We start from the raw sequence: 69893 nt of genomic DNA, 5'->3' as shown, positions 1-69893 counted from the left end.
GACCACCCATCAGAAAAGTCAGGAATCTCTCAGGCCCATATGGCAATAAAGGCCATGAAGGTAAAACCAGCAGCCACACAGCCCCACTTGGCCAGAGGGGCCTCACAGCTACTTAGCTCCCGGGGCAAAATTTCTAGAAATGTCACATACAGGAAAGTGCCAGCTGCAAGACCTTCTAATATGGCCTGAGCTAAGGCCTTCCACCCTTCAGGGTCCCCTGCAGCTATGGTCACCCCTAGGGCTAGGCCCAAGGGGGACATGAAGGCTAAGGACAGTATGGAGGATATGGCCCACCGAGATTCAGTGCCTATCTTTATCAGCCGCAACGCTACACCAAACACTACGAGCCCCTTATGAGCCAGGACAGCAAGACAGAGCTGTATGGTGGCTGCTATCGTTGGCTGAAGCCCCACAGCCAGCCCTTCAAACAATGAGTGAAAGGAGAGTGAAAGCAAGAGGACAAAGTCTCGAAAGGGACTCTGTTTAGGTGGGCGTAGAGATTCATGGCTGTGGAAATCAAAGACAGGATTCCCACCGCATTCCTCCTCCTGCACTGTTGAATGTCCAGAAGCCCCAGGACAGCACTGCAATGCCAGTGACTCCAAAAGAAAGACAAGGAAAAAGCCCAGGGAGATGATGAGTTCTCCGTAGGGATACTCCACCTAGGAACAGAAAGAGGGGCTGTGAGATGGGAGAGGGAAGACAGTACATCGGAGGGACTATGGGATTGGGAGACTGAAGAGACGGGGAGAAATGTAGAACATAAAAAGGGGATGGGGTGTGAAACCAGGAGAAGACACGCAACAGTGAGGATGCTAGAGTGCCAAGGGACACAGTGTCGACAGGGTTAGGGATATGGTGAAGCAATGGGAAGGTTGGCAGAGGGCCCAGGGAAAGGAGGTACTGGTAAAGCAAGAGTCTTTCCTGGGGTCCGTAACATGGAAAGACCAGGTTTGGTGCTTCCCTTCCTCTACATTGGACTGGGAGCAGAAGGAACTTGGTGTTTCTCACATACTCCCTTCGAAAGGGTCTGGATATGAAAGAATCTGGTTCTCCTCCCCTTCTAGATGAAGGCTGGTGGGAAATACTTACAAAGGCCGAGCCAGCATCATTAGAAGAGTCTCCCTTGCTTCTTGTTCTGTTCTAGGGAGAAAGACAGCAGTATTAGTGGGGAGATGGAGTAGCTCAACTTCCTGTCCTGTCCTTTCAGCAATACTGCTTTCCTTAAAGCCCAATCTGACCTCCTTGCACCATTCCAAGCAACACAAGAGCTGTTATCTTCCCTGTTGTCTCATCCACACCCTGACTCTACCACTTTTCCCACTTTGTTCACTGGGTTCTGTTTATCATCCATGCCTCACAACCCTGCAGCTTAGCACCCTCTGCTCACCTGCCCCATGAACTTCTGGAACTCAGATTCAATTCCTTCCAGGGCTTCAGGAGTTATATGCATGAAACCCGCTCCCAAGAAAACACCAGCAGAAGCACAGCCCAGCAGGCTGAGGACTCGGCGGTGGCGACCTAATAAAAAAGTAGAAGTTATAATCCAGTTGGTATCGAGGAGATAAAGATGACTGAAGAGCCTGAGGCAGCACTCGGTATTCTGAGCTCCAGGATGGTCAGAGAATCAGGATAGAACAAGGAATCAGGATTGAGTCGAGGTGACTCAGGTCAAGGGACCAAGGTGAGGTAGGGCTATACCTGTAGCTGTGTCAATCTTGAACCATTTGGAGCAGATGGGACTAAGGCCACAGACAAGGGTGACAGCTAGCAGGGCACACAGGCAGCCAAGTTTTACTCCTATTAGTGACTCCATCTCTGGGATGCGGGATAAGCAGAGGTCTCAGAGTGACAAATGGAAGTGAAGCGTTGTCTTTGGTGATCAGAGCTGCAATGTCCCCACTTCCGTTTCAGGAGGCTGTTGCTATCCTCCTGCTCTGGGCTGCCTCTGGTTGAGCAGCATTGCAGAGCTGACTAGGGCCCTGCCCGACACCCTCCTCCTCCTACTTGGAGGCCCCGCCTCTAGCTCTTGCCTCTTGAGCTTTGAAACCAGAAACTCCAGACATCCTGCCAGGTACAGCTCAGTGCCTAATGACTTGACTAACCCAAGAGCTCTGGGTAGCCTAGTTCATGCCTAGAGTGAACATTTTGGGTAAAATGGGAGTCCATGGTCACTACTGCCCAGCTACTTTGTACTGGGGACAATCTGGCCTTGCCTCACCGAGGACACTTGATCTAAGCCTGTCACATCCTCTCCACCCCATCCCAAGTCTTCTAGGTGGTGATGTTACCCGAACCAAACCCTTTCAGAGGGGATTTGCCACCTGGGCTAGAGAGGTGGGGCTAAGAGGTGGTGCTGGTGCCTCTCTGTGGAAATTAGTAGGTGAAGGGACTCCCCTTTCCTGTAACTCCAGAAAAATAGCTCCAGGCATGGAAAAGTCCAGTGTGAAGTAGAAATTCCTAGTGTTGCAACACTGAAACTGTCACTTCTGACTGTGCCTGTTTCTGTAACTGAGCCCCTATAATAACAGGTTACTCTTTCTCTTCTGAGGCCTGAATCATTCTGCCTCCTGAAAGTTAAAAAACAAAAGAGATAAAAAGCAAAACAGGTAGAACACATTTCAAGGTCAAGGAGAAAAGTGAAAAGAACCCAAGAAATAGAAGGATCCTGCCTGATATATGGGGTAGAGATGGACAATTTTGTCCCGATGTAACCAGCACTGCAAAATAAAACTTTAAAAGTTATTATTTTTGATAATTTTACATAACAACACTCCCTCCTTTCTTCAGCTCAAAAAAGTGACAGAACATGCAGGTGCCAGCCCCAGGAGGCCAGAAGCCTGGCTGGTTTTCCGCAAGAAAGGAGGCTGAGCTTTAGATAGCTGAAGTGAGAAAGCAAGTGTGGAGTTCTCATTATCTCCTTGTGTCCCCCTCTGCTCTGTTCCTTACACAAAAGACCCTTGCCCACCTATGAATGGTGAGGTGGTGATTTGAGATGAATAGGCCCTTCCATCTCCTCAGAGCTAGCTTTGCATAAATTCTTTTTCCTTTTTACTCAAATACATGGCCTCCTTTCATTTGGTCAGCAGTGAGCAGATGAACCTACAAATATGAACTTAAATTTAGGGCCGGTAACAGCTTTAGTGGGCTCTGCAGGACTAAAGTGATTTCTTTGTTCATGCTACAGGCCTTGAACGATACAGCCAGGAAAAAAACAATATAAACTTCTGACAAGTTATTCTAAATTTTAGCACAATGAAAAATGTCTTAAAACCTGGAGCAAGAGCTTTTAAATCGACTAAGACTTATTCAGTTAAGGCAGGAAAAAAAAAAAGCTTCAGAAAATTCAAATTCAGATTAATTGCAAAACCAATCTCTTAAAAAATAAATTTAAAAAAATGGATTAGAATTTAAAAAAAAAAACAATCTCTTTTGAGATGGATATTTCTTATCTGGCTACAACCTGGAATCCTACCTTTAGATAAACAGATTTAAAATTAAGTGTTGCTTAGGACTGTAGAAAAGCAAACCATGCCAATAATATAACTTTAAAAGCCAATAAATGATAACTTCAAGTCTTTATGTGGGGTGGCATGAATATGTGTATTATATGTCATGTCCTACGCATATACTTGGTTTGTATACTGTTCAGATGGTATCAGATTAATTTAAAAAGCGCTTGGTTACTAAAAAGCATAAATCCAAATGCTTTTCTGTTTACATGACTGAAGAAAAATGTTTAAAAAAAAACAAAGTCAGGCCGGGGATTTAGCTCAGCAGTTCGGTGGCCCGCCTTGCAAGTGCAAGGACCGGAGTTCAATCCCCAGTACCAAAAAAAAAAAAAAAAAAACAAAAAACAAAACCAAAGTTGTCCTCAACTGTTAACATGCATTTTACCTGTTTGCCAATCAGAATTATATTTTAGGTATTTGCTTAAAAAACAGTTTCACAAAAGTTGTTTAAAAAAGATTAAAGAGTATAAAGGGAATATAAAATTTTTGAGTTTTTCAGAAGACTTAAAGGTCCTTGGAAATCAGTCAGTTGAACATTGTATATGTGCTGCCGAAGCGAGCACTAGTCAGTTGAACATTGTAATAATAAAAATATAGCAGTGGCTTGGGTTTTTTTCCCCCAACATGTTTATTTCCTATTTGAAAACCTTTTCTTGGGCATTATTAATTTTACTTTATTTATTTATTTTTGAGACAGTCTCACTGTGTAGTTCAGACTGGCCTTGAACTATGTAGCCTAGGCTGGTCTCAAACTCCCAGCAATCCTTCTGCCCAAGCATCCCAACCCCCACTGCTGGGGCCCGAGAGGATGGACGGCCGAAGTGCTGACCCCTAGTCCCGGAAGGCTGGTTCTCCCCGGGCACAGGTGTCCTGAAGGCGACGTGCTGAAGCCAAGTCCCTGGACTGCAGAACCACTCCCTAATTCCTTCTTTGTTCTTATTCTCAATTTACACTCCCTTTTATTCATAAACAGATATTATCTAGATGTTCTGTCTTTAAACAGGGTGTATGTGTTCTAGATAGCTTCTTGTGATTGCCCTTTATCTTACTCATGCCTCCTTGAGACTATTTTTTTTATCATCAAACCACTGTGACCATGATTTTGTGTGTCACCTTGAAATTACTATAAAGACCCTAAGTAAAAAGTAAACTTCGCCATTAGCCATCAACTTTTGGTCATTCATTGTGTCCGTGGTTGTCTCCCCGAGTCCCCTCCTCTAGAAGGAGACCTCAACAGGCCACCATGCCCCACTTGCCATTCTTTTATTTAAAAGTTTACATTGTTTAGGTTCTTAGCTGGGTGCTCTTGGGAGGCTGAGGCAGGAGGATCACTGTGAGTTGAAGGCCAGCCTGGACTACATAGTGAGTTCAAGACTAGCCTGAACTGCATAATGGGACCCTGTCTCAAAAAAAGAAAAAAAAATTGTAGCTTCTCAGAAAATGTTATTTAACAATAGTATAAGGTTGCATCTAGTTTTTTTTTTTTTTTTTTTTGGTGGTACTGGAGATTGAACTCAGGCCCTTGTGTTTGCAAGGCAGGGAGCAGAACCAATGAGTCCAATCCCTGGCCCTCATCTAGTATTAGTGGAAGGTATCCTAAGAAACAATACTTTGCTAGACATTAGTTAAAAGTTGGGGTTTACAGCAAAAATGGCTTCTAAATCCCAGATTTAAAAAAAAAAAAGCACATTAGCCAGGTGTGGCAGTCAGTGCCTATAATCCTAGCACTCAGGGAGGCTGAGGTAGGATCTTCTCGAGTTTGAGGTCAGCCTGAGATGCGTAGTGAATTCAAGACCAGCCTGAACTACACAGCAAGACCCAGTCTAAAAAAAACAAAAAATGCAAATCATGTTTGTGGTGAGTAGTAAAGGCTCATGTCTGCCTAGTTCTTCTCATCCCTATGGTGATCTCTATATCATGGCTGTATCCATTTCAGGATTAGTTTATTCCAAAATGTCCTCGAGGCTGTTTTGTTTTTTTTTTTTTTTGGTTTTTTGCTACAAGGTCTCACTCCACAGTCAGGCTGGCCTCAAACTTGCAGTGATCCTCTTGCCTCAGCCTCTTGAGTGCTGAATTACAGGCATGTGCTACCATGCTCAGCCTGACTTTGCTTTGGTGACATAAAAATTTTGTTAAAATTCATTGAGAAGCCGGGCGTGGTGGCGCACGACTGTAATCCCAGCACTCGGGAGGCTTAGGCAGGAGGATCGCTGTGAGTTCAAGACCAGCCTGGGCTACATAGTGAGTTCCAGGTTAGTCTCAACTGCATAGTGAGACCCTGTCTCAAAAAACCAAACAAAACTAAAAAGTTCATTGAGATCAATATAAATATTCAAGTTTAAAACCCTTCAAAGTTCTTTACATTGTTATAATAAATATAGATACAATTTTGACATATTGACAAGATTTTTTTCCTCAGCAAAAAAAAGGTTTTGGGCTGGGCTCAGTGGTGCCATGCCTGACTGGCAAGCGTAAGGTCCTGTTTGATTCCCAGTACCAAAAAAAAAAAAAAGTCTGAGGGCTGATGATATAGCTCAGTAGTACAGTGCTTGCTTGGCATGTGCGAGGGCCCTGTACCACGAAACAAAACAAATAGTCTAAAAGCAATTGAGGGTTTTATCTGTTCATGTAAAAATACTCACCGGGGATGGTGGTGCACGTCTGTAATCCTGGGCCAGGCTGTTTTTGCCTCGTTTTATGTTTATAATCTCTGTAATTATTGTTTGTCAAAGCTGTAATGTTTTAGGGTGCCGACTACAAAAGAGACAAGATTAGATTTGACAATAAACTCTAAAAAAACAGCCTGAGAGTCAGTAGTTATAAATCTCTTACTGCTCATATTTGGCAAAAAGGGTTTTTATGACACTGACTTCATCTGTCACAGCCCTCCACTGCGGGACATGCCTGACTGACCATCACTGCGAAAAGCTACAGGCACACTGTGGGATAAGGCTGCAGATGGTTAAGTGACAACACCTTCAAAAAACAAAACAAAAATGCATTCAGAGACAAGGGGCAAAGTCCCAAGTATGAAGGAGTCACTTGTGTGTCAACCACACCAAAATAAGCAGAGCTGCAAAAATTATAAAAGGATTTTTACGCATGACTAAAAGAAATTAAAAAAAAAACACCCCACCCTTTTAACAGGTATAACAGGTATTTTTGACTTGGACTTTTTTTTTTTTAAAGGAAGACAGGTTTATTTTGGCTCACAATTTCAGTGGGTCCGGTACATGGGATGGCTCCAAGGCAGAAAACACACACAGTGAAAGGGCGTGACAATATGGCAACCTGGAAGCGGAGAGATGATTTCTTTTACATTTGACTTCACAATTTTCAGTGATGCCTTCACAGGCTCAGGCATCTGGTTTTTCCCTTGCTCGTGCTCCAGCTACTTGGGATACAGTGTGCACACCAAATCCAACATGGAATAGCCAGCATCTCAAGGCCCTCAAGATGGAGGGCTAAAATAGAGGAGGAATTGTAATCTGCACTGCAAAAGAAAACTTATAACATTTTCACCTAACAACACCCTCTCCTCTTTTCAGGCCCAAGTGATAGAATATGCAGATGCCAGTCCCAGGAGGCCGGAGCTACAGAAAATAGGATGAGCTGAAAGCAAGAAAGCAAATGTAAAGATCTGCATTACTTTGTGTCTCCTCCCCTCTGCTCCTTGCTATAAGACCCTTGCCCACCTGCCAATGGTGAGGTGGTGATTTGAGGTGAACAGGACCCTCCATCTCCTCAGAGCTAGCTTTGCATAGATCCTTTTTCCTCTTTACCCAAATATATGGCCTCCAGTGATTTGTCAGTAGTGAGAAGAGGAACCTAAAAATAGGAGTATAACTGAGTTAGGCTGGGGCTACATAGCGTGTTCAAGGCCAGCCTGAATATAGCAAGACCCTTTCTCAAAACAAAACAAAACAAAGATGGAAACGACAGATAAAAAAGAATAGGTTAAGTAGCCACCGTATCCCTTATTCAGGAGGCCTGCAGAATAATTCTGAGACTTGCTGAGCCAGTTCTCAAAGAGCTTTACCCACAATTCCAGATTATCTCCCAGTAAGTCATAGTCTCTGGTGTAAGTAGCAGTACAGGAGAGGGTGAGCCCGAGATTTGAAGCCGGGTACTGAAAATCTCAGGATGTTCATTATAGGCTAGGTTGGGGAAACAAAATTCATTTCCATTCTTTAAAAATTTATTATTATTAAAACTTCAAACAAATACAGACATACAGGGGTATCAGCACTTCTTTCCTGGATACCAGGTAGCTCTAGCCTCAGCAGGTCTGAGAGAACCTTGTCAACTCTGAGGTGGATCCTGCGCAGAGGATGGAGGGTGCTCAGATGGTGTGGTCACAGGTAAAAGGTCTCCCCAGGAGCTGGCACGCGCACAACGGTACAAATCCCTGTGAAACAGAAACACAAGGTCAGTCTGGGCTGCAGGCTCTTTCCACATCCCACTGATTCTGGCCACACCTCCTATACCTGCCGTGCCGGTGCGCTGTGATGACAGCGTGCTGCATGTGCCCATCTGGACAGCACAGGTGACAGTGCACATGGCGGGGCCGCCTGAGGACTGGCTGAGTGATTCGGGGCCAGCGATTAGCATCCTCTGGAAATCCTCGGGCAAGAATCACCATAGAGAACTTTTCCTCTTTTGGTTTCTTATTCTAAGTGAAGAAGACAGAGACTGTTTAGAGGAAAAAGATTATAGGACAAGCCTTTTGGTTCCATCATTCTTGCAGCCCCCCTGCCCCTTTTTTTTGCAGTACTGGGGGATTGAAACCAGGGTGCTCTGCTACTGGGGTACAGCCCCCACCATTTTTTTTATTTTTTGGGATAGGCTAAATTCCTCATTCTAGGGTCAAACTTGCAATCCTTCTGCCTCAGCCTCCCTGAGTGCTGGGATTACAGGTGTGTACCCTCTGCCTGGCTCTGCAGTCTTTTCATGTTCTATAAACCATTCAGGCTCTAAAATCTCCAGACTATTCTATAAATTCTCTGACTCCTCCCATCTTTGACTCTTTTTCTCCCTGCTTTCCCAGGTTATTTTCTCCCTGTTACAATATAACCAGGATACATACCCAGTTGAAGGGGATGGGATGGTAACCCTGGGAGAAGCTACAGGCCAGGGGCTGAAAGGCCATCAACTGAGGACAAGGGAGTTCATGGGGACACTGTGAACACACATAAAGACACAAAAGAGCCATCAATCATAAAAAGATAGAATCCAGAGGGGCCAGGGAGAAGGGAGCGGGGGGGGGGCAGATGGCAGAGAGAGAAACGGGAGTCCCTAGCTAAAGTGGGGAGGGCACGGAGTGGTGGAGAGTGGCCGAGCTTCATGTGCTCCCTCTGCCTGGCCACACGCATGCTCTGGCCCACGTGCTGGGACAGGCTGAAGTCATACTCACCGGCGCAAAGACAAATGCAGGGCGAGGATCCAAAGGTGACTTCTCTTTCCCCTAAAGTCAGAGAAATAAAGCTGGGTCTGCAGGGTCTATTTTCATAATTCAATCAGCTTGGGAGACTATGGACTCTTTTAACATTCGATTCTAATAATGATGAATTATGTCCTTCAAGGTAAGCTGGCTATGTCTCTAATGCTCTAAACAAAGAACTTTCTCTTTGTAGCAGGAGAAAGGCAGGAATTTGGCTCATAGCATGAGACGCTCCCTTGCCAGCAACCTCTACTTTCAAAAAAATTCACTCAGGACAACTAAATTTATGATTACACACTGGCTCATATTCTCTTACAGAGACAAGGTTCTTGGCTCATCAATATCCCACATCAGGGGCTGGAAAACTTTTTTGTAGTGGGGATTAAACCCAGGACCTTTACATGCTACTCAAGTACACTACCACTGAGCTACATTCTAGCCTTTTCCATTTGGAGACAGGTCCTCGCTAAGTTGCCCAGGCTGGCCTTCAACTTGCAATCTCCCAGACTTAGCCTCCCAAATAGCTGAAATCATAGGCATACACTACCATGCCTTGCTGCAAATTTTTAAAAGGGTGAGGGAGAAGGTGAAAGCTGTCTCTGTCCCAACGGCTCAACTCTGCAGTTAGGAGTGCAAAGCAGTCACAGACAAAGAGACGTGATCATGCAGGCCTCACATATTAACAGGAGTGAGCTGACTTGAAGCACAGGCTCTTACTTGACAACCACTGCCCTCAATGATGACTGTGTACACCTAGTTTCCTTCCTAACATATGACAGCCTCCTCAGTTTTCAAGGGAGCGAGAGTAATTGGTGACACACAGGTGGGGGCTGAAAGGGGGACAAGGAACCTTACTTTGAGGACCAGGTCCCTGGCATCCATGAGAAGACGGTGTCCAGCTTTTGTTCCATTCTCTACCAGTACCTGTTCATGCAAGGGGAGAATAAGCAGATGCTGTGAATGTCAGCAGCTCTTTAACAGCATGTGCAGGAGGGGTCAGGGTCAGAAATGGGCATTCTGTATTAGACAGGGAAGGAGATCCTCAAGGAAGGAAGTAGAGACTGGAAAAGAAAGATGCTCGAGAGGAAAGGGAAGAAGAGGAGAGGCCTGAAGTCCATGAAGCTGCTTCAAGCCTTGAGGGAAGTTTCCAACTCACCAGAAAATGTCCTGTCTTACGCCACAGAGTGTGAAGCACCGCAGTGCGGTCTGTCATGCTGGGCAGTTCACTCAGGGCAAAGGCTGCCACTACCACATCGAACTGGACCTGAGGAGACAGGGACGGAGAGAGAACTGACACCTCACCGCCCCCAGGGTACAACAGAGCTCTGGCCCCTCCATTTCTTTTACTGCTTTCCTTTATCTTCTAACACTCAATGCTAGACTGTCAAACTTAGGCCACTGCTTTCCCTCTGCTGCATTCCACATTTAGAACACCCTAAGTACTGCTACTTGCCTTGGGTGACACAGGTAGAAACTGTCTGAAGAAGACACCTGGAACATAAGACTTCCCTGATTCTGAACCACCTATGGAAGAAAGAAGAGATGTGCCAACTAAAAGTATATCTGAAGTAATCTGGTGTGGCACACATCTGTAATTCTAGCACGCAGGAGGCTGAGGCAGGAAGATCACCGCAAGTTAAAGGCTAGCCTGGACTACATAAGTGAGTTCAAAGGCAGCCTGAACTACATAGCAAGACTCTGTCTCAAAAAACAAAAAAACAAACAAAAAAAGAGTATATATGAAGTTTATGGTCACAAGTACCAACTAAAGTGATATCTAGACCAGAAACAGCCTTGAGGATAAAGAAAAACATGCTAACTGAGACTGAGACACAATCTGGTAAGTAAATAGGGAAACATATAGGGAGCATCAGCTCCCTCGTCCTGTTAACAGTCGTAGCCCACAAACCCTCTGGTACCCTCTGCTAGATCACAGTACTGCAAAACCAGATTCATCTTAACTGTCAGCCTTCGTTTCTACTTCCCAATAAAGTGATCTTTCTAGCACCCTTTGGCTTCTTAAGTCACACTTTGGAAAAGCCGTACCTTAGAACTTGTTCTTACCTTTCAGTAGTTTTTCTGCCAAATTCAACATGGCAGCTGAGCTGTCCACACACACATATTCACGGAGGCTCTGGCCCCAGGTAGCGTGAGCAGCCCTGGTAGCAAAACAAAACAATCAATTCTTATTTATTTTTTGGATTTATTTATTTATTTTTGAGACAGGTACTTGCTGTGTAGTTCAGGCTGGCTTTGAATTCGTGACAATCCTCCTGCCTCAGCCTCCTGAATGCTGGGATTATGGGAGTGTACCACTATGCCCAGCCCTAAAAAAGCTACCCATTCTTATGACAAAAAGTCACCCCTATGAGATAGCCATCTACTCTCAACCCTACCCCATGGGGAAACAAATGTTATGTTAAAATACCTAGAAAAACTAATGACCTTATTTTCTTATTTCACTCACAGCTCCTGAAAAAAAAAGGCAGACTCAGAAATCCATTATAGGCAAAATAATTTTTGACTGATATGTAAAACCTATTTTCTATAAGGGAAAAGAAAAAAATATGAGAAAGTGGAAATAAAATGTCTGTAAATGGGGAGGAAAAGAGGGGGTGAAGGGAGGGCAGGGACAAGGGGAAAAAATGAGAACCAAGACCTGTCATGTAAAGGTACAAGGTCCCAATGATGAATGTAACTGTTCTGTATACCTAAAGTGTACCAATAAACTCAATGAGAGAAAAAAAACCAACCTATTCTCTACACTAAATTCCTTTCCTTTTTAGCCTTTCTAAACATGGCCTCTTTTTGCACTTGACATTTCTGTAAGCTCTGGCCCCAAGCCATACGACACCTTCTTTTTTGCCTAATCTGAGGGAAGAAACACTGTAGTTCCAAATTTTCCTATTCTCTTTCCATTTCTCAGGCATGATACCGAAGTGATGTAAATATAGCTTTCGAGATAGACTGATAAAGACAGCTGAAGAAAGTTACTCACCAGGTGACAGAACCAGTACCAGAACCAAAGTCCATCATGGTTTGTGGCTGGAACTGTGGAATTCGAGTCTGGATCTGAAGAAATATACAAAACAGAAGGGTGCAGAGAGAATTACTTAGGGCCTTTGCAAATATGAATTAGGGGACTATGACAGAAAAGATGAGATGTGAATGTATTTTGAGATTAAATATAAATACTTTCTAGAATAGAAAGCCTACGAAATAGTGGTTTTTAAAAAATAAGACAATTTATTTGAAGGTGGGGATAAGGGGCTAGAGAGAAAGATGGGAGAGAAACAGCTACTCTGGACCAGTAGAAAGTATTCAAAGGGGAATTTTTGTTGTTGTTGTTTTTTAAGACAAGGTCTCATTAGGTAGTTCAGGCTGGCCTTGAACTCACTATGTAGCCCAGGTTGGCTTTGAACTCCAAGTGATCCTCCTGCTTCAGGCTCCTAAGTGCTGGGATCAGAGGCCTATCACTACACCTGGTATGAAATACTGATTGTAAATCTTCTTTGAGTAACAGAAAACCTTCAGCAGATGATAGAGACTTTCTTTTAAAATATGCACATATGAAGTCCCAAGAATCCCTGCTCTGGAAGACTACTTTAGGAAAAAAGGAGCTGAGGAAAAAGGGTTCAGGTTGGAAGCTGAGGGATTTTACCTCATGGAATGCCCTGGACACTGCTGCAAAGCCACCGTCCAGTCTTGCTGCCATGTACACCAGGCTGAGTTCCTCATTGTACCTGCAAGGAAAATCAGTCATCCCCACTGGGAAATAACCCGAGTTCCATAGTTACTTTATAGATTTTTTAGGAGATGAGATCTTTGGAGAGCTCTTCCATCCTTTCCCCTCCCCAGTATAGAAGGGTCCAGGTAGCTTTCTCAAACACTAAAATGATTGTGTAATTACACACTCTTGATTCTGCTTTTCAAGTCCAACTTTTTTTTGCACCTTTTCTAGCCCTCCTCACCTCAGTTCCTGCCAATGGTAGGTAGTTCTGCGCAGGGCATGTAGCACTGCTCCCCGGAGTTTCTCCTCTGTCTGAGGTGAGTCTGGGGTGAGAACAAGGACTACAGGTGAGGACCTGGAGGGAACAGGGATCATATCCAATATTAAATACACTGCCCAACCCAATCCTCCCTCATTCCCACCTGAGCAGCCTCAAAGCTCAAGAGAGAAGGCAAACCTAGAGAAAAAGTTCAGGGAAGAACAAGAGGAATCATCATCATCACTGGAGTGAGTATATCACATAAGTCCTGCCTCTAAGAGCAGTTTATTCAGCTTAATGAGCCCTGCTCCACAAGTTTTGTTTTATATGAAAGAGAAGTGTGAGAAAAATTTAAAGGATATGATAAGGAGAAAACTTTGTGGATTTCTTCAAATCCCCAAAATTTAGGATCATGAAATCTCCATCATTCCTATGGGGAAGAAAAGGGGATGAAAATCCATGACTGTGGTCAGTTCTGTATTATTTAGAAACTATCTGTTGAATACCTACTCTGAGCCAAATACCATGAGGAGTGCAGAGAATACAAGATGGAAAAAGGCTGCTCTGTAATACAAAGAAGCTCATTATTATAAAAACTGTTTCTTTCACGTCTGAAGAGGGTTTTGGTAGCAGACAGGGAGCCATATAAGGACTTTATTTCACCTGAATAAAAACGCAGAACATCCTAATCCTTTGGACTTGCAGGGGTGGGGAAACCCAGAGTAGATTTATGAGCTTTATCCAAAACCTGAGAGCAACCTGTGGACCAATCTACTTTCTAGTAAGACATTGTAATAACTGCTCTTGCCAAAAAGTCAAATAAGAAACTGCAGCATCAATTTTAGATTGTGAAATTATTCTTTACTTTTCATTTCTCACTGAAATTCCAATCTGGAAATATTCTTAACTATTCTTAAATCCTACCTGGGGTTTCTAGGAACTTTTTCTCAAGATGCATAGCCCGTCTTTGCAACTCCTCTGGTTCTATAGGCAAATGTCGGCTCCAAAGATAATTGGTCAGCGTTTGCACCTTCTCCTCTACACCAGACACTGAGCTGTCTGTGGGCCAAAGATGAAAAGCGGAATCACTTTCATGCGGGCCTCACCTCGCTTCTTTTCAGTTTTCAGGCCTCCTACCGGCGGGTACTCACCAAGCAGTAGTATCTGCGCGGCGTTAGCTAGTGCCGGTGGCAGCAGCAAGTGCGGGAGCCGCAGGACGCCAGGGTGCCGACGATGGGGCTTCTTCCCCAGGAAGTCGGACTTGTTATCTACTTGGGTCACGCCGGGGACGAGGGCGGCGAGGGCCTGTAGGCCGGGAAAGAAAAGCTGACTGTCGGGCAGAAATGAAGGATGCAGGCGCTTCTAAGAGGAGAAGCTGCTGAGGGCGCTCCTCTTTGGAGCAGAGGTATCTCACTCTGTCACTCCTAGAGCAGAGGAAACAGATACTTACCCGGGACTGGGGAACTACTCCAAGGCACCGGCGCCATCTGCTTAAAGTCAGTCTACTTGCCGTCGCCATGGCTCCGGAGGCAAACCGGAAGCGGAAGCGTACCGAATCACTTCCGCGTGTCCGAGACAGTATCAGCCAATGAGAAGAGCGAGTGCTTGAAAGGAGTCAATAAACAAGTGTTATGTAAATCCCCTGAGGCTGAACCTGGAGGTGGGTGGGACTTGGTCGCTGTTGGGGCGAAATTGGTGTGAGGCCCAGCAGAATTCTTATCCTAGCCAGAAATCTCGTGAGTGGGCCAGGGACTGCTCTAGACTGGCGGAGGCTCTGGATGTATTAACTGTTTTTCTTGCATTTCCGCTGCCATGTACAGCTGTTGGGAGTGTGGTGCTAATTTGTGAGTCATTTTGGAACTGTGCATTGGGACATAAAGGAAGAAAGATAGATGCTTGGTGCCAACGACACATTATAAACATTTGTCATACTATCTGGGAAGACCTTGACAAATCAGTGATTCCTTTTATATGAATGCTATGCTATCCAAAGCCTTCTAGTATTTGAAGCAGTGTCTGTCTCTTATATTGACAGAGATACAATACACACACTGTCATGTACCTGGGTGCTTTCATTTTTGTGGGGACGTAGGGTAAGATATATGGAGAAGTGTTTCACTTGGACCAGAGTCAGGTTATTCATAGAGGAAGAAGTTTAGGATTATGGTTTCCACTGGATCAATGTTCTTACGTGAACTTACTATTTTGTAGGATTGTGATAGTTACATATGTAGGGTGAAGTCCAGGGAGGAACTCAGTTAGCTGGGTCTAAGGTAGTTCTGGCTATATCCTCAGTACTTAGACAATGTTTGGCACATACTCATAATAGATTTCAAATATCTGATGAAGTATCTTGAGTGAGTGGGATGAATGCCAGGAAGAGATGTTTTGCTGGCTCTCTGGATGCCATATGGTTGGTGAATTTTAAAAGAAGAAGAGTTTCTTTGGAGTCCTAAAAAAGGGGAGAAAGCTTTCAGGGCAGAGAGGTTGGCAGTATTTGGCCATGGACAGGTTGTTTTAGAAGTGTTCTCTGAACAAAATACAGATAAACTCTGAGCTGGTTTTGTGTGTGTGAGACCTGACTGAGCTAAAGTGACTTCATGCTGACCTGCTAATGACCCCAGAGACTGTTATTTTCCCCTCCCCTTATCAAACATCAGGGAAAACTGCTCAAAGTGCAAAAACCTTCTTATGCTAATTGCAAGCTTGATTAACTAGCCTGCCCAGGAACAGATGGTACGTTGAAGGTGACCATAAAATACTACCCCTATAAGATAAGTGTAAGATGAGTAAATGTGTCTGAAGTTTCTCCCTCTTGCAGCTGTGAGAAAACCCTGACCTATGTTTGAACTTCTTTGTTTGAAAAAAAAAAAAAACAACAAAAAACTATAAAACCTATGCACAATCCTGTAATGGGGCTTCACTTGTCTTAGAGAGTGGAGTCCACATGAGTGTAATAAACTTCCTTCAGTTTTATCTGTGTCCTGTTACTTGGTGTTCCCTCGCTGGCTTGGTGTACAACAGTAAGAATGTAAGGAGGATGCTTCTACTTGAGCCATGAAGGCTGAGCCCAGAGGTTAGATAGAAAGAATTCTTGTTTCCTCAGAGATCAAGGCATAAATAGACCTGGCCCCAAAATGGCACTGGCAGTGCTTATGAACTTTGAAGTAGAACCCAAGCAGGATTCAAAACCTGAATCACTATGAATTTGTGCCAGGTGGTATTGTGTGGCATGAGAGAATATCTATAAATTTTCCCTGATTATAACTAGTATTTATTGTGAGAAGTCATTGTCACCTAGGTAAAGCAATGTGTTCTTTACATAATCATCCACCAGAAGAAACAGTGAAGTATAGGGATAGAAAAGAATTTAAGGGCACACACATTTTTTTATTTGTATATGTTTGTGATACATAGTAAATTCATCTTGGGGGAATGGTAAGTAGTAAATATACATATTACATCTTGACCCTTTTTATTTCTTCCTCTCCCCTCCCTATATCCCCAGATCCCCTTCCCATTCTATCAAAGAACCTACTCTTTGATCATTGACCTTTGTATTGTCTCAATTTCATTCATTTCTGTTCTTTATAATTTCTTACCATTAGTCTCAGATTTGGATTGTTTTTGTCATTCTAGAACCTTGAGATGCATCATTAAATTTTTTATTTGGTATTGCTCTATGTGTGCATTTTTTAATGTGCACATTTACAGCAATAAACTTTCTCATAGAAATGCTTTCATTTTGTCCCATAGGTTTTGGTATGTGCTGTGCTTCCATTGACCTTTGATTCTGGGAACTTTTAAATTTCTTTCCTAATTTCTTGATCCACTGATTAGTCAATAATGTATTTAATCTCCATATGTTTATGTAGTTTTTTTGTTTTTTTACTACGATTTCTAGCTCCATTCCACTATGATCCAGTAACATGCAGGGGATTATTTATTTTATATTGATTTAAGCATACTTTGTGGTCTAAGATATGGTCTATTTTGGAAAAAAGTTCCATGAGCTGTTGAGAATAATGTGTATTCTGTTGTTATTGGGTGAGATATTCTGTAGATATCTGTTAAATCCATTTGTTTAATGGCATGGTTTCACTCTGATGTTGGTTTTTCAGTATGGTTGACCTAATTTTGAGAATTGGGTTTTAAAACCCCCCACCATGAATGTAGGGCCCTCTCTCAGTCCTTTTAAGTCCAGTAGTTTTATGAAGTTCAGTGCATAGATATTTACAATTATTGTATCTTCTTGTTGACTTGTTTTATTTACCAGTATATAGAAGGTCACACTTTTTGGAGAAAAAGACTCTCATTCAGTATTGCAAAAGCAGCTAAGTAGCAGCAAAACTGTCTGAGGGTTTGTAGAACTATGCTGTCAGTTTCATTTGCTTTCTACTCCTGCTTTCCTTTTTCATTTAGAGGTTTAATGGGAGAAGTTCTAGAGAACAAATTTGACAAATTTCAAGGGACAGGAGAAAAGAATCATTATTACAGAATTATACTTTGCCAGAAATGTTAGGTATCTGCTGAAAGCTAATCAGACTCTATTTCTTACCTGTAGTTCCTATCATGAAAATGAAATCTGTTACATGGAGAGTCATAACTTCCAAGCCTTGTAGTAAGTTACCTTATGTTGAATAATGATGTGGAGAAAAAAAATACTCCATCTAACTACACATTTGAATTTATCACTTCTTGCTCAGTGGGGAAAGAAATTTGGCTGCAGCCTTGGCAAATCATTAGGACATGATTGCTGAAATAGAAACAATTCATAATAGGTGATTACAGGGCTGGGGATTTAGCTCAGCGGTTTGGTGGCCTGCCTTGCAAGCGCAAAGACCCGAGTTCAATCCCCAGTACAAAACAAAACAAAACAAAACAAAAAACCAAAAAAACAAAAAACATAATAGGTGATTACAAATAGTGAAATAAATGAACATTTATAAAACTGTTCAACTTCACTAGTAAAGAAATGTATGAATATTAAAATGTTAGGGTATAATTTCTATAACCAGGTATTGTTGTACATGCCTATAATCCCAGGGCCCAGTAGGCTGAGGCAAGAGGATTGCAAGTTTGAGGCCAAGCTTGGCTACATAGTGAATTGAAGGTTAGCTGGTACTATGTAGACCATGTCTCCGAAAAGCAAGGTTGAGCTGGGCATGGTGGGTGCAATGCCTATAATCCTAGCACTCTGGAGGCTGAGACAGGAGGATTGCTGAGAATGGGAGGCCAGTCTGGCCACCCACAGAGTTGAATGTGAAAGATTGCAGACTGATGGATTGAGTCGAAGATCTGGAGCTCACTGTAGTGTTCTGTGTGAGTCTATTAGGAGGCTGATGGGTCTGCAACGGAAGGCTGAGGAGTTTATGCTGGAAGACTGAAGGATCTGCACCAGAAGCTGAAGAGTCTGTTCGGAAAGCCAGGAGATGATATCCAAGGTGAAGGTGAAGACAGTATCTCCTCCGAAGAAACAGAAGCACTTTTGTCCTTTATTTCCCCTTTATACCATCCAGTTAACAAGCCACCTAGAGTGGGGTTTTCACACCCTAGAGTGTGAAATTGCTGAGCTAATTTAGTTGAGTTTCTCTTACTCAAGTTGACACAATCACAAGCAACCATCACAATCCATCCCTTGTCAACTTGACAACCAGATGCATTTCTTCAAACCAGTCTCCAGATACAAAGACAAGCTCATAATTACACCTGTTATAACTGTGCTGTGTACAAAGAGAAACGTACTAATTCCCTCCCTAGAATAGAAGTTAAGTTTTCTTTGGGTGATGCTTACTGTTAACATTACATAGTTTGGACATTATAACATAGGTTTAACAATCCTTAAGACCAAGTACTAAGTCTATCAACATTGTATTACATTTAGAATCATATCAGGAGAGACCTGGTACAATTACAATCCTCATTTCTGTAGCTGATCAAGGGATCATAGCTGGTATTTAGAATTACATTCTTCTACTACCCATTCTGTATTCCCTTAGCCTTTAGAAAGCCCTCAGCAGATCTTGGTTCTTTCCCTGGTGGAGTGACCCACACCTTCATTCCTGAAGGTTCTGGACCATTTGTCGTTCATCCTGAATTAAGTTGTTGTAGTTTCCCACTGACTTTAAAAACAAGGCATGGCAATACTAAGAGGCACCCTAAGGGATCTCCTGCACTCCAAGTGTATTCTTCCTTTCCTCCACTGTGGAGTAATAGTCCAGTTTCCCTTTGATAGTCTGAGTCAGTTACCCTCTGACAACACCACGCCTCCCTTTTCGGCTTGTTTCCTCAGAGGCATGAGGAGGTAAAAATGACTAGGGGGAAGTCTTAACTTCTAGTGCAATGGCATTATTGTGCTTTCTGGTACAAGTCTTTCCTGTATCTGGAACTAAGATTACTAAGCTAGCAGAACATAAAGTCGTAGGAACAGGAAGCAAAAATTTTGGTAGTGGATCACTGGGGGTAATGGTGAGTGGCACAATTCCCCTTCCATCCCTTGATTCCTGGACCCACGAATCCTGGCTGTGGGAGACACAGTACTATATAGTGAATGCTGATTCAAAGCATACACAGTTTTGTGAAGAGTCTTGCCTCAGCTGTGCAAGCTGTTGCCACCTAGGTGGTGCTGTAACTGTCTTCAAAAGACTATTTCCACCTTTCTATTAATCCAGCTACTTCTAGGTGATGAGGAACATGGTAAGACCAGTGAATTCCATGAGCCCAAGGCCATAGCCTTGCTTCTTTGGCGGTAAAATGTGTTCTTTGGTCAGAGGCAATGCATTGTGGAATTCCATGTCAGAGGATAGGGCATTCTGAGTCCACAGGTGGTCGTTTCGGCAGAAGCATTAGGAGTAGGGAAGGCAAATCCATAATAAGTGTCTATGTCACTAAGGACAAAGCACAGTCCCTTCCATGATGGAATTTGTTCAACATAATCAAGATGCCACCAGGTCACAGCTTGATCTCCTCCAGGAATGATGCCATATAAGGGACTCAGCGTTGGTCTCTGCTGCCAGCATGTTGAGCATTCAACAGTGTCTGTGGCCAGATCAGCCTTGTGAGTGTGAGTCTGTGTCGCTGAGCCCATGCATATATAACCTTCATCCCTGCCACCATGGCCACTGTTCATGAGCCCAGCCTGACTCCTTCTTGTGCCTCAATGCCAGTTTGTACCCGTGTTTAAACAAAGTGCTTGCACTTGAACAGAACACCCAAAACCCCACATTCTGCTTGGCAGTAAACTTGCTACAGTTGTAGGATGCTTTGTAGCTCATCTGGTGTGTGTGAAACTTCCTTGAGCCCCCCACTAACCCGGCATGGTTCTGCTCCTCTAAGATTCTGCTTGCTTTCCCCGGAGCCCTCCCCAACTGGAAGCATGGTTGAAAAGGAGAAATCCTTTGGGTTTAAGTCTAATCTGTGATGAAAATCAGATGTACATAGTACAAAAATTCAGAATTTTGGGTTGCATTTTCAGTAGACATTCCTCTACGCGCTCAAGCACCACACCCCCATTCTTTGGCCAAAAATTCAGAGAACCAAAGAGAACTGCAGTGGAAGGAATTTGTAAGGTCTTTTATTCCAAGCTCTTCATTTGATAACCCAGGGCCAGAATGGATGCCACAGTTCGATACGAGGCTTCCTGATATGACAGTGAAACACATGATTATTTGAAGCGAGGAGTGCATTAGTACCCCGCGACAATTTAAAAAATGCGGTGGGTCTATGCGTCCCTTGTGAGATCTCCAAAAGAATGCGCTCAGTCGGAGGGGAGCCCCAGCATGGGGGAGCCCCAGCTCGGGTCCTGGAAGGGAGGAGGAGCTGGCAGAGTGAACTCAGGTGATGACTCACACTGAGATGTGTGAGTGCGCGTTCCCGCCAGCAGAGGGCAGGAGCAGCGATGAAATGAAGGCGAAGTACTGGGGGTCGCGGTGGCGCTGGTGAATCAGAGAGAGAGAGATGCAGATTCTCCACTGCCCACGTCTCCCTTCGCTCCCGTGGACACAGTACACGACTCATATGCGGCTCTTCCTAATCACCTGAGCAGCCCTGTCTCCTAGGTCTGGAATTCTGCCAGTCTTCTCGGTGAACCCCCTCTTCAGCAGGGACAATGGGGGTGGGGTGGCGCTGCTTGCCTGGGGAGTGAGACCGCCCCACCCCGATGGGGTTGGTTTTCCACACTCAGCAGCGTTAGGCACAGCTGATGAATCCTCTCTGTGTGCTGGGATCGGGGCTCTCGTGATAGAAAGAGAGGTGACCAGCACTCATGGGTCCTGGGGAAGGTCTCTGGGCAGCCCTGCCTCTTGGCTCCTCCCTTACCTTGCAGGGCTTTTTGCTCGCAGGCTGCCCGCTGAGCTCCTCTTCTCCCCCTGGTAAATTGCTGTTGGAGACTCGGGGCTCACCTATGGTCCTCTCTTCACAGGCTCTTGGTGGTCTTTTCCAGCCTCATGTTTGAAATGCTCCTGCCCTCCCACAGCTCCCCGAATTTCCCTTCAGCCCCCCTATCCCCCAGCTTGGGACTAGTACATCCAGCTGTCTACTTGGCATCTTCCCTAGGCTGTCAGTGTCGGACACTTCAAACGTAACGCGTCCCAAGTGGAAATCATCAACTTCCTGGCTCCTTCCCTTGAAACCGCGGCCTACTCATCATTGCCCTGAGATGACTGTAATTCTCCAGCCGGCCGGCAGAGAGAAGCAGCGGCCGCGCAATCCTGTGCTGGGCTCCCATCAGATACCAGACCCAGGCCAGGATGGCGAGCTAGGTTTCCTCCGACCCAGGAGCACCGGCCCTCCCTGCAGGACCGGTGAGAGAGTGGAGGGGGGATGTCGAGACGCATAGGAGCGAGTGGCTGATTCCCAAGGTGGCCAGGATGTCATGTGGGAAGAGACGGGGGAGAGGGTGACTACCTGAATGGTCTCTCTCCCTCTTCTTTGCAACTATCAGAAGCTAACCCCGGGGTCTCCACCCTGGTGACTTCATCCCACCCTCATCGCCCCCCAAGGGCCCCACCTGTCAGCGCCACTGCGGAATTACATCTCCATGCTCCTCAGGCCTCACAGTGAGGGTCATCTGCATGGATCCTCTCCGGAGTTTCCCTACCGCTGTGGGAAGCTCCCTAGCTGACTTTCTTGATTACTGGAGGTGCAGTGTTTAGAAGGTGGGGACTCTGTCTTCAGAATTTGTGCTGATTTTTCCTCATCGTGTTGACCGATCTGAATCTTGGCTTTTCATACAAATTTCAAAATTTGTTAATATGCATAAAATAACTTTCTGAAATATCGATTGAGCTTTGCTTACTCTATTGCTCAAATTTGGAAATGATGTTTTAATAATATTGACTGTTCAGGGCTGGGGATTTAGTTCATTGGTTCTGCCGCCCACCTCGCAAACACTAGGATGAGAGTTCGATCCCTGGCACCAAGGCTTTTCATACAAATTTCAAAATTTGTTAATATGCATAAAATAACTTTCTGAAATATCGATTGAGCTTTGCTTACTCTATTGCTCAAATTTGGAAATGATGTTTTAATAATATTGACTGTTCAGGGCTGGGGATTTAGTTCATTGGTTCTGCCGCCCACCTCGCAAACACTAGGATGAGAGTTCGATCCCTGGCACCAAAAAAACTGCTGTGAGTTGAGCTGAGGAGTAGAGCAAGGAGTGGACTGTCTGCCCTCCCAATTAGGCCAAAGTTTGAATAAACTAATTTTTGCATTTTATTTTATTTTTTTTCCAGCTTTAATTGAGTTTATTGGTACATTTTAGGGATACAGTACAGTTACATTCATTGTTGGGATCTTGTACCTCTACATGACAACTCTTGGTTCTCATTTTTAATTTTTGCATTTTAGTGGGCTATTTTTGTAGTCTTAAGGGCATGCTGGCAAAATAATTCTGTTATCTTATTTGAGGCCTCAAATGAAGCCTCTGAGAGTGCAGGCCCCTGCCTCTCTCTGCTCCCGACCTCCTGTAACCTTTGATCACTGCAGCAAACAGCTGAGTAACACACAGTCTTTACATGTTTAATTAGATGCATGCCTACACATTTCACTTTTCTTTGAGGGCAATGTAAATGGCATCGTGTTTTTATTTTCAATTTCCCATTGTCCAGTGTTGCTATGTGAAAAAGCAATTGATCTGGCCCTGGTGGTGAACACTTTTAATCCCAACACTCTGGAGGCTGAGGCAGGAGGATGGCTACAAGTTCAAGGCTAGTCAGGGCTACACAGTGAGTTTAAGGGCATCCTGGGCCACAGACCCTGTCTCAAAAAAAAAAAAAAAAAAAAAAAGCCATTGAATTTTGAGCAGAGCCATGGTAGCACACTTCTGTAGTCCCAGAATCCAGGAAGCTGAGGCAGGAGGATACTAAGCTCTAGGCCAGCTCAGGCTACTCAGCAACATAAAGAGACTCTGGCTCAAAACCAAACCAAACCAAAAGCATTGACTTTTGTGTATTAGCCTCGTGTCCTGTGAGTAACCTCAGTGCAGGTAAACCACCAGTAGAAAAATTTTTCTGATGATATTTGGAACAATTTAAAGTATTGGAAAAGCCAGGTGTGGTGGTGCATTCTTATAATTTCAGCACTCAAGAGGCTGAGGCAGGAGGATCACTATGAGGTCAAGGCCAGCCTTGAGTACATAGTGAGTTTTCAAATTCAGCCTGGACTACATAGTGAGACTCTGACTCAGAATAAATAAATAAATAAATAGGAAGACAGATCTGGAGCAGATTGGATGGTGAGGAAGAGGGGCTGGAGGCAGGGAGTGCATGTGGGAAGCTTTGTGTGGGCAGCCCGTGAAAAGTAAGATTCATAATAAGAATGTTGCAGCAGCGGAAAGGAAACAAGAGATTCACAGGCAAATGCCCTGGATTTTCCTTCCTATGCGTCTCTTGACACACATTGTCCTCTTTGTAGGCTCCATCACCCTCTTCACCTAGGTCTAATTGTTCCTCAGAGTTCGGCTCAGGTGCTGCGTCCCAATAATCCTTGCTCTCCAGTCTCCCCGTAGCCCCTGCGGTGTCCTCCATCACCCTGTGAATGCCGTCTGTCTTTATCTTCTTACATATAACACACTTGTCTACTCACCCAGGTCTGTCTTTCATTGGAACAGGAAGTCCTGGATGTGAGTAGCTCAGGATCAGATCCAGTAAACACACACATAAATGAACAATTCGCTCACATCTATTGTTGGAAGTCGCAGCGTGGCCAAGTAGGTGGCAGCTGCTGTACCACATTCACTTTTTCCCTTAAAAACTGAAGTCATAGAGTTTTAAAAGACTGAAGCTTTTAATCAAGAAGAAAGCACTAAATCCTTATGAAGAAGTGGTCAGTTCCTTCAAAGCTATTACACAACGGGAGAGTTCTTCCTCTAAAAATATTTATAAACATGAAGAGGGAATTACAAGTCTAGAGATTCAGCCTCAGCCCAGAAGGAGTTCACACCTGCTGAGAGGCAGGTTTCTCTTTCCTTAGTTTATAACTTATCTTCCTGGACCTGGCACAAGCAGCCCTGGAGGGCTGGGGCAAAGAAAAGCAGAAGGAATCCTCTGAGCCTGGACTCAGCACCGCTCTGCGCTCCCTGGGAACCCCGCACAGACACCGGTAAGAGGGGAGAACTTCGGGCTGGGATGGGCAGGGCAGAGAAGATGGCTGGGAGGAGGTGGTCGGGGATGAAGGTCAACATCTCAGGAGGGAAGAGGTGAAACACCCAGGCGTCTGACAGGAGGGTTGCTGCATGCATGAGAACAGGTCAAAGGGGACTGGGCTATGGCAAGGAAAGGAAAGGTCTGCTCACCTCACGTTCCTTCACTGGGACTGTGGGACTATGTGAGGGAGGCTTTAAGAATAGGTATGAAATCTTAGAAGGCAAAACAAGAATATAAATACTTACGATTAATAACTTTACTTTTGTTATTTCTATGCTTACCATGACCTTGCCTTTTTCTACACAGAAAAGATGGCTGGAAATGTGAGATTTCCTCTCCTATTGCTGCTGGGGCTGTTTGCAATGCTGAGTCCTCTTTGGGCTGTGCCTCCGGGCTTCACCCCATTTAGATGGTTTGCAGTTCAGCATGTGCACCCAAATCCTCTCACTTCATGCAATGGGGCCATGAGAGGTATCAACCAAAACCTCCCGCATGGGGGCTGTAAGCCTACAAACACCTTTCTGCATGACTCTAGCCAAAATGTGATTCATGTCTGTACTTTGGCCAACATCCCATGCAAGAATCGTCGGTATAACAACTGCCACCAGAGTGCAAGTCCTGTGAACATGACTGTCTGCCGGCTCATTAGAGGGAGCACCCCTCCTAACTGCCGTTACACGAATCGTAATAGTTTTGCAGGCTTCACTGTAGCCTGTAATTCACCTCAGGCAGGTGACCCTCTAGATCCCCTGGTTCCTGTACACTTAGATTAGATTTGCTAAAGTTTTGATCACTTTTCTCCTTTTTGACACTGTTTCTATTGTAGTCTCTTCTGTCTTTTGAATTTTCTTGTTCCCATAAAAGAAAGAGGGGAGGAATTGGGAGAATTAGAGTTCCTAAGAACTGGGATTAAATATGTATAAAAATCATTCTTTTCTGCTTTGGGATCTGTCTGTGCTGAGGCAAAGCAAATATATAAGGGAGGAAAAGAGTTCTAGGACTTTGGCCAAGCTTTATTTCAGTGCCTTCACAGCAATAAAATGACTTCTTACTGCATTCTAGTGAGTGTGGCTCCTTTTATCACCTTTCAAATCATCTCCTGCCCATATTCCAAGAGTGTTTTTATTCCTAGGTTCCTGTTGATGTGATATGAGACCTCCAAATGTTATAGAGGAAATAACATAACTCCTAGCTTGCTAGATGTCAGACACCCTGAGTTTGTGTTCCCCAAAATCGAAGAGTGGATTCTGTGGAACAGTGGAGGTTAAGAGTTGCTCATTAAGGTTAAGAGTTGTCCATCGTCTCTCCTGAGCGTGATAATGGGCAAACTGAATGGGTTGGCCTGGATTCCACTTCAGAAAGGAAGTTTTATAGAGCAAAATCACCATTTGTAACCACATGGGTTAAGGCTGTGTTCAACCAACAACAGTATAGATACAGCCACGTAGGTGATACTGATCTGATGGGGAAGCAGGTCAAGTAGAAAGTGTTCATGGAAAGAACAGAGAACATTTTTAAGAGGAAGGGTCTGGGGGGGGGGTCTTGGTCACCCACTGAGGTGACCGAGCTAGACTTTACTGGGCCAGGTGTTACCACTTATCCCTTGGGTGGCCTGTAGGTCTGATCCTTTCATCTGTATCTTGAGGCTTGGCCTCCAGCGGATGCACCTCCCTGCACAGCTGTAATGTGTTCTCATCTTTTATATCGACTTGCCAGAGGGTTTAGCCCTGAATTACTGCTATAATATTTCTCCTTATCTTAATACTATGATTTGGTGTAGAAGATCGGACAGATCCCAGACTCTTGCGTATATCGAGCAAAGAATCCCCAGTGTACATTCCTTGGTAACAGAAAAAGCAATTCCGTTTATTGGAGATTACAGGAAGATGTGCTCAGGCGGCCAGACCAGAAAAGTGGTGTTGGAGGTGGCAGAAAAAACGAAAAGCTCAGAGAGAAATCAGGCTTTTGGATTTTAAAGGATGTGCACCCCAGCCCAGGTGTCTCTCACTGGGTCTCTGGATAAGATTGACAGGAAAGATTGACAGGGTGCTGAGTCATCTCAGAGGCAGCATAACTTGTAAGTGTGTCCCAGAGTTCACTCTGAATTATATGTGTGAGATGCAGTCCATATTAAAGTCCGAACAATTTTAATGAGGTTCGAGGTGGAGCGTAAGTTTACTGACGGTCAGGCCACTGCTTAGTGAGCCTGTGCTCTAGTCTGGAGCTGTAGTGTCTGGACCTTGATTATTATTATTGTTATTCTTTTTTGGTATTGGGATCCAACTCGGGCCCTTGCACTTGCAAGGCAGGAAGCAGAACCACTGAGCCAAACCTCCTGCCCTGGGCCTTGATTATTTTTATTTCTGCTTCTCTTTTTTCCCCCAGCATTACCTCTGCACAGTCAAGCACATAGGTATTAGACTGTACCATGGTAACGGTAACACAAATACTGCATGATTCCATAAATTCTAAATGACACAGTACTAAATCCTCCCAGTAACTAAAATACGGTACAAACATTAACATGGTACAAATACTGCGGTATGATAGAAATGCTTTGATACACGATACAAATATTAAATGACACAGTGATTATATGCTATTCACATTGATGTGCATGACACACTTCCAAGTAAGTGACACAGTGATGCAAACCCTGAAAGACCCTCGGATACTGAATGAAGTAATGATTCAGCACTCAACATCTGTTTACGTGCAAAACATCTCCTTGACTTTAAGCTTGAAAGGAAGAACTGCCCAGCATGCGACACCTGCGGAAAGCCCACTGCGATGCTCACGTGGGCAAGAAGAGACGGGCAGGACCAGCAAGAAGATATTAGCCCGTGTTAGAGGAGGCAGTAAGGCGAATTCTCATACCAACTAAGCTAAGAAAGGGATTTTATAGAAAAACCACATCTTCTTTATCTAGGCTCCAATCAACAGGCAATTGGGCTTTTTCCAGGTTTTAGCTATTACACACTGTGCTGCTATAAACACGGATGTGCACATATCACTGTGGTATCATTCTTATAATTATTTTGGAAAGATACCCAGCAATGTTACCACTTATCCCTTGGTAACTAGGCCTGGCCACTTCAACTTTATATTAAGCCCTGGCCTCCAACAGATGCATCTCCATCCACAGTTTTAATGTGTTTTCATCTTTTGTATGGACTCTCTCTCGAGGGACTATCCCTGTCTGACTGCCTACACTATTTCTACCTAACTTAGCTGTGTATAATAATAGCACATGCTTGTAATCCCAGCACTCCTGAGATTGAGGCAAGAGGATTGCAAATTCAAAGCAATCCTGAGCTACATAGAGAGACCCTGTCTCAAACAAAGCAAAACAAAACGCCAAGCACAGTGGCACAGGTCTGTAATCCTGACACTCTGGGAAGCTGAGACAAGAGGACTACATGTTTAAGGCCACTCTGGCCTACTTAGCAACTTAGCATGGCACTGTCTCAAAAAGTATAAAAAACATAAAATACAGGCTGGGGATGCAGGTTTGTGTGAGGGCCCTGATTTTAATTCCCATTACCAAAAAAAAAAAAAAAAAAAAAAAAAAAAAGCTAATGATCACTAGATCAGTTTATTGCTTTCCATGTACCACCTCCATCAGTGTTTGAGTTTTTTCTCTAATTGTGACAGGAAAGCCTGCTTCCAAGCTCTACTCTTGGCATGGACTTGTCTCAACTTAAAAAAAAAATGAATAAAGATCTGGAAACTGTTGGACATAGTTGTGAGTGCCAGTAATCACAGTACTGGGAGGCTGGGGCAGGAGGATTCTGAATTTGAGCACAATGTAAGCCAGATGCTGTCTCAAAATTAAAAAAAAATAAAAATAAAAAGAACGAGAGATATAGGTCAGCCTTTCCTGGATTAAATTCCCAGCATTGCAGCCCCCTCTACACACGCATCCAGACACAAAGAATTTTAAAAACTACCCCTCAACCTCTGCATCACCTGCAAATAACAATAGCAATGGACACTGGCTTCGAGGGAAATACATGAAATCACGAGCGGAGCTTGAAGGGATGGAGGACCTTCCTTGCTTGCACTGACAGAGACACAGGGGCAAGGGAGGCGGCTGAGTTCTCAGGAAGACCTCAAAGGTGGCTCAGGTAGTACAGGCATCACAACTGGGATGGGAGACCACCCCCTTCCACCCACCTGAATTTAGGCAACACCCGGGCCAGGCCTCCTTACACTGTTCTAAGAGAAGCAGAAATAAACAGCCCCTTGGATATGTACTCACTACTGAAATTCCTCTGCTGTTCTCCATTTAACAAGTTCAACCTGTGGAAGAGTCAGGTGGACAAGGCTTCAAACAAAGGAAGAGAGCAGTTACGTATTTTAATCAAGAGTCTTTTGCTGGGGAGAACGAAAGACCAACTGGATTCCTCTGGCAAACCCTTGGTGATGCTGCCCCAGTGTAAACGTCAAATACATCCTTTAAAGCTTTCTGAAGGTGAAGACTGCGTTCAATGTCCTTTTTGCAAGAGCAGGGTCTGCTCTGCAGACTTATGTAAAAAGACAAGAAAATGGAGGACTCCAATCTGGAAGAAGCTCAGTAATCCATTTATTACAGCATCATGGGAGTTTGGGCCCAGTGAGGCTGGGCATCTGGTGGCAGCAGACTTACGGAAATCCAGTGTCCTGTCTCAGCTGCTAAGACTCCACCAGTGTTGCTGTCATCGTCCTTTACTGAAGTCAGCCCTGGGTCTGGCAGAATAGAAGAGCAAAGGCTTTGTCCAGACCCTGGAGGAGCAGCTGAGTGCTATGCCCTTGTCTGAACTCCATGAGGCAGAGCCATCGGCCCCCATTTCCCTTAAGGGCAAGCACTCCAAGGTGGAGCTTTCTGAAGACACACGAGGTGGCGCTGAGATACCATCTCTGTTGGCACAACTGGGCAACCCAAAGAATTCAGGGTCTCAAAAGAGTGTCACTGGAGCAGCATGCTGAAAGTGGTAGCACCGCACCTTAAGAAGTGTGCCCTGACTTATGCCACCATTGGTGGCTCCATCAACCCCAAGCAGGGAACGGACTTGGTAGAGGCATTTAACCACTCCAGGGGCCCTCAGGCTGTGCTAATCTCTGTCTTGGCTGGAGGTGTTTGTCTAAATCTGACCAGAGGAAACCATCTTTTCCTGCTAGACATGTGCTGGAACCCATCCCTTAAAGATCAAGCTTGGGACTGAATTTACTGAGCAGGGCAACAGGAAGATATTGTCATTCACAGATTGATTTGTGAGGGGACTGTGGAAAAGATCTTCCAGCTTCAAGGAAAAAAAAAAAAAAAAAAAAAAAAAAAAAGATTTAGCCAAACAAGTTCTATCACATCTGGAGAATCTATCACCAACCTGACCTTGCCTAACCTCAGAGAGCCCTTTTTGGCATCTAACCTGTGTACAGGGTGCAGTCAGTGCCACTGCTGGTTTGAATTAACATCTGGGCAAAACACCGTAGCCTTGCTCCTTGAGCTGAGTGCTTGCATTCCATTTCGCCTACCTACCAGCTTTACACCCTCCTCAAAATGGGACACAAGCTTGTCTTTCAAATTGAGGATGGGTTATTATGTTAAACTTCTGGTTACTCAATTTTGTTAATCAATCAGCTTGTTTAATGTGCAGAATAGAAAACAGTCAATTACTTCAGTTAGATACAGACAACACTCACAAAAATTTTAAAATTTTATTGGTACATTTTAGGTATTCAATATAATGACACTCATCGTTGGACATTTGCACCTTTACATAATCTATCTTGGTTCTTATTTTGTCCCCATTCCCCAGCCCTACCTTCAACCCCTCCAGCCCTCCCTATTTACAAAGATTTTGTTTCCACTGGTCTGTGGTGCTTGGAGGCCTGGGGAACTGGGGTTGGGGTAGCATCCTAGCTCCATGTGGCTCGGCACTCACAGTCTAATTGTTTAGAGAAATAAACCATAGGTTAACTCACAGGCTTTGAGTAAGGGCCCCCAAGGCTATGCCCTGACTTTCAGCTATATATGGGGTTAATGTCTTGTCTAAATCAGGAGTTCCTAAAACAGCAGCAGTCATCCAGTTCAATCTGAGAGTTAATAGATTAGTTAATAGGCCCTTGTTTGGCCTCACAGAGAGAAGTAATTGTGAGTTCAAAACTTGTAATCCAAAGTTTGCAAAATCCAGCTGTCCCTAGGAATGCCCTGAGCTGCCTTTTGAATGAGGTCATTCTAGTTTTAAAAGAGCCTCTTTTGTTTCGGGGGTAATAGCCCATGCACCTGCACTTAAATTATGATCTCAGTATTTAACTTTTGATGAGGTATCTGAGCCCATTGTGGTTATACCACTCAGAGTCCTGCAGCCCCTAAGAAATTTAAAACTAACAGTATTTTCATCAGAATCCACTTTTTTACAGCCACACTTATTGGAATAAGTACTTATTGGAATAGTGTTCCATTTAAAAAAGTTACGATGCTTTTGTGGGAGTGTTTTATAGTCGGTGGGAGTTTTCTGTGCACTTCTGAGGCAGTAATGTCCAAGTAGAGTGGGCAGTTTTCATAGCATCAGGACCTATTCAAAAGCAAACAGATGTTGAGTTAGGATGTAATGAGATGTAGGAGAAGACATTCTTGAAATATAGAAAACAATAAGCCATGTAGTTCCACTTGGTATTTGGGTTAAATTAGTAAATGGATTAGGATGTATAGGGAGAGTGGGATTATAGCTTCATTAATAGCACACAAATTGTGGACTGGCTGATATTTCCCATTTGGGTTTAGCACTGGAATGGTGGGAGTATTGCATGCGGACAGGCAACCCACCAAGGACCGTGTTTAAGAAATTTAGAAATTGGAAGCTGAGGTCCCCAGTGGGCCTCTGGTTTAATAGAATATTATTTATTTTTTTTAATTTTTATTTTTTGGTACCGGGGATCAAACTCAGGTCCTTCGTTTGTGAGGCAGGGGTGCTGCCACTGAGCTAAATCCCCGGCCCTAGAATATTATTTATGAGGATAGGTATCTGAGTCAAGAAAATGACAACAGACTGGGCATGAACTGCCTTTCCTGGGGATTTAGTATCCCAGACCCATGGATCTACTTCTGATAAAATTTTCCTAAGTATATCTCTAAATATATTTTCTAGTGGGTCTGATGTTAATGCTCCCACAAAGGAAAGTATATCTTAGCTGGGTGTGGTGGCGCATGCCTGTAATCCCAGCACTCGGGAGGCCAAGGCAGGAGGATCACTGTGAGTTCGCAACCAGCCTGGGCTACACAGTGAGTTCCAGATCAGTCTCAGATACATAGTGAGACCCTGTCTCAAAAAAAAAAAGAAAGAAAGAAAGAAAGAAAGTATATCTGTTTTTTCCCAGACAGGGAAAACCCTGGGAGCAAGGCTGCCTCACCGCCAAAGGACAGGCCACCTGGCTTCCCTGGAAGAGTAAAGACACCCAAGGTTCCTGAAAACCCCTCTCAGTGAAGTGATATCACTTTGGAAGAGCCCAGGGAAACTCTTGACATGACAGGTTAAAATATTGATTTTCTGGGCCTGGGGTTTAGCTCAGCGGTTCCGCCACCTGCCTTGCAAGTGCAAGGACTCGAGTTCGATCCCCGGTACCAAAAAAAAAAAAAAAAAAAAAAAATTGATTTCCTTTTAGACCTTGTGGTTTCATCCTCTGCCTTTCTCATATCCCCTGGGCCTCATTCTAGTAAGAACTGTGGGGTGAATGCTGTTGACGGTATCCCTAACAGCAAGCGCTTTATGGTGACTTTAAGTTGCAAATACGAGGGAGCTGATTTTCACTTAAGCTTTCCTAGCTTTCCCAGAATAATCTACACATTATTAGAAGAATATGTTTTCCCTGTGTGGAGAAAATCATTATCTGGGAAAAAATAGATATACTTTCTTTCTTTCTTTTTTTTTTTTTTTTGAGACAGGGTCTCACTATATCTGAGACTGACCTGGCACTCACTATATAGCCCAGGCTGGTGGTCAGTCTTGCTGTGGAATCAGCTGGTTCAGATGGTCTGGATCTTGTTGGCTGACCCACTTGGCTTGGACTGCCACTTTTAGTGACTGTGGTGGATCTCAGGCACAGTTCCTGCAATTAAACAGCAGTGGGAGTGGACAAAATTACAGTACAGGGTCGATTCCATATGGGTCCCAGGGTGATTTGGTTCCGTTTTTAAACCCAGACACAGTCTGAAAGGGGGTTTGTGTGTCCTTTCAGGTGTCCCTTCCCAATTAGGCCACTCACGCACAGAGAGGTCCAGAAGGAGATCTTTATTGTAGGGAGGCAAGCAGGAGGCAGGAAGGCAGAGAGAGAGAGAGAGAGAGAGAGAGAGGGGAGGAGGAGGAAGAAGCAGAAGGAGAGAGAGAACAAAGAAAGGAAGGTCCTTTTATCAGTTTTGGGCTGGGCTATTGCTTATTTATGAGGAGTGAGCTACTTTTAGCCTATCACAGGCCAGATTGCTTTTATGGGCCCAGTCCTGCAAACACAGGTTTTCAACTTCCTGGACCACTGTGGCCTTATGGGGGAGGGAAACCAGAGATAAGGGCATGAGGTCATTTTAGGAGCCAAGATGTACCAGGAGAATGTAGCCTGTGAGGCGGCGTCACAGTATACTTTAACATGATCAAGTCCCTAACATTCCCCACTCTTTGATTTTGGATGACAATCGACAGCCAACATGTATGTCCATGGCAGGCGGAAAAAGGGGCGGAGAGTCTGTCTTCTGTATCTACTTCCTGCTGAATTGGGGCTACGAATCAACCTAGGGGGCAGGCATGGAGGTTGGCCGGCTGAGTTGTCCTTTATGAACATGGAATTGTTGACAGCAGCAGCATTATCATTGGAATTGTTGATAGGGCTTCCTGAGAAAAGTCCAAGCACACAAATCAGTTAATGAGGGAGGGGAGAGTAGAAGATAATTTGTATGAGGCTGTGGACTGGTTGGAGGGTTATTAAGAACAAGTATAAAGGTAAAAATTGTTACTTCAGACAGGGTGAAATCTAATAAAGTTTTTTGGAGCTGTGCATTAGTGATCTAGTCGGCTATCAGGTAATAGGAGGAGGGTGGGGAGCAAACCAGAAAATATCAGTCCAAAGATCATTTAGAAAATGTTTAAATTGAGCCGAGATCTGAGTTATGGTTAGTTGGTTGGCTGTTATGTAACACGGTGGTCTCACTGGGGTCTCTGGCCTGAAGTATTAGCTGGTGAGCCATCTGTCAGGTGACTTGAGTGGAGAGGCGACTGACCTGGGATTGAATAAGATGGAGAACACAGGGGGCGACTGTATAGGTAGATATGGAAAGGGCAGCAGAAATCAGCTGTGGGCCAGTCTGAAGAGAGGCAGGAATTTGATGATTTGGTCAAAGAACTGGCATAAGGTGACCTGGAATGTGATTTCAGGAGATCATACCTGGGTCTGAAGGAGGGCTGAGTTAGGCTGGGAGTGAGTCAAGGTATATACCAGGGGCCTATCTGCTTGGGTAAGGTTTAGGAGAGAAAACAGGAGCAGGAGAGGAACCATTATTGTTTACAGTAATTAAGAATGGCAAAGAATGAGATTATGAGGTAATAGGCCAATGAGAATAAACACCTGGAAGTAAAATTATAATTGGGAGAAGATATTGTGGCCAATCCTATCCCAAGGACAAGTCCCAGGAGTACTAATATAAGAAGACTTAGGATATCAATGGCTGTTGTAGTGTGAAATGGGTCACAACATCCTGTGAGAGGTTGAGAGGGTAAACAGTTAGGTTGGCTTATCTGACTCAGGACTGGATGATGGTGAAGGATCCTGGGCAATACTTAAATTTAGAGCAGGGCTTTGAGTGCATTGTCTCCTGGAGTTAAAGTCTATGAAGTTTTCTGGATAGACCTGTTTTATTTTAGAGTGGTGGTAGCTGAACTTTAGTTAACTTGACAGCTGTGGGAGTAACCATAAGTGTTTTATATATGTTTTTTTTCATATATAAAGTCTTTTAAGGTACAGGGTGGCCTTCCAAACAAGATCTCATATGGGGAGAATCCAGTATGACTTGGGGTATCTTTTATTTAAAAGAAGGTCAAAGGGAGCCGGTCAACTCATAACCTGGTGTTATTTGACAATATTTACCTTAAGGGTATAATTTGTCATTTTTTAACCTTACAAGAACTCTGAGGTCAATAAGCAGTATAAAAGTTTAGCTAGATCTTATATAACCTGTTATAAATGTTGGTCCATTGTCATTGTCTATGGAGAGAGGCAGACCAAACCTTGGAATTTTTTTTAATAAAATCTTGTACACTTCTGAAGCCCTCTGTTTTTATAAGGGAAGTCCTCAGGCCCTCTAGAAAAAGTACAGACCCATATTAACACATTTATAACCTTTATAGGGAATGGGTGTCTTAATCAAGAGAAACATTTGGGAGGAGAATGGGCCTCAAAAGTCTGTCATTAGTGTCTGTTTATTGATTGTCTCTTTTGGTTATTTTTTTCTGATGGGTGTTTAAGACCATATTAGAGTGAGACCTGTGTTAATCAATATGAACTTCTTGTTATCTATCTGCCAAGGTCAGTTAAGTCTCTAGGCATTATTTTGGAACCATGTAATACAGCCTCTCAGCTCCCATTGTCAGCTGTTAGGATGGGTCCTGGTCTTGCTTGACTATGGTGCTTTTAGTAACAGCATGGAAGACTTTTCTGGTGACCCTCCTTTAGCATACATTACATTTGTCCTCTGGTGTCCAGCAATCTCCCTGTTCAGGAGGTTGGGTGACTTACCAAAGATGTAAGGTGTTGTAGAAAAGGTTCTTTCATACCTTGGATCTTTGATGACCTTGGAGGGCCAGAGCCAAAATATTGGCAATTTCCTTAGTCCAGTTATCTTTTAGTGTTGGTCTCTGTACTTTGGTGGTTGAACACCCAGAAGAGAAGATCAGTGACATCAGTAGTATAGTAGGAGTTTAACTATCCTAACTATCTAGATAGCAAGTATCCTGGAATTTAAAATACAGTTAGAGGGCTATTATTTTATCAGTCATGGTTGTTTAAGTAGTTAATTTTTTGTAGAATATTAACAGAAAAACTTGTAATCAGGAGTCACACATAATGATAATATTTCAGCATGACGACCATGATGACATCTTGGTAACAAACTTAGATGTGTATCATAGTATAGAATAGCCATTGTTAAATGTATTCATCTTTAAAAAAAAATATAGACAAAAACAAAAAACCAAGAAACATATTTAAGTTATTATCTTTTGATACGGTACCATCTAAGGAAAGTGTATGGGCCTATAAATATACCTGTAACCATAAGTAGGAGGAGCAGAAGAGAAGGGATAATACCTGGATCGAAAGGTTATTGTCATAAACAATGTGAATTTCTTTATACAGAAACTATTATATTTTGAAGATAACCATCATAAACATGTTATAATAACATATTTAACAATGTATATCTTTCTATAATGCTATAAAAATTATCTGGGCTCCCATTAGTGAATAAAGATCAGAATAAATTTTCTGAGCAGCTGCTTCTTTATTTATCAACAGGAGTGTACCCAAACTTAAAAGTGTATATTTAATTATTTTTAAATTTTTATTTGACCTATAAAACCAGATAACATTTAGACAGACAAACATATAAGACAATTTAAACTAGAGTGTACCCAGATGGTTTTGGCCAATTGAACTATAAAATCTTTTAGTTATGACTAGTCAAAACCTTTGCAGGTCAATTAACAGATCTCATAGAATTAGAATCAAAAGGAATGAAAGCTGTCACTATAAAAGTAAACCTTCTGTAACAAATTTGAAACCAACAAGCAAACATACATATTTTCCTGTTAAATCATTTCCACATACCTTTTCTACATACTTAAGCCTTCTGGCCTTGTATATCTTTCTTTATATCTTTCTAACAAGACATGCATACAAAATCCTTTCATATCAAAAGTATATCTCTTTTACCCATAGTTTTTTTTTAATATTTTTTTTCTGCCGTCTCACTTATTATAAATCTTCTATAACAAACTTTAGCTTAAAGTGTCCTTTTTTTGTTTTTAGATTGTTATATCTTAAAATTTGACTGTCTGTCAATAGAACAGTATTAACCTTGAGTTGTTATCAACAAAGTACAGAAAAGAGCAAGTTAACTTTATAATCACAATTCAAGAATTTGCAATGTACAAGAAATGTTTAAAGCACACCAATTAAACTTAATTTAAATTGAAACAAAGATACATTTATTAAATAGTTAAAATTTCTAGTTTGATTTTTCTTATAAAAATCTTTTGATGTCTGGTAAAACACAATTGCAGTTTTTCTGGCTTGTAGTGTTTTTTTTTTTTTTTTAATTTTTTAATTTTAATTCTTTTAAATCTGAGTGTAAGTCCTGTTCCATTTTTTCTGAGTTCAACCATGTTTTTCCATTTGTATCTTCTAGTATAGTAAAGCTAAATGGCCTTGTTTATTTACCGGGAGGCCTCTTTAAGTGTAAGAGATCAGTCCAGGTAAATGTGAAAATGTCTTGAGAATCTTTGTGTAAAGGGATAGAAAAGAATGTATCCTTGAGGTCTAGAACAGAAAAATAAGTGGCACCAAGTCGGATAGAGGACAGGAGGGTATAAGGGTTTGGCACGATTGGGTGTATGGGAATAACAGCTGAATTAATAATTTTGAGATCCTGAACTAATCAATATGTTCTATTGGGTTTTTTTACTGTTAAAATGGGAGTGTTAAAGGGAGAGTTGGCATGTCTCAGAAGTCCCTTTTGTAAGAGATCATGTATTATGGGAGTTAATCCCTCTAAACTAGAGCGGGGGAGGGGATATTGTGTCAAGCTGGGGAATTGTGAAGGATTTTTAAGGAGAATTCTGACAGGGGGACATTTGGCTATTGAGGGAGAGTGAATATCCCACACTTGAGGATTAACAAGAGAGGGGCTAATCGGCCAGTTGGATTGGGAAGATGGAGATTGGAGGGCTTGGGATAGTACCAGGCAGAGGGAAGTTGTTGGAGTGTTGGAAGGGCTTAGCATAGAGAAGTGAATAGAGGTTTTAATTTGGGATAAAATATCATGGCCCAATAAGGGGACCGGGAAGGATGGAAGGACTAAAAATGAGTGAAGAAATGTAAGATTGCCAATAGTGCATGATAGTAGGGGGGTCTGGTGTGGGCATTGTAGTTGGCCTTCTACCCCAACAATAGAAGTCTGAGAAAGGGAGGTAGGCCCCTAGTATTCTCGTAGTGTAGAGAAGCTGGCACAAGTATCCAATAAGAAAGAAATGGTCCTACCTGCCACAGTCAAGATTACCCTGGGCTCCTTGGGGGTGATCTGCATTGGGCCAGATGTGCCAGGGCCTCTTCATTGTCCCTCCGCTGTTGCTAGACCTATCAGGTCCGCATGTTGGGGGGCTATGGGGCTGACGGTCTGATGGTGGGTGGATGCCAAGGGACAGTTTGTACCCCAATGTCCCTTCTGGTGACATCTGGGACAGGGCTAAGTTGGCACCCTGGGATTAGGACAGTCTTTTGTCCAGTGGCCTTCCTTATTATACCTGTAACAGGGGCCTGGTGGTTGGGAGCTCCTTTGTAGGGCTTTTCTTCCCTGTGGCACAGGTGGACTGGTTGAATTAAGAGCCTGTGTTTAAATAATTGATATTTTTTTGTAATTTTGAGGTCGTCTTGGCCATGGTAGGCCTTGAATGTTGTGGCCAGGACCTCTGCTGGAGGGGTTAAGGGCCCCCAATGAAGCTTTTTTAGTTTAAGTCTAATGTTGGGGTAATTCTGAGAAAAGAAATGTATCATAATTAATCTCTGGCCATCCACAGATTCAGGGTCTAGTTTAGTATGTTGGCGGAGGCCATCCGTCAGCCTTTGTAAAAAGGTGGATGGATTTTCATTTTTGTCCTGTATGATTTCATTAAGCTTTTCATAATTAATGGACTTCATGGTGGCTCTGCGGAGCCCATGAAGGAGACAATTAGTGTACCTGTTTCGAGCTTCAATTTCCACCTCTGTGTTGTAGTCTCATTCTGGGTCCTGATCAGGGACTGCAGCAGCACCTGCCCAGTGGTGATTGTTGGTTAAATGTTCTTGGTCTGCATGTGTATGAGCCTGATCCAGCACTCTTCTATTTTCCTTGGGAGTTAAGGCCTTGGTTAAAACTACAAAAAGATCATGGTAAGTTAGTTGATAAGACTGAGTCAAAAGTTGAAATTGTTTTATAAAGGTAGTTGGATCGGCTGTAAAAGAACCAAGTCTGGCCTGAATGAGAGCTAGTTCAGACATAGGAAAAGGAGTATGAACATGGACAATTCCTTCAGCTCTGGCTACCTCGCCCAAGGGAGCCATTGTGTGACCCATATGTGACCTGGAGCAAGTGAGGGGTGGAGTCGGTGCATGGGGTGGGGCAGTGGGTGGTTCAGAAGAAACGAGAGAGGTGGGAGATTTAGGGGGTAGGGAGGAGTCAGAGGGGGTGGGAGGAGGAGTGAGAGGTCTTGCCACCCTGTAAGGAGGAGGGTAATCTGCCGGATCTGGTTGGTTTGAAGAATCCGGAAGGAGGGGGGGTCAGTTGTAGGGCTACCTTGAGACAATAGAAGTATGGGAGAGACTTTGGTGGTGGAACAAAGAGAGGATTGGTTAGCCAGATAGGAAAAACCTTGGACATATGGGATCTCTGACCATTTTCCTTGTCGCTCGCACAAGTTGTAAAGGTCTCTAATCAGACCCGATTCAAAGGAGCCGTTAGGTGGCCAGATGTTTTGATTGCCTAATTTATACTGGGGCCAAATTTGAGTAGACAAATGAATTAGCCATTTGGATTTTAAATCAAGACCCTCCAAATTCCTGAGTAAGCATCCCAAAGGAGAGTCGGCGGGTATAGAGGAACCAGAGCCCATGACCACCAGGACAGGAGGTTATCAGAAGACCGGACATCTCCGAGAGTTCTGATAAAACTCCTCTTTTTCTAGACCCGGTCTAGAAAGCTAAAATTCGGTCTCCCGCGAAGGCATCCCTTACATGAGATAGGAATTTATGCGAACTAAGTCCCGGACTTAGTTCAGTTGAGTCCCGGACTCAACGGAGGCAAACCCGGTTTGCCAAAACTGAGGGACAGAGGACCTGGGCCCCGGCCTTGTCCCAGATGTGGTCCTTGTGGGTGGTCTGGGGTCCCCGTTATTCTGAAGACTCCTCAAAAGGGGAAAACTTACCCAGAAGGAGGATCAGAAGATCGGTGAGTCGGTGGTGGCTGTAAAGATGGTGACAAGGAGAATGGCCGCGGACGTTGGGCAGGGGCTGAGCAGGGGCGCCCTGGAATCTGGGTTTCAGGCCTCAGGCGCTTTAGCCTGTGGGCCTGGCAATCCCAGATCCCACTTCTGACACCAATGAAAGGGGGTTCGCGTGTCCTTTCAGGTGTCCCTTCCCAATTAGGCCACTCACACACCGAGAGGTCCAGAAAGAGATCTTTATTGTAGGGAGGCGAGCAAGAGGCAGGAAGGCAGAGAGAGAGAGAGAGAGAGAGAGAGAGAGAGAGAGAGAGAGATGAGGAGGAAGAAGCAGAAGGAGAGAGAGAACAAAGAAAGGAAGGTCCTTTTATCAGTTTTGGGGTGGGCTATTGCTTATTTATGAGGAGTGAGCTACTTTTAACCTATCACAGGCCAGATTGCTTTTATGGGCCCAGTCCTGCAGACACAGGTTTCAACTTCCTGGACCACTGTGGCCTTGTGGGGGAGGGAAACTAGAAATAAGGGTATGAGGTCATTTTAGGAGCCAAGATGTACCAGGAGAATGTAGCCTGTGAGGCGGCGTCACAGTATACTTTAACATGATCAATTCCCTAACACAGTCTCCAGGCTTGAAGGGATCTACTGGGTCTCTCAGGCTTAGGGGCATTCTTTCTTGTTCCAGGCCTTGGATCTCTTGCATGGCAATTCCCAAAGCCTGCACCTGCCTCCTTAGGGTCAATTTTCCTAGCTGGAGAGATTACCCTTAAATTGATCTCAGATTGTGGATTGCCAGACAAACAAGTGCTCATAAGGGGAATATCCGGTTTGTTTTGTGGTGGTGCCCTGGGCCCAGAGGAGGACCATGAGTAGGACTCGATCCCAACTCAAATGGGGTTCTTGGAAATACTTTTTCAGCAGTTGTTTGAATGTGTGTGTGATTTGTGTGCTCTACTTTTCCTGAGCTTGTGACTGATAGGCTCATGAATTTGCCTTCTGTAAGACTTAAAGTCTCACTTCCACTCCATGGAGCATGAATAGTCGAAAAGGCCTCCATGATGCTGGGCCCTAACACCCAGCGAGGCTCTGGGAGCTCGAAGGTGTGGGACCTAAATTACAAACCCTTGCTAAATGGCAAAGGGCCTAGGAGACAGTGTCCTGAACCCCTCCCATTGTAGCCACAGCCCCGACCTTTGTTCCAGCCCTGGCCTAAGAATGTGAATCACTCTTGTATTGTTTGGAGTCCGGATCTGAATCTACTTGTAAATTAGAGACTCCAGACATAGAGCCCAAGCTAATTGACAAACTGTTTGCTCATCTGGAGTGTCTTAGTGACCTTTGAGACATCCTATAGGTGGTACCTGTTACTCATCAATATGTGACTGCTGACCACCAGCTCAGGTCAGCAGACCTTTGTCCCCTGTCTGTGAGCCCAAAATGTTAACCCCCTCTTTTACTCCCTATAAGAGGACCTCGGCCCCTGAGCTAGGCGCCTCTCTGAGCCACCTGGCTCTGGGAGTGCCGTCTGGCCAGACTAATAAAGGTCTTTTACCATCTAGCCTGGTGTGTTCCTTCCTGGGTTTCTCGTTCTCTGTCGAGCTCCCGGAGCCTCGCTGGGTGTTGGGCCCAGCATTGTGGAGGCCTTCTTGGCTGTTCACGCTCTGTGGAGTGGAAGTGAGACTTTAGGTCTTACAGACGGAGAAATGAGAAACCCAGGAGGGAACACACCAGGCTAGATGGTAAATAGACCTTTATTAGTCTGGCCAGATGGCACTCCAGGAGCAAGGTAGCTCAGAGAGGCAACTGCTCAGGGGCTGAGGTCTTTCTATAGGGTGCTTCTAAACAAAAAGTCAGGGCACTCACAGAACTAACTACCAGAGGACAAGATTCCAAACACAGGAAATGTTCTATGGTCACCTTTTGTCATACCATTTGCCCCTGGGCAGGCTGTTAGCCAAGTTAGTAATTAGTATATGAAGAAGCACAGTCTGGCCTATTAGCACGGAGTCACTTTAGCTTATTCAAGTTTTACACCTCCACTTTCATTATGGTAAGGGACTCCAGGGGAACTAAGGAGATTGGGCCTGGTCTTACCTCATCCTCCTAAGTTTCAGTTACTGTCAGTCCGATGAAGTAACTGATGATGGCTCCTTCTGGGGAAGGTAGGCTTTAGCAGATGGTCCCCTACTTTTAGAATTCTCATTTCCACTACCACTTTCTGGGCATTCATTTTTCTAATGTCCTCTTTTTTTGCATTGTGTACATTGATCCCATTCTAGCCTTGGCCAATTTCTAGGTCTTGGCCCAATCTGACCCCTTTCCCAACCATGTCCAGCCCTCTGTCTTTTTGCAACTTCAATTACTTTCCTGTGAGCACCACTGCCAACAGATCTGCCTTTTTTTTGTTTTGTTTTGAGCCTCTGATCAGTTTTTTGTTTAGCCTCCTGGTCATGGCTGATGTAAAAGCTGGGTTGCATTCATGCCGATAGAACCCTGCAGTTTGTGTAGCTTCTGCCTCATGTCTCCCTGTTGGAGCAAGTCTACAAAATTTAGGGGAAAATCATTTCACAATTAAATCACGTTTAGGCCTAGTTCTCCTGTCCACAGGCCAGCTATGGCATGTGGAGACATAACTGCATTTTGGCCTCCAGTCACAGCTAAAAACCTCAATGGTCTGGTGATGTTGTGATGCTCCAGGACAAAATGACAGCAGCTGAAGACCTCCTGGGAGGACCAAAATCTTCATCTGTGTAGTTCTTCATTGTTCTAGGCGTTTTGCCACTGCTGCCACCACTACCCACTGAGTGATCTTTTATATTTGTTTTCTCTGGATGTACTGAACTCTCTCTGCCATGAGTTATCTGTTAACATTTGTTTCTCCTGATGGACTGAATAAAGGTGGGGCAAGCTCAGGGGCTTTTGTCTTGCTGCCCAGAGCAGCATTATCAGTCCTAAGGCTCAGTTTCTTTGCTAAGTCACATTTTTTCTATCTTTTCTGTCTGATAAACTAATTTGCCTTGTGCTGTCATGGCTCACAGTGTAAGACCTAAAGTCTCACTTCCACTCCACGGAGCATGAACAGCCAAAAAGCCCTCCATGATGCTGGGCCCTAACACCCAGCAAGGCTCCGGGAGCTCGACGGAGAAACGAGAAACCCACGAAAGAACACACCAGGCTAGAGGGTAAATAGACCTTTATTAGTCTGGCCAGACTGCACTCCCAGAGCCAGGTAGCTCAGAGAGGCAACTGCTCAGGGGTTGAGGTACTTTTTATAAGGTTTTTCTAAACAAAGAGTCAGGGAATTCACAGAAAAAGACTGCAAACACATTGCTTATCTTATGCAGGAAATGTTCTATGGTCACATTTTGTCAAACCATTTGCCCCTGGGTGGACTGTTAACCAAGGTAGCAATTAGCATATGAAGAAGCACAGTCTGGCCTATTAGCATGGAGTCACTTTAGCTTATTCAAGTTTTACAGCAGGAGAGTGGAACTTTCTGCAGAGGTTCTAGTAACATCCCCTTTGCCTGTTCCCTGCACCCCCCCCTTTCCCACAGAGGCTGCATTTACCATGCACTGATTTTCAGCAGCCTCAGGTCTGAATAGGGTGTAGGGCCAGAATGCCTCACAGAGTCTCCTTAAAACTGGCTTGGACTTTCATTGGTTCCCTGGAGTATTTTTGAGATAGTTCCCATATTTATTGCTTTCCTGTTAGGGAATTGATCATGTTAAAGTATGCTGTGACGCCGCCTCACAGGCTGCATTCTCCAGGTACATCTTGGCTCCTAAAATGACCTCATACCCTTATCTCTGGTTTCCCTCCCCCCCAAGGCCACAGTGGTCCAGGAAGTTGAAACCTGTGTTTGCAGGACTGGGCCCATAAAAGCAATCCGGCCTGTGATAGGTTAAAAGTAACTCACTCCTCATAAATAAGCAATAGCCCACCCCAAAACTGATAAAAGGACCTTCCTTTCTTTGTTCTTCTCTCTCCTTCTTCTTCTTCCTCCTCCTCTCTCTCTCTCTGCCTTCCTGCCTCTTGCTCACCTCCCTACAATAAAGATCTCCTGCTGGACCTCTCGGTGCGTGAGTGGCCTAATTGGGAAGGGGCACCCGAAAGGGGACACGAACCCCCTTTCATTTCCTCCACCCTCCTTTAAGCCTCACCAGAGAGCCTCTTTGTTTCTCTGCAAGTGCTGTAGTTGAGCTGCATTGTTTGGATCTCATTGGGGGTCTACCTCAGGGAATTGGTCCGGAGCATAGATTCGAATATTCATCACCCCTGGTGGGGCACGGCTTTCTAACTAGTGGGGGGCTGCTTGGGTCACTCTTTGGTGTTCCCCAGTGTTAAATAGCATCCGGAGAAGCTGTTTGCAATCAGCCAGGTTGGATTATGTCTCTGGAAGATGGATTGCATCAAATCTATAATGCCCTGGGGCTTCCCTGTGTAGGAGGGAGAATGGTGTTTTTAGTTAAAGAGGACAGTGGTTAGAAGGGCTGATAGAGCTCTATTTTCCTGCTTGGATTTGGCCATCCATATCATAATAAGTGGGCTCCCCAGTTTCCCTAAGGGGCATCTGTAAGGCTCTCACTTGACCTAATCAGAGGTGGCTTCGATGATCAGTTGGGCCTTTCCCATTTTTCCACCCTGGAAGAGGGTTCCAACTTTTCTCTCTGGGGCCATGCCTGGGACTCTGTCATTTGATCCTGTTTTCCCGGTATGGTGGCTTCAGTAAAGCGGGGGTAGATTGGGATGTAAGGGGGAGTTCTGCCTCCCCTGGCAGCTCTTGCAGGGTGTTTCTCTTACTCACTTTGTTGTCCCTTTTTTGTCTCTAAAGTTACCAGCAGGGTTGATTCCTCATTCCTTTTTGTTTTTGGCTCAGCCCAGGTCACAAGTGTTTTGCAGTGTACAGTCAGACAGGGCTGTAACTGTGTGAATCAGGCTTGGACTATATTCAGCCATAAGTCGGTGTAAGGAAGTTGATCTGGGTGCCCTGGCTACTCTCCATCTCCAGTTACCACCTGATGTACTCATCCAATTGTTTTCCTGTCTATTGTCCCCTTAACCAGGCATCCCACATTAAAGGAGGGCCAATAGATTTCACAAAGATTCTCCACCTCTGGGGGATAACTTTCCTTAAAGTTGTTTAACGTGGATTGTAATGGGGTAGGTCTTGGTATTTTCCTTCCCTTTCACTGCCTGTTATGGTGCAAATCACTCTCAATCACTTCTGGTTTGGATCTATTAGACCATCCCCCTCACAGGAGTTTTCAGGTCCTGCTTAGCAATCTGAGGGTTCATATAAGCCCCATCTCAGACCCCACAATCTATCTACCATTTTTGGGGTACCTCCATAAGCCTTATGTGGATGGCCAGTAGTTCTGGTCAGCCCCACACACGCCCGAGGTGTACAGTCTACACGAAGAGACCTGCAGCCTACACAGTTCACTCTGCTCATTCATACACAATCATTCATCTCCTCCACACCCTCTGCGAGCCTCTCTCTGGGATACCCCTACATATCCAGCTTGGCACCCTGTACTTGGGTGCAGGTGGACTGTTCAAAGCATCCTTCAAGAGCCACTCCCACTGCAGGCAACTCCTACATTTCCAGATTGGGGCTGTAGGCTTCCTCCAATTTAATCCAAGTCAGATTACTCAATTACTTAATCCAAGTCAGTATACACCAGGAGGTGATCAGCCTCCTCTTCTGTCATTGTGGGACAAGTCCTTCCTCTTCCCAGGTCCCAAAATCTTACCACGGTCCTGTAGCCTGCTGTTCCAGAATCATCCTGTAGCCTCTCAGGTTCTGTTGTGCTGACAGGGGAGGACTCTGGGCTGTGAGAGGTCAAATTCCCTCTCCGAGCTTAAGTCTCACCTGGTGGCATGGGGGTCTTGGGCTTCCAGTAGCTCAGGGCCCCCATGCCTGCAGGCAAAGGAAGCAGCAAGGGTGTTGTGTCCAGTCCCCTCACGGTCACCAGGAAATGTGGGATTTTAAGAGACTAGAGAGATCAACAGGTGAAAGAGGAGGACTTATTTTTAGGTGTACACTGATCAGCAGAGTCCTATCTGAAGGCTGAGCCTCAAACAAAGGAAAACCTCCAGTTTTTATACATTTAGTTAGAGTGGGTTGCCATGAAAACTGGAAAGGGGCAAGCGGAGTTACAGAGGTGAGACAGAGGCAGTTAGTTATTCATTCATTCAGCGACGGCTTTATAATTTAGCCTTGAAAGAAAACAGAATCCTGTGAGAACAGGATGTCTAGGACTCTGTTTACAGGAGCATAGTTGTTAATCTTATCTGTAACAGAGCAGACAGGGGTCAGCAGTTACTGAGAGGGGAAGTTCAAGGTGGAATTGCTCAAGGCTATGAAAGAAAAAAAACTTGTTTTCATTTAACTTCTGCTTTATTTAAAGTTATGTTTTTCCCTGCTGGTTACAAAACCCTTATAAAAATCCCAGCCTTACACTCTGACAGTGCAGTCCTCTCTTGGACTACTCTGCTGCTCTCGTGCTGTACATCAAAAAGCTCTTAGCTTCTCTATGTTCCAAATTCTCTTACTGCCCATGGTACAGGCCTTGCACCCGCAGTACACCTTTTGTGCCATGGTTTTTATTAAAGGATTAGAAGATAGTGATTTAAATCAGTATAAGAGGAAAATGGGTTTAAGAGCAATTAGTACAATAGCTTTGTCTTGTTGCTTTGGCTTTCCTCGCATCCACTCCTTATTTGGATAGCTTCTTGTTTCTTTGCTTTAGGCAACTATTGTGTCAGTCAGCGCTTACCAGAGAAACAGATTTAATGCAAGATATACAAGTATATAAGTATTTAAAATATTGGCGTACAATGGTTGCCCCCAGACTCAGGGGTGGAGAGTTGTGAAAGGGCTGTCTGTGCACTAGAAATGTGAAGGATCCAGTCAAACGGCTGCGGCTCACTGCAGCATTCCCTGTGAGTCCTTGTCAGGAGGAACCAGGGTCTGGAATGGAAGGCTGAAGAGTGTCCCGGGAACCAAGAGGGAACAACCAAGGCGAAGGTGAACCTCGGAGCTCCTCTGAAAAAACAGAAGCAAACCTTTCTTCATTTCCCTATTATTGCATTCAGGCATGAAGCCAATTGGCCAGTGTCATTCACTCGCGGGTGGGTCTTCTTTCTTCAGTAAGTCCCTTCAGACACACGCACAGTACTATGTTGATCCAGTTTAGCTGGGCCTGTCTTGCTCAAGTTCACACAATCAGTTAACTATCACAACCATCTTTCCTCTTTTGTACCCAATATTGGTGGGACTATGTATGAAGAGAAGATGCCCAGTTTTCTCCACTGAACCAAGGAAAGGTCATGAGATTTGGGCAGAATAACTGGGTTCCCTTCTATAGGATACCAGAATAGCCTATCCCAACTTACGCCTAAAGAAAACCACAGTATTCATCCCAAGATACGGCTAGGGAATTAAACTTTCACTTTCAATGAATTAGCATTCTAGCTCTTCTTCATCATCACCAGCATTTGGTGTTGAAAATTAAAAATAATTTTAGCGGGGCTGGGGATTTAGCTCAGTGGTTCCAGTGCCTGCCTTGCAAACTCAAGGACCTGAGTTCTATCCCTGATACCAAAAAACAACAACAAAAAACCCCAAACTAATTTTAGCCATTCTAATTGGTATGCAGTAGTATCTCATCGATGTTTTAATTTGCAGTGCTCTATGTATTGGAGTGATTAAAAGTCACCAAATGGAATCAAAATTATTTTAGACTTCAAATATCTGAACTACACAAGCAAACACAAACACACACTCAAAACACCACTAAGTTTACGTAGAACTTCCTAAAATTTCAGCTGCCGCAGACCTTCCAAGGAATCTTCCTGCAGACTCTTGCAGAGCACACTGTCCCAGTGAGTCCCTCCCTGCATCCCTGCATTCAGGCTCCTCTGTGACATCTCTTGGGCTCTGCACCGAGCCAATGAGGTGGCCAGGATGACTATAAACACTCTCACAGCTACCAGTACCATTCCCATGTAAACGTCATAGGGCACAAGCGGGCCGGTGCAAAGAGAGCAATTTCCAGAATCATGGCTGTGAGTCCCAAGAAGGAAGAAGGAAGAACTCTTAGGTTCTACACTTCTTACACATTCTTATTAGCTGGCTGGTCCTTGGCTTATCCAGCAAATCTTGGAACATTGTGATGGTTTGCTGGTCCTTTGCACAGGCCTGGAATTCAGTCTCACTGGGAGGCAGGAGGATGGTAAGTTGGAGTGCCTTAGTACTCAGAAAAATGAATGTATCTTCTATGAATCTATAGGGAAACTTCCAGTCAAGAAGAAAGATTTACATTTATCATCAAAAAGCCATTCACAACCAGCCATAGTGGGGCAAAACTGTAATCTGAGCACTGTGGGAGGCTAAGGCAGGAAGATCACAAATTAGAGCTTGACCCAGGCACAGCATAGCAACTCGGTGAGGCCCTGTCTCAAAAATAAAGAATGGGCTGGGAATGTAGCTCAGTGAATAAGTGGGGCTCAATCTCCAGTACCTCACACACACAAAACCTTTCAGAACCTTCTGTACTTTTCTGTCAAAGCGCTACATTTTTTTTGTTAGGTTGGTTTATAAACTTTACTCTTGGCTGTTCTGTTCAGTACTCATTATGGAGTTTCCCCGTGTGTATGTGTAAACTTTGTCTTTTCTGCTGTTAGTCTGCTCTGTTCTTCTGTTAATTTGTAGCTTGTCCTAATCTTGTACAGTCTAGGTGACCTCTGCTCATCTTCTTGGGTGAAGTGCCTATTCTTGCATTTTGTCCATATTTTAAAATATGACTTTACCGAATAGTTTCTCTGGTGTGAATAAGCTATAATAGTACATAAGATCCTAATGAGATAATTGACATTGTGAAATAGGAAGAAAAGGGCTAAAGGTGTAGGGAAAGTGGGAAGGGTAGGGGAAAGGTAATAAGGGAAAGAAAAAAATAAGAGAAAATGAAAAAATGGAAATAAAGTGTCTGTAAATGGGGAGGGGAGGAGCGGGTGAAGGGAGGGCAGGAACAAGGGGTAAAAATGAGAACCAAGATCTGTCATGTAAAGGTACAAGATCCCAATAATGAGTGTAACTGTACTGTGTACCTAAAATGTAACAATAAACTCAATGAGAAAAAAAATATGGCTTATTTGTTTTCCTATTGTTGAGGTTTAACACTTCTTTATACTGTTGTGTAACTGTCTTTCATTAGATATATTTTGTGCTAATATTCTATGTTTTTCTCTGACTTGTCTTTTCATGCTCTTGATACTATTGCAGAGTAGGAATTTTTTGTTTGAATGAAGTTTATCTTGTTCATGTTTTCTGTGATAGATTGTACATTAGGTGTTCTATCTAAAAAATCATCACCAAGTCCAAGATTGTGTACACTTTTTCATATATTATCTTCTGGAATTTTTATGTAATCTTTTACATTGAGGCCTATGAAACATGTTCTGTTCATTTCTGTAAAAGGTGGAAAATATAGATCGATAGAAGCACGTAAGATGTAGATCTATAAAAAGACTTTTTTGACATGTGGCTGTATAGTTGTTCTACTATCGTTAATTACAAAAACTATCTTTTCTCAGTTGAGTTATCTTTCTTCAGTGTCAAGTTCAGTTTGCTATGAGTTCATTTCTGGGCATTCTATTCTGTTCTACTGTCCTATTTGTTCATTCTTTCATTAGTATCACACTATCTGCTATAGTCTGGACCTTGACAAAGGCCCGTTGTTGAAGGCCTGGTCCCCAATTTGTGCGTCATTGGGAGGTGTTGGAAACTTCAGGAGGCAGATCCCAGCGGAAGGAGTTAGGTTACTGGAAGCATGACTATAAAGGGGAAATTCAGATCCCAGCCCCTCTTCTTTCAGTATTTTGCTTCTTGGCAACCATGGATCATGTGTGTAAAATGTTGCTCTAGCACATGCTACTGACCATAATCATTGCCTTGCCACAGGTCCAAAGAACAGGGCCAAATGACTGCAGGCAGGGACCACTGAAATTATGAGCCAAAATAGTACTTTACTGCTTCTAAATTGATTATCTCAGGTATTTTGTAATAGCAATGGAAAACTGACTAATATACTTTGTTGATTACTGTAGCTCCATAATGTTTTTGAAGTTGAGTCCTTTTAGGCTTCCAAATTTTTGTTTCTTTTTCCTCATCTTGTGGATAATTCTTGATCTCTGTCTTTCCAGATAAACTTCAGAATTAATTAGTAATCATAAAATAACTTTTTGAGATATTAATTGAGACTGTGCTTAATCTACAGGTCAGATTAGAAAGAACTGATACCTTAATAATATTGACCCTTTCTATCTAAAAACATGGAACATATATTCATTTAGTTCTTGAGTTTCTTTCGTCAGAGTTTTATATTTTTTTCTTACAGCAATCTGGCTAAAATTTTTATGTTTCCTAAGGCTTTATCTGGTTTATAAGTCTTCTAAAAGGCTCCCTGCATTGAAGGATTGGTTGCTGATGGTATTCTGGTTTTAACTTCACAGGTAAGATCATAATTTGATGGTATTTTTGAGCCATATTAGCAGCAGGAGGGGGGCCTTGTTGAGGGAAATAGAACATGGGGAGAGATCTAGGGGACCATACCTGGTACTGGTACTTGGACCCTTCCTCTCTGGATCTCACTCTCTCACTTTGTTTCCTGATGGCCATGAAGTGACCAGCTTTCCTCTGGGATGCCTTTGCACCACCGTGTTTCTTCCTTGCCGTAGGCATAAAGCCAATGGGGCCAGCAACCAAGGACTGAGCCTCAGAAACTGCGAGCCTAAATAAATTTTTTCTCCTTTAATTTGTTTTTCTTAGGAATTTTTTGTAACTGAAAGGATAGTACAGATATTTAAAAATTAGCACTTTTAAAAGTTAGATTAATTCTCCAGCTTTCTCGTGATGAGAGGAATACTTTTGATACAACTAGACTTCGTACACTTTTTTTCCTGGGTCCTCTACTGGGTCACAGCCTGATGTATTTCCTGGTGTTTGTTCTACCTTTTCCATAAATTGATGTACTAATGTGAGTGGGAGTTGGGGGGAAGGAGTTGACTACGTGCCCTCCCAATTTGGTGAGATTGAGAATAATTTTTCCTTTTTTAATGAAATTTTCTCATACCCTTGAGGCAGATAGGCAAATGAAAACAGACAGTCAAAGCCTAGATTTATTTGATCCTCTAACCCCCTCCCAACCTCACCAACTCCAGCTCCCTGTCACACTGGTCACAGCAAGAAAAAATCTTACAAAAACTCCTTACACACTTTATTAGATTGATACCTAATATTTCACTTTTCTTTGTGGCAACATGAATGGTATTGTGTTTGTAATTTCAAACTCCCACTATTAATTTCTGCAATTGACTTTACGTCGGCCGCGGCAGCACATGTGTGTAATCCCAGCACTCAGGCGGCAGAAGCAGGATAGTGAGCTCTAGGCTCTAGGCCAGCCTGAGCTGTACAGTGACATAGTGAGGCCACGTCTCAAAACAAAGCAAAACAAACAATTTTGTACATTAAACTTGTATCTTCTAAGTAGTCTCAGTGAGGGTAATCCACAAAGAGACATCAGTTTTCCCCCGTAGATATCTGGAGTCATTAAAAGCACAGGAGAAGAGTGGTGAACTTATTATGACCCTGCTGGGCGAAGACAGATCTGGAGCAGACTGGACTGTGAGGAACGGGGCTGGAGGCAGCGGGTACGTGTGGGCAGCTTTATGTGAGCCCTCTAGGAAAAACCAAGTTCAGGATAAGAGCGCTGCAGCAGCAGTGGAAAGGGAAGAAGAGAAGGAGAAATCATAGCTGGGTGTGGTGGCGTACGCCCGTAATGTAAGCATTCCTCAGGTGGCTGAGGCAGAAGGGTTCCTGTAAGTCAGAGGCCAGCCTGAACTACATAGTGAGACCCTGTCTAAAAAATCCAAACAAGGAAAATGAAAGAAAGTGAAATCAGAGAGCTTCAAAAAACTGAAGGTGGTAATTGAGGAGTAAGCAGTAAACCTTCATCAGGAAGGGATTAGTTCCTTAAAACTGTTTTGATTCATTTTGTTCTGCAAATGAGAGTCCTTCCTGTTTAAATACTAATAATGATATGAGCAAAAAGAGGATATTTAAAGATCTAGATTCTCAGCCTCACTACAGTTCACATCTGCTAAGAGGCAGGTTTCTCTTTCCTGGGTTTCAGAACCCGCCTTCTGGGGCCGGGCACAAGCAGCCCTGGAGGGCTGGGAGAAGAAAAGCAGAAGGAATCCTCTGAGCCTGGACTCAGCACCGCTCTGCGCTCCCTGGGAACCCCGGACAGACACCGGTAAGAGGGGAGAACTTCGGGCTGGGATGGGCAGGGCAGTGAAGATGGCTGGGAGGAGGTGGTCGGGGATGAAGGTCGACATCTCAGGAGGGAAGAGGTGAAACACCCAGGCGTCTGACAGGAGGGTTGCTGCATGCGTGAGAACAGGTCAAAGGGGACTGGGCTATGGCAAGGAAAGGAAAGGTCTGCTCGCCTCACGTTCCTTCACTGGGACTGTGGGACTATGTGAGGGAGGCTTTTTAAGGAGGTATGAAATCTCAAAAGGCAAAACAAGAATGCAAATAGTTATGAATAATAATTTTGCTCTTATTGCTACCACCATGATCTTCCCCTTTTCTACACAGAAAAGATGGTGCGAGATGTGAGATTTCCTCTCCTATGGCTGCTTGGGCTATTGGTGCTACTGTATCCACTGTGGGCTCTGCCTAAGAAGCTCACCAAGGCTCAGTGGTTTGAGATCCAGCACATACACCTAAGTCCTCTCCAGTGTGACAGGGCAATGAGTGGTGTCAACAATTACACCCGGCACTGTAAGCCTTTGAACACCTTTCTGCACGACTCTTTCCAGAACGTGAGTGATGCCTGCACCTTACAAAACATCACCTGCAAGAATGGTCAGAAAAACTGCCACCAGAGTGCAAGTCCTGTCAAGATGACCCACTGCAGGCTCACTGGAGGGAAGTATCCTCACTGTGGCTACAAGGATGCTACCCAGTTGAAATTCTACATCGTGGCCTGTGAACCACCTCAGAAGAGTGACCCTCCCTACCCGTTGGTTCCTGTACACCTAGATGGGATCGTCTAAGGTTTTGGTCACATTTCCTTTCTTACAGTTTCCCCCACTGCTTTCTTTCTTTCTTTTTTTTACTTGATGTCCTTCTACCTCCCTCAGAAGAAAGAAGGATGGTTCTGGGAAGATGAAAGTGCCTCAGATACTGGATTAGACTTGGGAATGATATATCCATATACATGTGTAATTCTTTTTTGCTTTGGAGATCTCTGTTGAGGTAAGACAAATATGGAAAGGGGGAAATGCAATGTAGTGTCAGACTTCATTGTGCTGTATTTTGCAACAATAAAACCACTTCCTGTTGCATTTTAGTGCGTGTAACTTTCTGTTTCCTTTCAGGTCATCACATGCTAGCATTCTAAGGGGAATTACTATGCCTTTAAAATTTTTTTATTAGTACTCTTTTTTCTTTTCGGGTATCGGAATCTAACTCAGGACCCCACATTTGCCAGGCAGACAGGACAACACTGAGCTACATCCCTGGCTCTGATACATTCTGATATACAGAATGAGCACATCCTTGTATAAATAGGGACAGTAATAATGACCCACACAGGAGCTAATAGCACTCTGCTTTACCATTTCTCCTGTGGAATTACTTAATTCCTTCAATGGTTAGGCAAGATTATTCTGTAACGTGTGTGAGGTAATTTTATAAATTTCATATATGGTGAAAAGGGGTTGCTCATAGATTTCAATTCATCAGAAGAAATTGTACCACATGTTTATAGCTCTAGGAAAAACAGACACAATACAGTCACAAGGCGGTATTTTATTAAAAATAATTTTTTAGCCTTGGTAGCATCTCTTCCAAAAAGAAGTTCTCACTTTGATTATTTGAGTTCCTGATTAGCCTTAAAATACCTTTAAAAAGTGGCCACGTTGTGCCTCTGTTAGCTCTACATAAATATCATCCAGAGCTGCATGGCATCCTAACTCTTAAACAGCTTCTCATTTCAAGAGAGCAGTTCTGGGCCTTCCCTTGCACCAATTTTCCTGTCCCCTCAGTGGTCACCACCTAGTCCCGGAGACCTGAGTGCTGAGAGGTGTCGGATTGTCCTGGTGTCCTGTGGGATGACTCTGGTCAGACCTGCCCAGTCCTCCCTGAAATTGTGGTCAAAGCACAGCCCTGAACAGATTCTTCTTACTGCTTCTTACATAATCCTCCTGTAACTATTTGCCTGCCTTCCATGGCCTCTGTGGTAAATTCAAGTGGCTTAGTTGCTAGGAAAGACCTTGGGGTTAAGGGTGTATTTTTATGAAACAGATTTTAGCACAAACATGTTGAGAAGGGACCCTGGATTCTTGATATGATTTTATTTTTAGTATTAAAAGACTGCTGCTTTTGGGCTCAATGCATGGTTCTGTTGCTTAAGAACCACATCAGTGTCATATTAGCCACTGAATCACAGGATAATTATTCCATTATTTGCAGTTAAGGGACGTTGTAAGGTAAACATGCTAAGAAAATGTCTTCTGCAATTGAGGTAAAAACAACTGTTGAGGACATGGGCCACAGGGTTGCTGAAAGGCTCATTGGTATGCAGCATTTCTTCAACGCAGGCCCTTTAGCTGCTGATAACGAGCCACCAACCGTCAACACTGCCTTGCACACAGCTGCCCTAAGTACCATGGTCATTTGTGGGAACGCAGTGCATAATCCTTGCTTGTGCCACCTGAAGGGTTTTCCCTTCAGTAATATGGGGCTGGTTAATTGTACTCCAATGTGGAGAAGGAAGTAAGTGTTCATAGAGCTTTACCTTAATGTGCATGAATAGTCAATACATCAAGTCTCTAGTTCCGTGTTTCTGTCTTCATTCAAGAAAACCATGTGAAAAGGTGAGTTAATATTAAAATGAAATATTAATTAATGGTATAGGTGGACAGGTGCTCTAGTGAAGGATGCTAGAGATGTGGAAAATACTGAGCCAAACAGTCAGGCTTACCTGGGTCTGTAACCTAATTACCTGGATTTCTCACTTTCAGCTATTGCACTATTTCCCAGTAGTAGTGATTACTGCTGGGATATTTAGTAGTTGGATTTTCCCTTTGGTGCCTTTCAGAGAGAACCTTGGCCTCTTATATTGGCAGAGCTTGTTCTTTCTACAATCCTTTCTTAAAAAAGGACACTTTATTGCATGGAGCATCATGAGTTTCTCTGTTGCGGCCTCCTGGTTTCCTCACACCCTTTATTGAAGAGGAACCAGCTTGGCTGTGTGTGTAGAGGGCAAGGACTCATAAAAACGATAGACCAGAGTTTGACTCATAGCTGTGCTATTGCCCATCATGTGAGCCCAGGCAAAGCGTTGCTTTTTTTTTTTTCCTCACCAGGGAAACATGAAGAGACTGAAGTCTGAGGGTGGGTCAGCCTGCATTGTGAGCACAAATGCAAACCTGCATCATCCACGTAAAGGCCTGGAAAGTGTTCCCTCCTGGACAACATGTTGTGAGGCTTAATCCCAGGTGTCTCCTATGCAGCAAGAGCAGCAGGGAGGCTCTGTTCCCTTGCTTATTTCCAGTGCTCCCTGGAAAACCAAGAGGAGTAAGGATTTTGAGTGAGGCTGAGTTATTTTAATCTGTAAAGCATCCATCACACCTTCCTCATCAGTTTAATGAGCTTTAGGGCTTTTGTTTGCAAGTCCAGGGTAGCAGAAGCATACGGGAAAAGACAGCTAAGTTTAGGAATTGCTCCGTTAGTGTTTGCTGACTGACTGATCTGTCCTATGCATTAAGCAACTCTCAAATTTAGACGGGCTGAGAAGTGTGAGACCGTCCCACAGTCTTCTGTGCTAGTCTTTGTCTTTATACTTCCCTGTATTGACCTTTGCTCAATGGAAATCTGAGTGATAGGGATTTGCATGTGACCCATAGTATACTTAAATAATAAAATAAATTTTTGATGTTATTAAAGTACCAACCACAGCAATTACCATAGACACTCCTCACCAGGAGGGTTCAATCCCAAGACCTTCAGTGGGAGTACTGAGCTCACATATACATAGTATTGTGTTATTTCCAACACATACATCCTGTGATAAATAATTTATATACTAGGCTCAGTGAAAAATCAACCATAATCAACAATAAAATAAAGCGATTAGAAGGCTAATTGTAATAAAAGTTGTGTAAATACTCTCCCTTTTCTTCTCTGTGTTCTTGTAGTGTATGCATTCTCCTTATCTGTGGTGATCTGTGGGTAACTGATTTTATGGGATTTGAAGTGGTGAAGAAGAGTAGACCATACTTTATAAACACATAGGTACGCACAGGTCAGTAATTTCAGCTCAGGTAATTGGATAGGTCTAATCTTTGATGAAAAGCAGATTTGGAGAGTATAAAAATTCAGAATTGCGGATCACATTTTCAGTAGACATTTTTCTACATTCTCAGGCACCCCACCCCCATTCCTTGGTCAAGGTTGTAGAGAACCAGAGAGAACTGCAGTGGAAATAATTTGTAAGGCGTTTTATTCCAAATTCTTCATTTTATATCCCAGGACCCGAGTGCCTGCCACAATTGAATATATGGCTTTCTGATATGCCAGTTAAACACGATTCTTTGAAATGAGGAATGCATTACTACTCCGCGACAATTGACAAAACGAGGTGGGTCTATGTGTGCCTTGTGAAGATCTCCAAAAGAATGCCCGCAGTCAGAGTGGGAGGATGGAGGAGCCCCAGCTGGATACCTGGGAGGGAGGACACTGAGACTAGATGTGTAAGTGCGCGGTCTCACCAGCAGAGGGCAGGACCAGCGATGGCAGGAATCACAAGTACTGGAGGCGTGGCGGCGGCGGCGGGGTGGGGGGGTAATGGTGAATCAGAGGGAGAGAGATGCAGATTCTCCACTGCCCACGTCTCCAGTTTTTGTTGTTGGATACACCACACGACTCAAATGCGGCTTCTTCTTAATCCCCACCTGAGCAGCCCTGTCTCCTAGGTCTGGAATTCTGCCAGTCTTCTCAGTGAACCCCCTCTCCAGCAGGGACAATGGGGGTGTGGTGGCGCTGCTCGCCTCGGGAGTAAGACCGCCCCACCCCGATGGGGTTGGTTTTCCACGCTCAGCAGCGTTAGGCACAGGTGATGAATCCTCTCTGTGCTGACTCTGCCCTGCAATCAGGGCAGAAGGAGGGGTGACCAGCACCCTTGGGTCCTGGGGCGAGAAGGTCTCTGGGCAGCCCTGCCTCTTGGCTCTTTTCATACTTGCAGGGCCTTTGCTCTCAGGCTCTCTGCTAAGCTCCTCCTCTGCCCCGGTGAGTGGCTGTTGGAGACTCGGGGCTCACCTGTGGTCCTGTCTTCACAGGCTCTTCACTGGGTCTCACCCAGCCTCATGCTTCGCTCCCGCTCGCCCACAGCTCCTGGACTTTGTCTTCAGCCCCACTGTCTCTCGGCTTCGGTCTAGTATATGCAATTGTCCGCTTGGCGTTTCACTAGGACGTCGGTGTCGGATCCTTCAAACCTCATGCGTTCCAAGTGGAAATCATCACCTTCCCTGCTCCTTCCCTGAAACTGCTGCCAGCTCAGCTCAGCACTGTCCTGAGATGACTGTAATGCGCCAGCCAGCAGGCAGAGGGCAGCAGCACCCGGACAATCCTATGCTGGGCTTGTGTTAGACCCAGGCCAGCTGGGTCTGCTGGGTTGCCTGTGAGTCAGCTGCCTGGGCCTCCCTGCAGGGCGGGTGAGAGACCGTGGAGGTGGGTTGAGAGGGCACACGTGTGGCTGGCAGTGTCCCAAGGTGGCCAGGGCGTCATATGGCAAGGGACAGGGTGGGCCCTCTCCGTCTTGTTTTACAACTATCAGAAGCTAACCCCGAGGTCTCCACCCTGGTGACTTCATCCCACCCTCATCGCCCCCCAAGGGCCCCACCTGTCAGCGCCACTGCGGAATTACATCTCCGTGCTCCTCAGGCCTCACAGTGAGGGTCATCTGCATGGATCCTCTCCGGAGTTTCCCTACAGCAGTGGGAAGCTTGCTAGCTGACTTTCTTTCTTTTTTTCAGTAAGTCAGCACTTTAGTAGTGATAGAAACAGCACAAATTTCAAACCAAGCTGCAGTGACCTTTTGAAAAAAAAAAAAAAGTCCTCCTCTCAGGTAGTTACACGGTCAGTTCCACAATAGCATTTGCAGTGTCCTTCAGTGCTGTTCTTCAGGGCTGGGTCCATCTTTGCCCTTGACATATTTGGTCGCGACTACCCAATTGTATGTCCTTAGCTTCCACACCTGTCTCATCAACTTCTTCCTCTTCACTCTCTTCTTGTGCAGTTGGAGTTTATATTTTCTTCAGTGTTTGAAGCAGCTTCAGTTTGAGCTCTGAAATTTTCAGCAGCTCCTAACTGTGCTTGCTGAGACAAATCCTCAATCTTGGCTTCCCCCAAGAGTGTATAGGCATCTGAAGGGCTCTTAGAGACATCTGGTTTTGTGATGACAGAGTATATTCTGAGATTTCCGAATAGTGACTCTCGTAACCGCTTTAACCTGCTGAAGACCCAATTTGGACACTGTCTTCTGTGCCTTCTCTTCTGTTCAACTTTGTTTGGCTTTACTGACTGGTTCTTCAACAGTTTCAGCTGCTGCCCGAAGCTGGGCTTGTTGTGTGGTTGCTTGTGTGTAGAATCTTGCTCCTCGAACTTTGGCACTGATTCATCACTGCCAGTGTCTCTGCCAGACCGTGTCTCAGCCTGGGGCTGTGGCAACTCCTGCTCTGACGGAGGGGTGGTTTCTGTGACTTCACCTGGCATTTTGTGTGGAGAATGTGGAACCAAGGTGGCAACAGAAAGTCAGAGAGCAAAAGCCTGACTACACTTTCTCGATCACTAGAGGTGCATAGAGTTTCGAAGGTGGGTCCTCTCAGTCTCCTGAATTTGTGCTGCCTTTTCCTAATTGTGTGGACTTTTCTGAATCTTAGCTTTTCATTTTCTTTGTCTTTCAGTGTGGATGATGCATTCTCTTTTTTTATCTTATTGAGTTTATTGGTACTTTTTAAGTATACATAGAGTTACATTCATCATTGGGCTCTTGTACCCTTATGAATCTTAGCTTTTCACACAAACACCAGCATTCTTTGTTAATATCCATAAAATAACTTTCAGAGATATTGATTGAGATTGTACTTAATCTATGTATAAAATTGGGAAGAAGTGACATTGTAGGGTTAGGGTGAGTTGTGTACTAAAAGCATCGAACGAGCAGGCTATGGTGACACATGTGCTGTAATCTCAGCACTCAGGAGGCTGAGGAAGGAGGATTGCGGCTTGTTTGAGGCCAGCTTTGAGTATACAGTGAGTTTTCAAGGCCAACCTGGTCTATGTAGCAGAACTATGTCTCAAAAAAAAAGAAAAAGAAAAGAAAAGTATTGAACAAGAGTGGCGAACCTGTTGGAACTCTGCTGGGGGAAGACAGATCTGGAAGGGATTGAAGTGTGAGGAAGAGGGGCTGGAGGCAGGGAGTGCATGTGGGCAGCTTTGTGTGGGCAGCCTGTGAAAAGTAAGATTCGTAATAAGAATGTTGCGGCAGCAGTGGAAAGGAAAAGAGATTCACAGGCAAATGCCCTGGATTTTCCCTCCTATGCGTCTCTTGACACACATTGCCCTCTCTGTAGGCTCCATCACCCTCTTCGCCTACGTCTAATTGTTCCTCAGAGTTCGGCTCAGGTGCTGCGTCCCAATAATCCTTGCCCTCCAGTCTCCCCGTAGCCCCTGCGGTGTCCTCCATCACCCTGTGAATGCCGTCTGTCTTTATCTTCTTACATATAACACACTTGTCTACTCACCCAGGTCTGTCTTTCATTGGAACAGGAAGTCCTGGATGTGAGTAGCTCAGGATCTGATCCAGTAAACACACACATAAATGAACAATTCGCTCACATCTATTGTTGGAAGTCGCAGCGTGGCCAAGTAGGTGGCAGCTGCTGTACCACATTCACCTTTTCCCTTAAAAACTGAAGTCATAGAGTTTTAAAAGACTGAAGCTTTTAATCAAGAAGAAAGCACTAAATCCTTATGAAGAAGTGCTCAGTTCCTTAAAACTGTGAGTTTTGGGTCATCTTGGTTCAGAATGGGAGAGTTCATCCTCTAAAAATACAGATTATATTTATAAGCTTGAAGAGGGGATTAAAAGTCTAGAGATTTGGCCTCAGCCCAGAAGGAGTTCACATCTGGTAAGAGGCAGGTTTCTCTTTCCTCCGTTCATAACTTATCTTCCCGGGCCTGGAACAAGCAGCACCGGAGGGCTGGGGAGAAGAAAAGCAGAAATAGCTCACGCAACAAAAAACATCATTGAAATTTAGGACCAGAACTCCACAGGCTCCTCCTTTGTACTCCGAGGCCACGTAGGTTCTTCTTGTAGCCATGCTCTCTATCCTGTGCCAGAGGATTACGGCATCTGAGTGTAACCTCTCAGTTTACTTAGCACTATGGTACTCTCTGTTTTAGCTTCCTTTTATGAAACAGCACACATTTAAGAGTTTTATACTTAGCATCAAGGTATTGACCAGAAAGGGAATTTTCTCATGACTCTAAAATCCACCAGTCTGAAGGTGGGAGGCATGTAATTTCCCCATTCTCTGTTCACCAAAAAGAATCAGATTCACACATCTTACTCCTTCCTGTAAAGACACCTCAGAAACAGTACCTGGGTAGGAAACTTCAGAAATCCACTGAGTGCAACTGTGTTTATTGGCAGAAGCAGTGAAGGCATTAATGTGGGGCCCACCTCACCACCCACTCCTCAGCCCCAAAGCCACGAAGGAGCAGGACTGAGGAGAGGGAAGCTTGTGTGCTGGACCGAGCCCTGACTGCAGTTATTTCTTTTGGGACAAGGAAAGAAGAGGGGAAGGTGGGTGTTGAAGTGAAGAGCAGGGGTGAGATGGGCATCTCGCTGCTCTGGCTTAGGTGGAGGAGTCCACAGAAGCGTCAAAGTGGACCGGCACATACGGGTTCCCCTCACAGGCCACGACGATGCTCCCCTCCATCTGGCTGGTGCGGTAGGAGCAGTTGGGGTACTTGGAGTTGCTCGTCAGGCGGCAGTCGGTGATGTGCATACTGGAGGTGCTCTGGTAGCAGTTGGTCTGCCCATTCTTGCAGGCCACATTCCTCTTGAAGCAAACAGCCTGGACACAAAGGCATGCACTGACTTTCAGTGTCCTCGTGTCATGTTTCTGTGTATCATCATTTTAGTGCATTAGTTGGGGTTGCTGCTGGGAGAACGGCCTAAGTCCGTGGGCTGCTGGTAAAACCTCATGGCTGAAAATTCTATGTCCTAGGAGGCTGGATCCAATCCAGTTCTGGGAGCAAAAGTACAAACAGTGGGAACAGGACAAGGGACTTCTCCAGAGCCAGGGTGACCTCACTGTCCTGGGGGAGCCTAAATGGGAGAGGGAAAGGGAAGGAAGAGCAGGCCTTCAGATGCTTCATCATTTCATTGCAGTAGTTGGCATTGCTGGTGGGGTTACTGCCTGAGTCCATGTGCTGCCGCTGGAACTTCATGGCAGAGGATTCTTTGTCCCGAGGAGGCTGGATCCATCCCAGTTCCAGGAGCACCAGGATAAGTAGTGGGAACAGGACAAGGGACCTCTCTAGAGCCATGGTGATCTCACGGTCCTCGGGGAGCCTAAATGGGAGAAGGAAAGGGAAGGAAGAGCAGGCCTTCAGGGATTGCACTGTAGCTCCCACCTGCTGCTTCCTGGCACAGCGTCCCTTCTATAAGAGTATCTAAGTGATGAGACACGCGCACAAAGTCTTTTTGGCGCACAAAGTCTTTTTCAAGCGTATTTCACCCCCACTTCTCTCAGTTAGAGAGCAGCCGTTCTCCCCTCCCGTTGGTGACCTACAATGTCTGCTAAAATCCTGGCAGAGCTTCATTTGAACACTATTTCATCTAAAATACATTTGAGAAATAAAATACATTTTCTCCCTAAGTTTAAAGGGCTAATCACATGACCATTTTGAACAAACCATGAGCCAAATTTTATCACTGAGTTATTGCCATGACATCCAGGATGGTGGGTGGCAGAGCCTGTTGTCTTAGAGCACAAGGGAAACACGGTCCAGCGTCCGGCACTGACATCATAAAGGGGTTCTAATGTTTTCTAAAGAGAGATGCTTGCATCCCCCAACTTTGAGCTCCTTGTTTTCCAGGCCCATGAGGTCTTTGTATCTGCCTGTTCTTGCTTCCCGTGGTGCCCCTCTGCCCTAACTGATGCTGGCATGGCCCAAGCAATTGTGGTACTAGCGAGAGCCCAAGCTTTCTCAGTGCACCACCCACCTTGGCTCCCTCCTCCCTGGCCCTACAGCAGAAGAAGCTCCTGAGACCACTGCTTGGTCCATTTACCTGGGTCTCCAGTTGGGAGGTCAATCCCTGGGGAGTGCACTTTATATAGATGCAAAGGGATTTGGTTATTATATTAGTTACTGTTCTTTTGTTGCTGAGACAAAATACCCTACACCAAAAGGTAAAAAGAGAAAGGTTTATTTAGTTCAGAGTTTGTGGAGGTTTCGGTCCATAATTGTCTGGCTCTAAGACAGGGATGACAGACAGGCATTGCACAGGAGAAACAACATGGCAGGCACAAGCTGGCAAAAGTGTCAACGGATCAAGGGAGGAGCCCTGAAGAGTCTTTTTGTCCCTTTTCTTTTTTCATTGAGTTTATTGGTACATTTTAGGTATACAGTACAGTTACATTCATTATTGGAAATTTGTACCTTTACATGACAGATCTTGGTTCTTATTTTTTCCCCATTCCCCTGCCCTCCCTTCACCCCTCCACCCCTCCCTATTTACAAAGACTTTGTTTCCATCTTTTTCCTTTTCTCATATTTATTGCTTTCCCTTCTTTCCTTTCCTCTTCTTCTTCCATTTCACCTTCTCCTTTACAACTTTTCTTCCTATTTCACATTATCTATTATACATTTTGATCTTTACATTTGATCACTTTCAGTTTCTAACATCAAACAAACTAATCAGTATTTACACGTGTGTTCTATTTATTTCTCTTAAGAGTATGGCCTCAAAGTGTACCTATTTAGCTATAAATGTCTCCAGTTCCTCACTCTTCATGCTGAGTAGTACTCCATTTGAAAAACGCCACATCTTCTTTATCCAGTATCCAGTTGATGAGCAGTTGGGCAGTTTCCAAGCTTTAGCTTTTACAAATTGGGCTGCTATGAATATGGGTATACATATATCACTGTGGTATGATTCTTTGAGTTCTTTTGGGAAGATACCCACCAGGAGACTAGCTGGGTCAAATGGGACCTTGAATCCTAGTTCTTTGAGGAATCTTCACACTGATTTCCATAGTAGTTGCACCAGTCTACACTCCCACCAACAATGGAGAAGGGTTCATTTCTCCCTGCAGCCCTACCAGCATTTGTTATTGGTTGATTTCTTGACAGCAGCCATTCTTTCCAGGGTGGGGTGGAATCTCAGTGTTGTTTTCATTTGCATCTCTCAAATGACCAGTGATGTTCAACATTTTTCATATTTATTTGCTGATTCTACCTTTTCTGAGAAATATCTATTCATTTCAGATGCCCATTTTTGAATTGTCTTTAAATTTGGGGGGGTTCTGATTTTTTTGAGTTCTTTATATATTCTATATAGTAGTCTTTTGAGAAACAGCTGGTAAAAAATTTTCCCACATTGTAGGTCATCTCTTCATGCTATTGATGGTTTCTCATCTTTTTAATAAGATGAGATCCCAGTTATTGATTCTCTTTGCTAGTTCCCATGCTACTGAGGTTTTGTTCATAAAGTCTTTTCCTATTCCAATGTCTTTGAGAGTTCAATCTAACTTATCTTCCAGCAAGTTTAGTGTGTATGTTTTAATATTTATATTTTTAATCCACGTTGTTTTTTAGTTTAGTGCATGGTGAAAGATATGGGTCTAGTTTTAAACTTTGTCTGCCAGTTTTCTTTTCTGCAGACCACTTAGGGCAGGTAGCACTCACCCACTTAATCCTAGCACCCATAAATTTAGCATTGCATCAACGGTCAATTCCAGAATCGCACAGTTTAGATCAATCTCAAGGTTACAAACAGGAGAATAGCAAGGAATGGGAATAAAACAAGAACAGAATCCAGCAGGGCAAACACTAAATCCCACAGTTCTACTTCCAGCATCCCTGGCAGCCTGAGGCAAGTTGTAACCTCCAGGGCTTGGGTGGCTCTGCCCGTACAACACTGCAGATGGTAGTAGCTCCCACAGCTTCTCTTGGGCCAGTTCTGCTTCCTCCTTGCAGCTTTCCTCAGACAATTCCTGCTCCTCACTTTTCCAAACTTCCGGGGTTTCTGCTGCAGCTTCAGTGTCACACTGCCTTTCCAGGGGCACCCTGCCTGGCCTCCCAGACCTTCTGAAATCTTGGTGGAAACCTTCCCAATCCCACATCTCTTGCATTCCTCACTTGTCTAAAAGCAGCATCAGGTGAATTTTGCCAAGGTCTGCTGCCGGCCGAAACAGTAGGTAGCCTTCCCTCTCTCTCGGCTATAGGTTGAGTGCCTGGATCACTGACCACTCTGAATCCAATTCAGAGGAACAGATTCTCTAGGTTGTTGCTATTCTGGAATATGGTCAGGCAACTGCCACTCTGGAATTCTCTTTTCAAAGCAAAATCTTTCAGTTTTGCAATTTTGTGGCTGTAAAGGGTGGAGTCCTGCTACTTTTTGTGATGTCATCAGGCCATCTTTTCTATTGTCCCATTCTCTCCCCAGTCAAGATCTCCTCTGTTCTGTCTTTGCAGGCCACAACTATTGGAGTTTCCTTTCTGGCCACACTTGAAACATTAAAAATCATTCCTTTGGGCGCTTTGCTCTTGATTCTCAGCATAAATCTTGCTACAGCAGTAACCAGACAATAATCATGCTATGGCCTCAACATTAGACTGCCTTGAAATTTCTTCTACAAGATTCATTAGGCTGCCACCCTTAATCTCAGTCACAGGCAAAGTCTCTGAACATGAGCAAAAGGCAGAGAAACTTTCTCCCAAGGCATAGCACACGTCATCTGCAATCCAGTAGCTACTGTAGTCCTTATTCCCAGCAGAAACCTCCCGATCCTCATCTTTATCAGCTTTCTCATCTTCTAAGCTGTGACCAGAACGTTCTGTATACACAATACAGTACAGTACAGTACAATCCCACATACAGTGCACCCTAAGGTGTTCCAGCTCTACTGTTTTAGCCAGTATCTCTGAATATTTTCTCACCTTATCCCTTCCCACAAGCCAGTTTTAAAGGCTCTTGAGCCACATGGAGAGGTAGTGTCACAATAAAAAAACCTGTCCTGGTACCAAAGACTGGATCAGTCAATATTTACTAGAGAAACAGGTATAACACAAGATATACAAATATATATGAATTTACAAGATTAGCTTACAATGGCCACCCACAGAGTCAGACAAAGAAGAGGGCTGAAGGCTTGTCTGCACACTTGAAGACATTTTTCCTTTTGGTACTAGGGGTCGAGCTCGGGACCTCATGCTAGCAAGACAGGTGGCAGAACCACTGAGCCAAATCCCCGGCCCTATGATCGAAGGCCTGGAGTTCACCCCAGTGTCCTGTGTGAGTCTGTCAGGAAGACGCCTGGTTTCTGATGGAACACTGAAGAGTCTACACCGGAAGCCGAAGAGACTCCATTGGAAGCCAGGAGACCAGGGATAGAACTCCAGTCCTGGAGCTTCTGAGGCAGGTGGTGGAACATCTGAGCCAAATCCCCAGCCCCTCATTTCCCCTTTTTGCTATCCAGTTGACCAGCCTAGGCTTTATCTTATATGCCCTGGGGTGTGGAATTGCTGAACCGATTTAGCTAAACTTTTCTTAACTAAATTTCTCAAGTTGACACAATCAATCAACCATCACAGCTACCAAGAGAAGTTGGAGGAGCATCCTGAGATCCATTCAGATGAAAACAAAGATATTGTAAGGGAAGGTGGGTATTGGCCCAGGCCGTCTCCTGAGGTTTGCTGGGGAGAGAGGGACCCTGCCTGTTGGACTCTGTCTACTAGGTTAACCTCGTCTGTCTGTTGATACATAGGCAGCTGCAGGGAAACCCACTGCAGCACAGGCACCCAAGCCTTGAACACCTGACGAAGTCCTGTGACCTCTTTCACTGCTGTTTTCTTCATTTTCACTTGGTCATCAACAAAGGACAAATAAGGTGATTGTGGGTGAAGGAAGTTTTACCTCCCCGAGTGTCTTGAAATTACTTTTTCCAGAATTCCACATCTGACAAAAACACCTCTCCTGCGAGGTAAGGGAGGGGGTGCTAGGGTTCTCTGCCTTCAGCAAGAAGCTTTCTCAGATTTGGAGAGGAAAGAGAGAGGGTATCTGGACTGGAGAGACAGGGAGGACTCTAGGGTGACCCTACCCAGTCTGACCCTTTCCACCCCCTCCACACCACTTGTGTGCAATGACGGAGTTTGGGCCGTTCTTATCCACAATGGCCACTGATCTTGCAAAGGGACTGAAGTTAAACCAAAATTATGAATCTTTTTTTTTTTTTTTTTGGAGAAAACATACAAAGAATGTATTTCTTAGCACCAGAACTGCCTTTCAGGAAGAGATATATTTTTGCTGAGAAACTTTGATTCCTATAGAGTCAAGCCATTTCCCCATTCCCCTGCCCTCCCTTCACCCTTTACATGCTCCCTATTTACAAAGACTTTGTTTCCATTTTTTCCTTTTCTCATATTTTTTCTTTTCCCTTATTTCCTTTCCCTTACCCTTCCCACTTCCCCTACACCTTTAGCCCTTTATTCCTATTTCACATTACTAATTATACAATCTGGATCTTAGTCACACTTTTAATTTTTCACACCACAGAAACTATTCAGTATTTACACATGTGTGTCTTATTTATTTCACTTACGAGTATGGCTTCAATATGCATCCACATTCCTACGAATGATTCCAATTTCTCATTCTATTTTTTTATTTAAAAATTTTTTTTGGTTTTTTGAGACAGGGTCTCATTATGTAGTTGAGGCTGACCTAGAACTCACTATGTAACCCAAGCTGGTCTTGAACTCACAGAGATTCTGCTGCCTCAGCCTCCTGAATGCTGAGACTACAGGCGTGTGCTACCATGCCTGGCTAGTTTCTCCTTCTTTTTTTAAAAATTGAGTTTATTGGTATACTTTAGGTATACAGTACAGTTACATTCATCATTGGGATCTTGTACCTTTACATGACAGGTCTTGGTTCTCATTTTTTCCCCTTGTCCCTGCCCTCTCTATTTTCTCGTTCTTTCTGGCTGAGTAGTATCCCATTTTATAGAAAAACAACATCTTCTTTATCCAGTCTCCAACTGATGAGCAATTGGGCTGTTTCCAAGATTTAGCTATTACAGACTGTGCCACTATAAACATGGGTGCACATACTTCTCTGTGATATGATTCTTTTAGTTCTCTTGGAAAGATACCCAGCAGAGGGATGGCTGAGTCAAATGGAACCTCCAGTCCAAGCTCTTTGAGGTATCTCCATATTGATTTCCACAGTGGCACCAGTCTGCACTCCCACCAACAATGGAGAAGGATTCCTTTCTCCTTGCAACCCCGCCAACATTTGTTATTGCTTGATTTCTTGATAGCAGCCATTCTTTGTGGGGTGAGGTGGAATCTCAGTGTTGTCTTCATCTGCATCTCTTGAATGACCAGTGATGTTGAATATTTTTTCATATATTTATTTGATGCTTTTACTTCTTTGTCTGAGAAATGTCTGTTCATTTTGGATGCCCATTTTTGAATTGGGTCTTTATATTTGGGGGGCCTGATTTTTTGAGTTCTTTATAGATTCTAGATAATAGTCCTTTGTCTGAGGAGCACCTGGTAAAATTTTTTCCCACATTGTAGTTTGTCTCTTAATTCTGTTGATGGTTTCTTTTGCAGTGCAAAAGTTTTTTAATAAGATGAGATCCAAGTTGTTGATTCGATGTGCTAGTTCCTGTGCTACTGAGGATTTATTTGTTCATAAAGTCTTTTCCTATGCCAATGTCTTCAAGGTTTTTGCATAACTTATCTTCCAGCAAACTTATTGTCTCTTTTTTAATATTTAGATCTTTAACCCACTTGGATTTTAGTTTAGTGCACCGTGAAAGATAAGGGTCTAGTTTTAATTTTTGGCACGTTGAAATCCAGTTTTTTATTTAAAGAGACTATCTTTCCTCTGGTGAGGATGGTTGGCTCCTTTGCCAAAGATGAGGTAGTGTTATGGAAGAAATCAGTAAGTGACACACAGAGAAGCAGCAGAATGGAAGTAAAATAACAAATTTACTCATCGATAAGGGTTAATTGCACATAAGCCGTGCCTGGATTAATGATGCACTGGGTTACAACTTTTACAGCCTTGACTTCATTCAAGTGGTTACATTTCATTCTCACAGCTCAAATCATGGTCACAAAATAGTTAATCTTTCAAACCAGATGTAACAGTTCTTGGCAGTTGGGGAGTTTACCTTTAAGATTCACCTAGTTATTTATTCTAGTCCATAGGAAGTGGGTGTTCAGGGTCACAGGAGCGAATATTGGCAATGGTCCTTTTTATTTTGACACTTTTACAATCAGGTGCCTTCAGTCTCTCTGGGAGCTCAGGACCTTGATGTGCCCTGTTATCTCAGGGTCAGACCAAATGCCTCAGTCAGCAATTAGTGCCTTTGGTGCCTATTAGTTCTGAGCTAAACAAAGCAAAGTACTGTTAGAGACAGCAGAGGCCACTTTACTTTGTAACACTTTATAGGTTTTTGCTATTTATAAAAGTTTTCCCTATCAGTAGCTGAGTACATCTGGAGTTGTTTCTGTATCTTCTAATTTATTCCACGGATCCTCAGGTCTTTTTCTTTGCCAGAACCATCCTGTTTTTATCACAATGGCTTCGTAGCATAGTTTCAGGTTGGGGATTGTGACACCCCCTGCCATGTCTCTGTTGTCTAGAATTGTTTTTGATATTCTAGGTCTCTTCTGGTTCCAAATGTGGTTACCTGGAAAAGAGAATAGTGATAATAATGCTAGTGTTTTTAAGAAGGGTCTTGCAGGAGGGAAAACAGATAAGAGGCTTGAGCAGATGGGAAATTATTTCTGTTGTGAATTTTTCTAGAACCTGATGGATCTGTTTTGTTACTTCCTGTGCTTTGAGTTCAGGGTGTCCTGGTGGTTCACTATCGGCCTTTTCATCCTCATTTGCCCTACTGTTTGCCATTGGTGAACTGGAAATCTGTCTTTGTGTCTTGCTTAAGTGCTTTCTCATTTTTATTTTTGTTGTTGGACTGTCCTTGGTTTAATCTCTGGGTTATCACCCAAATCTTCCTGATATAGTTGCGCTCTAGCTTCTGGGTCTCTAACAACCCACAGACATTCTCATCTTCATAACATCAGAGAAAACAGCTCATCAAATCAACCACAATTCTTTATCCCAACTGATACAATCAGCAACACATTAAGATCAAGCACAACTTGGAAACTGACCACCTGTGGTAGTCACTAGTCTATCACCCTTAAACCATGTGAATTAAATTGAAATCAATAAGCAGTCTGCAACATGTCTGCGGTGCACAAACTTTTCAACGTAGTGTATTTATGATCGGGGCTCAGACAGAGCTAGGATGAGAGGAGTAGATAAGTAAAATAATTGGAGAAGGTTTCAAGTGAAGCCAGAGGATACAGAATGACCACACAATATTCAGGAAACTGTTGAATTTGAAAGGGATAGAGAGAGTAGAAGCATAAGGACAAGAATATATTCCCTTAACAGCAATAGGGGCTCACTTTCTGTTGAAACCACTGACCCCTTTGTGAGGTAGAATGACAGAAGAAAACACACACAAAAAAGAGAATAAATGATAAAAGAAGAAATCTGAGTTATGGCAGGATCAGAAACAGAAAGGAAGATGAGGAATAATATAGTGGAGCAAGAGACTGAATTGGGGAAAGAGAACATAGAAAAGAAAGAATTTGCAGAGTGGAATGAGGAAAAGAAAGAAAGAAAAAAAGGATTTGAAGTTCC

At 44.0% G+C, this 69893-nt stretch overlaps 4 protein-coding genes and 1 pseudogene across 8 annotated transcripts in view; 1 reads left to right on the top strand and 4 right to left on the bottom strand.

The window, feature by feature from the left end:
- The window catches only part of Slc39a2 (solute carrier family 39 member 2), a 2557-nt gene extending 722 nt beyond the window's left edge, over positions 1 to 1835 (bottom strand). Inside the window, exons 1-4 of one of the 2 annotated variants that reach the window (XM_033765051.1) lie at positions 1702 to 1835; positions 1391 to 1521; positions 1093 to 1143; positions 1 to 662 (exon numbers count right to left, since the gene is read on the bottom strand). The exon at positions 1 to 662 is cut by the window's left edge and continues 722 nt beyond it. In XM_033765051.1, coding sequence (XP_033620942.1) covers positions 30 to 662; positions 1093 to 1143; positions 1391 to 1521; positions 1702 to 1816 — 930 coding nt within the window. In that variant the 5' untranslated portion in view covers positions 1817 to 1835 and the 3' untranslated portion in view covers positions 1 to 29. The remainder of the gene's footprint in view (positions 663 to 1092; positions 1144 to 1390; positions 1522 to 1701) is intronic. The other variant, XM_033765052.1, reaches the window with a different exon arrangement.
- A 5955-nt stretch (positions 1836 to 7790) lies between these two features.
- Mettl17 (methyltransferase like 17) lies at positions 7791 to 14482 on the bottom strand. The gene is made up of 14 exons (XM_010637857.1): positions 14392 to 14482; positions 14093 to 14246; positions 13866 to 14000; positions 12924 to 13005; positions 12614 to 12695; positions 11951 to 12024; positions 11017 to 11111; positions 10406 to 10476; positions 10109 to 10216; positions 9808 to 9876; positions 8926 to 8976; positions 8599 to 8691; positions 8000 to 8184; positions 7791 to 7920 (listed from the first exon to the last, which is right to left on the bottom strand). The coding sequence occupies exons 1-14, from the start codon at positions 14458 to 14460 to the stop codon at positions 7815 to 7817; spliced, it is 1374 nt and encodes a 457-aa protein (XP_010636159.1). The 5' UTR covers positions 14461 to 14482; the 3' UTR covers positions 7791 to 7814.
- A 6333-nt stretch (positions 14483 to 20815) lies between these two features.
- On the top strand, positions 20816 to 53184 carry LOC104871778 (ribonuclease K3). Of its 4 annotated transcripts, none has more exons than XM_010637864.3 (4): positions 20816 to 20998; positions 21361 to 21742; positions 24414 to 24542; positions 52460 to 53184. In XM_010637864.3, exons 2-4 carry the CDS (start codon positions 21598 to 21600, stop codon positions 52918 to 52920), a joined length of 735 nt encoding a protein of 244 aa, XP_010636166.1. In that variant the 5' UTR covers positions 20816 to 20998; positions 21361 to 21597; the 3' UTR covers positions 52921 to 53184. The 4 variants fall into 4 exon arrangements, with proteins under 4 accessions (XP_010636166.1, XP_010636165.1, XP_010636164.1 ...); XM_010637863.2 differs by lacking the exon at positions 52460 to 53184 and adding an exon at positions 24893 to 25632 and having other exon boundaries at positions 21495 to 21742; XM_010637862.2 differs by lacking the exon at positions 52460 to 53184 and adding an exon at positions 24893 to 25632.
- Positions 53185 to 57999: 4815 nt separating this feature from the next.
- Positions 58000 to 58642, bottom strand: LOC104871779 (annotated as a pseudogene).
- Positions 58643 to 60577: 1935 nt separating this feature from the next.
- LOC117286588 (ribonuclease pancreatic-like) lies at positions 60578 to 61922 on the bottom strand. The gene is given in 4 exon segments (XM_033765339.1): positions 60578 to 61019; positions 61022 to 61063; positions 61309 to 61511; positions 61856 to 61922. Coding segments are annotated over 3 exon segments (450 nt in total). The 5' UTR covers positions 61487 to 61511; positions 61856 to 61922; the 3' UTR covers positions 60578 to 60789.
- Between the last annotated feature and the right edge of the window lie 7971 nt (positions 61923 to 69893).

This window comes from Fukomys damarensis, unplaced genomic scaffold (genome assembly GCF_012274545.1).
Source record: "Fukomys damarensis isolate Sample0158 unplaced genomic scaffold, DMR_v1.0_HiC HiC_scaffold_17, whole genome shotgun sequence".
Classification (NCBI taxonomy): Eukaryota; Metazoa; Chordata; class Mammalia; order Rodentia; family Bathyergidae; genus Fukomys; species Fukomys damarensis.
Note: the sequence above shows the minus strand (reverse complement) of the source record. Positions and strands in the feature narration are given on the sequence as shown.

Coding starts and splice junctions, on each gene's coding strand:
- LOC104871778 (XM_010637863.2), top strand. CDS start 21,598: ATGACTGTAATTCTCCAGCCGGCCGGCAGAGAGAAGCAGCGGCCGCGC. Junction 21,743..24,413: donor CGGCCCTCCCTGCAGGACCG/GTGAGAGAGTGG, acceptor CTCTTTCCTTAG/TTTATAACTTATCTTCCTGG. Junction 24,543..24,892: donor GGAACCCCGCACAGACACCG/GTAAGAGGGGAG, acceptor TTTTCTACACAG/AAAAGATGGCTGGAAATGTG.
- Mettl17 (XM_010637857.1), bottom strand. CDS start 14,460: ATGGCGACGGCAAGTAGACTGACTTTAAGCAGATGGCGCCGGTGCCTT. Junction 14,247..14,391: donor GAGTAGTTCCCCAGTCCCGG/GTAAGTATCTGT, acceptor CCCGGCCTACAG/GCCCTCGCCGCCCTCGTCCC. Junction 8,185..8,598: donor ATCCCATCCCCTTCAACTGG/GTATGTATCCTG, acceptor TTCTTCACTTAG/AATAAGAAACCAAAAGAGGA.